Genomic DNA, 71,328 nt, shown 5'->3' with positions numbered 1-71,328 from the left:
CAGGAGGCATCCACTGCAGGGAACCCAGCCAGCTACACTCCCTGAGCTGTGTCATGCCCTGGCACAGTGCCCTTACCTCCCCCACTCTGGCTGTGTTATTGTAGCCCAACAGCCTGCTGTCCTGGTGCCAGTCATAGCACCAGAGATCTTCCGCCTCATGTATGGTCAGGCCTGGAAGAAAGAGAGAGAGAGAGACTTTTCTCATCATTCTGGTTGCAGTTTCTGTGTCCTTCCAATCCAATTGGTGGCTGCACAGTGGAGTGGAGAAGAACAGAGGCAGAGAGAGACTTGTCCTCCAGCTGGGGTCAGTCGGAGAGAAATGGTCTGGGGTCCCATTATCCACCTGTGGTCACTCTCAGTCCCCTATTGGGTTCCATGTCCCAGCTGGGTTCCTTACCCCTCTGTTGGAGCAGCAGTTGGTAGAGCCGGTAAGTCCCCTCCCTGGCCTGCCGGCTGATGTCCTTGTCTGGATTGCTGACAAATACAGCCAGCTGGGCCACATGGTGCCCCATCCTAGGGAACTCTGCTGAGATCTAATGGAAGGGAGAGCAGAGGGGACTCCATCAGCATTTTCCTCTCAGCTCCCTGTCCGCCCTGGGCCAGAGGGCTCCTTCCCCTTAGCCCCTCTGCAGGAGATGCTGGGGGAGAGGAGCTTGAGATCGAGCCTTCATTTGCTCTGCTGCCAAGGGAGCTCGGAGCTGCTTTGGGATGCCAAGCAGGGGCTGGAGCATGATCCCCTTAAAGGCCCAGGGACAACACTGAACCAGGACAAGGAGAACTTGACTCAAGCCTAGCTCAATCCTGCTCTGACTCTGCCTCCCCATGAAGAACCCTCCTAAGCCACAGCCCCGGCAGCAGCAGCAGATCCTGCAGCCCGCTGGAGCCAGCCCACCTCCGCCTGGAGCCAGCAAGCTGGGCTCGGAGTTCACTTAAGTCAAACTCAGGGAGGGTGACTGTGTATCTCATCAGGGCTGTGCTGCTCCTGATGGCCCTGGCTCGCTCCTGGGACACCCTGGACACGACCCAGAGGTTGACATGCTGTGGGGAAAGGAGGCAGGTCAGACTCAGTGGCCAGCTGCTCCTGCTTTGCAAATGAGCACTCCACGCCTCCAGCCCCAGGGGCCTGAGACATTCTGCGCAGGGGGGAATATCTGAGTCCTTGATGGCAGAGCTTTAGAAGGGGATTCTTTCCCCCAGGATGCAGCTTGTACCCTTCACGTCACAACTTCTCCGCGTCTCTCTAGATTGGGACAATGTTCGGGGTCGGGGCTGGTCCCATCCTCCCAGAATTCCTGATTCCTGAACAGTTCACCAGAAAGAAGACTGAACCCTCGGCCCTTCCCTGCTACGCAAATCCTTGGGGGGATGTAGGGAGTGACTGAGAGCACAATCCCCCCAGGAATTTCAGAGCAGATCAGAGGGAAGGGCTGATTCCCTGGGGCCCTCCTGTTTCTCTAGGAAGGAGCATGTGCCTCTTCTCTGAGAACTATCTCCCTAATCTCATGGGCTCTGTGTGTTGGAGGGGAGGGGGAAGGGTGGATTTTCAGACTCTCACTCCCCAAGACAGCCAGGAGCCCTGTGCTTAGTGCTCAGCAGAACCAGGCAGAGCTCTGGCTTGAAGTCCCAGCTCCTTCCTCTGTCCCTCAAGAAGGAAGGACCTGACACTACATTGTACTGACCTCCCCAACCAAGGACGGCCCACTGGGGACCCAGCTAGGAGGACAGAGTAGAAAATGGATATTCCAGTCTCTCCTTACCAGTCCCCCAAAGAGTTACGGTCAAATGGGGCTCACCTCCAAGATGAAGTGGAGCCTGTCTGTGTCTGGGGACTCTGCCAGCAGGTTCCCCAGCATGGCATCCAGGACCTCTGGGATGACTTTGTGCAGAGCCTGCAAAGCATGGGTCAGACTTAGGGAACCTGGGCCTACACCTGCCACAGGATGGGAAGAGGGGTCTCTGGGAAGCACTGGGGAGACTCCCAAACACATCTCCCAGCCTCCCTCCTTCACATCCCACAGCAGGCAATTCGCAAGAATTGATGACCCCTGGACCTTTAATCCACGAGCTTAGCAGGTCTCTGCAGAGGGCCTTGTAGGCAGAAGAGTAGGAAACAGCCAAGTTGCTATGGACGGAAGCTGGGCTTCTGGGCAAAACACGGCTTATGAAAGAAAGAAAGAAAGAAAGAAAGAAAGAAAGAAAGAAAGAAAGAAAGAAAGAAAGAAAGAAAGCAATCCCCCAGGGAGGCGTAATCTCTTCCCTGCTGGAGGGAAGGATCCAAGCCTGCAGCTTGTTCCATCTCCACTACCCCACCCCTAAAGCTGGAGCTCCAGTGAATCAAGAGAGCAGGGACGAAGGACCACTCTGGAAGAGGAGGAGGATGGAGGAGGAGGAGGTACCTGGATGTCGGTGGTGTCCTTCTCCGTGCCCAGGGTGAAGACGGAGTGAAGGGCAGCTCGCAACAGGTGGGTCTCTAGGGCTGGCTCCAGGGCAGGTTTCATGGTGCTGGCAAGAGAGAGGAGCTGCTATTAGACTGTGCAGTACGGGGGTGGGACTGTCGCCAACACAGACACCAAGCCACAGGGATAGAGGCACAGGCTGGCGAGAATGGAAACTGAGGCACTTAGCTAGGGAATGACAAGGCCAAGGCGTCCCAGACAGACAGTGGCAGGACAGGAATAGCTGCTGTTCCCTGGAGCCTGCTGCCCCTCCTGTATCTGATCCCCAGAGTGAGCCCCTCCCCAAGGCCCCTGTCATGTTATGGGAGTGGAAAGAAGAGCCCTGCCAGGAGAGAGTGACCCTTCCCACCCCACCATCTCTGCCCTAGGCACCACTTTTGGGAGGTGACCTGGGAGGGACAGTGACGGTGACTCCCAGCCTTGGGCCCGAGCAGCACTGGGGTGAGGGGAGCCGGCGGGGTCGGGGGGTGGGGCTGTCTCGGTACCAGAGGTTGCCCACTGCAGCCAGGGAGTGGGCGAGGACGGCGCTGGGTGACGAGTCATCGGGAAGCTCCTCGATGAGCTCCTGTGAGACGCGAAGGAGACAAAGGAGCGTGTGAGATTCAGGCCCGACTGACACCTCCCAATGACGAAATGACACAGCCAGTGCCCCACATGGCCAGCAGGATCCCCCACCACCTCCCGCTCCTCCCATTCCTTCCTGCCCATCAGACTTGTCCCCCTTCCCGGATTCCTGCCCAGCTCACTCCCAATCCCCTTCTCTCCTCCTCCCTGTCAAAAGTGCCCCCATTCAGCCCCATCCCGATGACCGAGCTGGGACCATGTGATTCCTTGGCCCCCACTCTCAGCTGCCCTCCAGCCCCACAATTCCCCCCCTGCCCACTACTGACCAGTCTCACAATTTCTCCCTTCTCTTCTCCCAAGTCTTCAGCCCGAGGAATCCTTGTCCTCTGCTGCCCCCTCCAACACCACCCAGTCCCCACCCAAGAGCCCGGCCATACCCCTGCCAAACCCATGTCTCTCTCCTCCCTCCAGCTGCCGTATGGCGTGTCTCACTCACCACAATCCTCTTCACCACAGCCGCCTTGCAGTAGCGCGGCTCCAGCGTGTCCTCCCCTCTCTCCCGTGCAGCCAGACATGCGGGGTAGATGGCCTGAAGGAACAGGAGCTGCTGCCCCTCATCCTGTACCCACCGGGAGTGGGGTATAGCAAGAGAGAACCTGTTAGCTAGGGACCTTCCTACCCCACCCAAACCAGCTCCAGGGCTCAGGCCTCAATGGGGGATTGTGGGGACCCGCCTATTGTCCAAATCCCCCACCACTCCTACACAAGCAGGATCAGGAAGTGGGACAGTGCCTGTGGGGGGAGACGACCTCGGCTGTTGTGGGACAAAGACCCCCATCTTGGGTGTCCCACATCATGGGTGTAAAAGGGCCCCATTAGAGGTGGTGGATCATGAGGGACAAGACCCTCGGCAGGGGGTGGGGATGCTGGGAAGGGACAGGGCAATCTTGGTTCAAGCCCAGGTGGGGAACATTTCTACCTTATCTCTGCACTGGAGCTGCTTTCGGATGAGCTTGAGAGCAGCTTCATCTTTGGCCATGTGCACCCCTTCCTCCTGCTCCGAATCCCGGGGGGTCCCTGCACCAGGGAGGGAAGGACAGGGGCGTGGTGGGCAGAGCAGGATTCAAGACCCCCCTTCCCACCTCAGGCACCCAGGGCAGATCGGGCCCCAAACCTCCCTCTCAGGGATGCCTTCAGCCCCCAACAGCTTCAGAAGCCCAGAGCAGAGCCCCCCTCCCCTGCCCAGGACTCCGGGGAGTTGCCTGTTCCCCCCGCCCGGAGCAGCAAGGACCAAAGTGGCAGCAGCTCTTCACGCCCCCACCCCCAGGTCCCCGTGCGGAAGGGGCAGCTGTGTGATGGCTGCTGCTGTCCGTGGGGTTCCCGTGGCTCAGGCCAGACACCTGGGATGGGGACCCCCCCCCGTATCCCTGGGAGAGCGTCTGGGACCAGAGTGTTCACAACCCCGTCCTCACCCCTCCCTTAGCCCAGCCTGGCTCCTCACCTGGAACAAAGCAGTGGCCTCCATCGGCCTGGCTGCTGCCAGAGGCCCAGGTGCTGCCGCTGTCCCATGCTGAGCTGCCGGTGCTGGGACAGGGACCCTCCCCGTCCTGGTCGGCGGGGGCTGGAAGGGCCTCAGAGACCAGGCAGGGCGATGCCCCCTGATGGGAAGGAGGGCTGGGCTCCTGGGGCCGCTGCTGCCCACACAGCAAGCCCCAGAGCAACCCTGCCCGGCGCCCCTCCTGGGCTGGGTCCTGTCTGCAGCCTGGGCCAGCTCCATTGGGGCCTGGTCGGGGCCTCTCCCAGCTCGGCTCCTGCGCCGGGAGCTGGGTTCCTTTTCCAGAAGGCCGGGCACTTCCGCCGTCTGGCCTGGACGGAAGCTGTTTCCCCGCCAGCGGGGATGCAGGGGATGCTCTGCCCCTTGGGAAGGTGGCAGCTGCTTCCCTCAGGCTCTGGGGCCACCTGCAGAGCCTTCCTCTGCAACATCCGCAGGAGCCTGGCCATCCTGGAACCGAGCGGGGAGCAGGGGTGAGTCTGGGCTCAAGGCAGCCTTTCACTCATGGGGCTTTTCTGTCCCTCCTCCTCCCTGCTCCAACCACAGCAGCCCCTTCTGCCCCCACAGGAGTGCAGGGAGTGCCATCTACACACACGGGCAGGAGTTCATTGCATGATCTGCTCCCAACGTTCCCCCTCGTAATCCCTGCTGCTGCAATAGCCAGGAAGTCTCATCCTTTTCCAGCAATGGGGTCAGTCCCTAAGACCATCGGTTCCTCTGGACAAGCAGTCCCCTCCTGTCGTCCCAGGCCACTCTCCCACCCAGGCTAGAGAAGGAACAGAACCCAGGAGCCCGGACTTCTCCTGGGAAACCATTCCCCACGGCAAAGTCACAAAGAGCCTAGGCACAGGAAGCCCAGGGTCCTCCTCGTTCCCCCTTGATTTCCAGGCTCAGCAGCTCACAGGGTCTGGCCCAGCTCTGAGACTCTCAGCCTGGGGAACGGTGTCCCACAAGGGAAGGGTTGGGAGTCCCATTGCTGGAACCTTTCCAAACACACTGGAGAAGGCTCTGGAGAAGCCCCTGCCTGGCCTAAGAATGAAGGGCTCTTGGGGGCTGTTTGCAAAGGAAATCCCCCTTTGGAAATAGTCTCTCCCCATTTCTGCCTCTCCCTAGACAGACAGGGGAAGCCACCGAGGAACCCGAATGCCACTCACTTGCTCTCAGTGATGGGATGACGGATGGCGGATGTTCAGGGTCAGCAGACTTCCCACGCCCTCCTCCTCACTCTCCAAGCCCAAGGCAGGCTGGGGAGGGTGGTGACCTCAGGAGTCACCCTGCCCAGCCAGCAGGCAGGGTGATGACACGAGGGCGATCGACTGGCTGTGAAAACAAGAGTCTGTCTTATTGCCAAGGGACGGAGAAACTCAGCCAGCAGCAGGGGGGTGCAGAACACGGCCCTAGGGCGGAGGTGACAGCGCCTCCAGGATCCTGACATCCCAGCACTTTACACACCTTCCTGGAGCCTCCCAAACCCACTGAGCTGTAGCCATGGGATCCTAACCCTACTGATGGCAAACAGGCCTCAGCTAGGAGCACAGGGTCACACTGAGTGTCAGAGCCATGGATGGACCCCTTCACTAACCACTGCCGCACACTCCCTCCACAGCTGGCAATTGCAACCAGGCCCTAATGGCTGGTCCCCCTGCCTTTGAGAGGGAGGGTCACTCCTGCTTCCATTGCTGCCTCTTGATCTGTGGGACTTTGGGCAAGTTGCTCCCCCTCTCCATGGCTCTCTGGGACCCACATCCCTGAATGGGCTTTAAAAAAACGATGGTTAAAGTTTGGTCCCAACTAGTTCTTGTTTCTCGAGACTAACCATTTCAGCAAAGTTTAGAATTCTTGACATTCAACACCTGGAAACATCCCTTTCTCCTTCGCAGACGGCCTTAACATCCCTTATCTCACCCAGGCTCCCTGCTGCCTGGAGTTAGAGAATTGACCCTATTCCCACTGGACCTACCCAAGGTGTCACACAGCAAAGCGTGACGGAGCCAGAAAGAGAAGACAACAGTCCTAACTCCTGTTCTAACTAACAGACAACAACCCCCCCGGAGGCAGGGATAAAGCCCAGGAAATAAGGTGTGAACATTTGCATGGAAACCGTTTTCTGTCTGAAAATCCATTCAGATGAAACCACTTTGTTTCTTGAAATCATAAGAAGTAGGATGAAAATTCTTTGCAAAAATATTTGTTTGCAAAACAAGAGCATCTCCTGTTTGTCACAGTGCATTCAACTGTCTCGTCGTACACAAAGGGGAGACACTATGATCTAGCAAAAAGAAAAAGGAGTACTTGTGGCACCTTAGAGATTAACGAATTTATTTGAGCATAAGCTTTCGTGAGCTCCAGCTCACTTCATCGGATGCATCTGTAGCTCACGACAGCTGTAGCTCACGAAAGCATATGCTCAAATAAATTGGTTAGTCTCTAAGGTGCCACAAGTCCTCCTGTTCTTTTTTGCAAATACAGACTAACACGGCTGCTACTCTGAAACCAACTATGATCTAGAAAATTAGATGAGATGCTTCAGTCTGAGCTAAGTAGTTGCTGCTCTTCACAATTTCAAAAGAATAAAATACAAATAAAAGAGAATATTAGGTCATAATCGGATATGGCTCAGTGTGATAGGACACCCCTAGTCTGTACTGCTCCGAGTGACACTCTTCAGTGGATCCCCAGCATCCACCCATGGCGAGGTAGGTGGGAGAGGATTGTTATGCATACTTGACAGAAGGAGAAACGAAGGCTGAGAAAGGAGCAGGGACTTGTCTTAGCTGATGCAACCAGTCAGCAGCAGAGTTGCTCTCAAATGAGCTACAGACCAGCAATTGTTCATAGTAATTATGCAGCAAGTATTTGAGAAGAATTGGAATGTTCGAGAGGATATTGAACTGCTCCGAGACAATGAATGGAGAGCAGCATCCACATTGGTCAGACATATAACTGGTTGTGACTTATTTGCTTGGTCATGTAAGCAGTGTCAGGATGAGCTCCACCCTGACATCTGGTGGTGAGGTGTGGCAAGTTGTGGAAAAGAACTTCAGGGGCCGATCTCATTTGCATAGGCACACCCACCCCGCCTAGAATGAGACCATAGCTGCCCAAATGGTCACTTTGGCTGCTGTGGGATCCCCAGTGTCTCTGTTATTGGGGCAGGAAGAATAAATTGTTATTACCCTGATTATGGGAACTGTGCTTGGAACTGTATGTGGCCTTTTGTTATGATGGAGGGATTCACCATCAACTAAGTAGCACTCGCTAGGCAAGGGTCATGGGTTCCAAAACTGTGTGAATGGAGAGAGGCTGGGGACAAGTATTAATACTTGGTAGCATGGGCCCCTTGGGGAGGGCCTTACATGCTAATTGCATTTTCTCCTGTCTCTACTGTGGAATATCAGAGCTAATTTTGATTTCGTTAGAAGTCTAGTTATAGGCTGCTGAGCTCACTTTGGGCTGACAGTGTACCAGCACTGGGGCTCCCCTACTACAAGCTGAATTCACCTAAGAGCTGAAATCACTGAGTGTTGTGTTAAGTAGTGGGGGAGCCTGAAGATATATTGTGGAGCAGTTTGCGGGATGGCTGGTGAAGCAGTTCGACGTGGAGCAGTGTGTGGATGGCAGGAGCTGCTTGTGGGTCATGGAGCTGAGCGAAGGAGGTCGTGGGGCGGCTGGCGGAGCGGAGCGGAGCGCAGCTGAGCGAAGGAGTTTGTGGGGCGGCTGGCGGAGCGGAGCGCCGCTATGGAGCTATGGGGCGGTCAGCTTCAGATCATGTAAGGTGCCTCTTACCCCCGTCCCATTTCCACCCAGGTTGGGAGGTAAAGCTCCGCAGATAAACTTTCGAACTCTGGGGCTGCCCTGACCAGGGACAGAGACTTTTGGGGCATTGGACTTTTGGGACTTTGGGTGATTTGGGGTTGCTGGACTCAAGAACCAAAGGGAAAAGGGCATGCCCCAATTTGCCTGGGGTGGGTTTTTTTTTTGCTCATGGGTTGTGTTATGAATCCTGTTGGTGGTGTTTCCCCAACATAATGCCACATTGTTTCTCTCTGTTATTAAAAGGCTTCTGCTACACTCAGACTATGTGCTTGCGAGAGGGGAAGTATTGCCTCTTGGAGGCGCCCAGCGGGGATGGTATATATTTGTCCCAGGTCACTGGGTGGGGGCTCGAGCCGGTTTGCATTGTGTTATTGGAATGGAACCCCTAGATATTGAACCCGGCCCTTGTTGCTGCCAACTCTGACGGGCAGAAGGGTTACAGTCATAAAAGAGAACAACAAAGACCAGAGTTTCCTCCCTGTCAATAGCTCCCTCCTCAGCCAATCAAGGTTGAGACTTTGAGGGGTGGGAGGCTAAGGGTTCTCATCAAATAGCCCAAAGAATGGCCCTGGTCACCACCGAGGGGATCATTCTCGGAGCCCTATTCCAGTCTCACCTCTCTGTGAGGGCCTCCCACAACCTCCCCGGCCCCCGCTCCACACACAGAGCTCCTGGTGAGCAGAGGAAAATGACAAAGGAAGCAAGAAGAGAAAGGTAGGAGGGACAGAGGAAAAGGGAAAACAAAAAGGAGAAAAAGCAACGTCCCCAGTGATTCTAAGGGACAAAGTCCTAGGTCGGAAATAAAATACTTCCCCCACAATCTAATGTTTTCCTTTCCTAAAAATCAACCGGCACCTGATGGATCAGACTGAAGAGGTTCCAAACCTCTCCGAGGCTCTTACCTTACCTTCTATACAGGGATGTCTGTTTTCGATCAAAACCACTACAAGAAAAGGAGAAAACTCTGAAGAGGGTCCTCCTTGCTCTCACGAATGTGAAAGTGAATGCTCTCTCAGTCCTCCAGGAGAGACCTCGAGAAGGAGACGTGCTGAAGCAAAGCCACAGGGATCTCCGAGCTTGCCCCTGTCCTGCACCCCTGTCCTGCCTGGCTGATGTCAAGATCTCTCTGTGAGGTCATCGCATCCCCACCACCTTTGTCCAATAGGCTGAGGTCCTGCCAAAGGCCCTTGTGATGTCACTGCCACACCCACCCCTCCCCTGCAGTGCTGATGTCCTGCCCCTGTCCAGCCACACTGGATGTTTCAGCTGCTTCCCCTGGACCACCCCACGCAATGACTCTTCCTTGTGGGGATGACACCGACCACACAGTATAACACAGAGCTTCTTCCCCAGGCCGCAATTAGGTTTTCACAAGTTAGTTGACTTTATGGCCAGAAGCAACCTTTCGAGCATTTAATCTCATCCCCTGCGTATCCTAAGGCCTCCTGTATATCAGAAGAGCTGGGCTTTTCTTTTACTCAAATGTTTTCCAGAAAGGCATCTAGTCTTTATTCGAAGAGATCAAGAGATGGAGAATCCATCATTTCTCTTGGCAGTTTGTGCCAATGACGAATCATCCTCTTACAAATCCGGGTCTTATTGTCATTATACTTTTTCTGATTTCTGCTTCCATCCATGGGGTCTTGTCATGCCTTTCTCTGCTACATAAAAGAGCCCTTTTATACTCAACATTTTCTCTCCATGAAGTCAAGCAACTCACCTCTCATTTGTCTTTTGTGTATACTAAACAGATTGAGCTTTTTCAATGTCTCATTAGAAGGCATCATCCCTATCACTCAATTACAAATCTTTTCTGTACCCTCTCCAATTGTTTTAACATAATATTCAAAATGTGGACACAAGAACTGGATTCAACATTCCAGCATCAGTTTCACCAATGCTCTTTCACTTCCCTTTCCATCCTCACTACTCTATCCAGCCAAGAATGGCTTTAACCTTTTTTAACACAGTTTCACATTGACAGACCGTGCTGAGCAGCTCGTCCTCTATGGCCCCGAAATCCTTTTCAGGGTCGCTGCTTTCCAGCGGATTGTCCCCCATTCTGTAGGGTGCCACCTGACTCCTTTGTTACTGAAGCTATGGGGTTGCATTTGGCTTGATTAAAACCTAATTATTTCGTAAGTATTTTAGAAGAACTAGCCCATTAGAGAGAGAATCGTGAATTACTCCAAGACAATGAATGGAGAAAAGCGGCAAGAGCAATCAAATACATGTTTGGTTATGGCCTATTTCCTTGGTCTTAAAAGAGAGTAAGGAGGACCTGAGTCTCCTCCCTCACAATAGCCCCAAGCTCCCCCAATCAGCATTGAGACTCTGAGAAGCAGAAAGCTGAGAGTCCTCACCAGATGTCCCGGGTCACCACCGGAGGGAGTCACTCTTAGAGCACTATTCCAGCCACATGTCTTTGGGAGCAACCCCCCATCCCCAACTCCACATGCACAGACAGGTCCTGGTGGTGAAAGGAAAGCAGGGGAAAAGGACAAAGATGCAAGAGAAGATGAGAAAGGAGGGAGAGACAGGAAAAGGGAAAACAAAAAGGAGAAACCCCAGTGTCCCCAGTAATTCTAAGGGACAAAGTCCTAGGTCTGAATTAAAATGCTGCCCCCACAATCTAGTGTTTTCCTTTCCTAAAAATCAGCTGGCACCTGATTGATCAGACTGGTCAGGTTCCAAACCTTTCCGAGGCTCTTACCTTCTATACAGGAACGTCTGTTTTTGAGCAAAACCACTACAAGAAAAGGAGAAAACTCCGAAGAGGGTCCTCCTTGCGCTCACGAATGTGAAAGTGAATGCTCTCTCAGTCCTCCAGGAGAGACCTCGAGAAGGAGACGTGCTGAAGCAAAGCCACAGGGATCTCCGAGGTTGCCCCTGTCCTGCATCCCTGTCCTGCCTGGCTGATGTCAAGATCTCTCTGTGAGATCATCGCCTCCCCACCACCTTTGTCCAATAGGCTGAGGTCCTGCCAAAGGCCCTTGTGATGTCACTGCCACACCCACCCCTCCCTTGCAGTGCTGATGTCCTGCCCCTGTCCAGCTACATTGGATGTTTCAGCCGCTTCCCCTGGATCACCCCACGCAATGAGCGTTCATTGTGGGCTCAAGTCGAACAAAGTAAAACATCAGAGGCTTCTCCCTGTGCTACATCAGTTTTTCATAAATTAGCAGACTTTATGGACAGAAGAGACAATTAGAGCATGTCATCTCACCCACTGCATATCACATGCTTTCTGTGGAGCGTAGGAGCTAGTTTTTGACTACACACGTTCCAGAAAGGCATCTAGTCTTCATTAGAAGACATCAAGTGGTGGGGAATTCCCACCACTTCCCTTTCTAGTTTGTTCCTTTGGTGATTCATCCTCACGGTTGAATATGTGTGCCCTCTTTCTAAGATGAATTGGTCTCTTTTGAGTTTCCAGCCACTGGGTCTTGTTATTCTTTTCTCTGCTAGATTAATGAGCCCTTTCATACCCGATATTTTCTCTCCATGAAGTCACTTCAACACTTCAATGACGTGACCTCCCGATCTTTTTTATCATCTAAACAGGCTGAGCTCTTTCAATAGCTTATTCGCAGGCATTTTTCTCCAGCCCTCAAAACGTTTCATTGCTTTTTCTGCCCCATCTGCAATATTTCCAAATTTTTTTCAAAGGTGGATGCCAAAACTGGATGCAGGATTCCAGGATCAGTCTTCCTCATGGTTTCAGAGTAACAGCCGTGTTAGTCTGTATTCGCAAAAAGAAAAGGAGTACTTGTGGCACCTTAGAGACTAACCAATTTATTTGAGCATAAGCTTTCATGAGCTACAGCTCATTTCATCGGATGCATACTGTGGAAAGTGTAGAAGATCTTTTTATATACATACAAAGCATGAAAAAATACCTCCTCCCACTCCACTCTCCTGCTACTAATAGCTTATCTAAAGTGATCACTCTCCTTACAATGTGTATGATAATCAAGTTGGGCCATTTCCAGCCCAAATCCAGATTTTCTTACACACACCCCCACCCCACACACACAAACCCACTCTCCTGCTGGGAATAGCTTATCTAAAGTGACCACTCTCCTTACAATGTGTATGATAATCAAGGTGGGCCATTTCCAGCACAAATCCAAATTTTTTCATGCTTTGTGTGTATATAAAAAAATCTTCTACACTTTCCACAGTATGCATCCGATGAAGTGAGCTGTAGCTCACAAAAGCTTATGCTCAAATAAATTGGTCAGTCTCTAAGGTGCCACAAGTACTCCTTTTCTTCCTTATGGTGTGTCACCTCCCTATGCTCCTCACTGCTCTTTTCATACATCTAATGATGGCTTTAGCCCTTTTCACCACAGCATCACCCTGGGTGCTCATGTTGAATGGCTTGCCTAGCATGGCCCCGAAATCCTTTTCACAGTCAGTGCTTTCCTGGATACACTTCCCCACTCTGTAGGTGTGGCCTGCATGCTTTGTCGCTAGCTATAGGACCCTTCTTTTGGTTCTTTTCCAACTTGTTTTCTTTGAATGGCTCCACTTTATCAAGGGATCCGATTGCTCTGTGTCACTGCCCTCTCCTCATCATTAATTACCACTCTGCTACTATTTTATCACCCACCAACGTTAGCAGCAGTGATATTTTATTTGGGTTGCAGTTCATTGATATTTATTTTCAAAAATTAGTCCTTGAGAGCCTCTTCATATCCCTCGTGCCCATAACCTGCTCCACACAGCACAGTGAGAAAAGGCCGCCTAACCCAGCTGTGCCCTAGGGGCTAAGCACAGAACAAATGTAGGAGCTTGTGTCATCCATAGATTCTGAACAACATGTGGGGGTCATCAACTTACAAAGACACTCTAGACCGGTAGCGTAGACAGGCCCCAAATGTATCGAAGTGTCCCGCCTTGAAAAACAGAAGACAAAAAAACATAACCTTGAGTAGCTTTATTTTATAGTCGTGGAAACTGAGGCACACAGAAGCAAAGAGATTCGCTCATGGTCAAAAAGTCAGGAATAGAAAATGGCCAATCTGCTGATAGTCAGTCCTGGGCCCTAGCCGTGTTTGTCCTGGCCTCTCTGCTTCAGCTCCAGTAACAACCCGAGTGGAGGTTTTCTTCCTCTCCGTGTCCTTTAACTTCACGTCACTGGAGAAGAAAGATTGTTTCTGACCAGCTGGCTCTAATGCTTAAAAACCTTCATTTTTTTCTTTCGCTAGGAGGATAACGCTGGACGTTTTCTCTCATTCACTTTCCTTTGGAATAATTTCAATCCAGTCCAAAGGATTTCCTTTTCCATTGTGTCTTCAGCACCTTTCCTAGCAAACAGTTCCTGTTCGAGCAGAGGTTTCCAGTTTCAGGCTGTCCCAGGGTGAGATGGCCATGAAAGGGGTAGTAGCTCAAGTGAACCTATCCCCAGGTGAAGGGAATAAGTGCAGGGGTCACATGGGAAGGAGCAGCATGTATCTAGGATCCAGGCCTGTTGGGCGATATAAGAACAGCCTGTGCTCAGCCAGGAGAGAGACCCGCAATGGGAGCAGGCCTGGGCGGGGCTTGGATAGTCCTTTCAAGGCAGTTTCGGTACACAGTAGGGGATGGAACAGCCAAGCTGCTAGGGTTGGGAGCTGGGCCTCCTGGCAGTGTCCAGGAACGAAAGCACAGCACCTGCCAGGAAGGGAGTCCCCACTGAGGGACACCATAATCTCCCAGGGAGGGAAAAGGCTCTCACTGCCATTTCTTAACCTTATGGGGTGTTCTCCTGCTCTGCCAACCCCACCCCTATTTCAGCATCTCCAGGTGCCTGAGGAAGCAGGCACCAGAGGCCATCCTGCAGCTGGGACAGAGATGGAGGTTGATGACCTACCTGCCCGTGGTGACCATGGTGCAGGACAGCCCTCAGGACATGCGAATGCAGCTCCAGATCTGCAGAATGCACCTTCCCTTTGCTGGCACGAGACCTTGCAGGTTGCGGAAGGTGAGACAGGCACTAACTTTTGGTAACCCTCAGTGGGATCAGAGGGTAATGGTTTGTAGAAAGTGGTGTTGGAGAGCTTTACAAAAACTAGGCAAGCCATTTACAACACACACTTTGTTTCTCTACAAAAGCAAAAGGACACTAAACTATCTAAACTACTACATGCCACAAAGGGCCACAACAGTGGTTCACTTAACCCACCCAGAAATATTGTTAATGTCTCCAACTATACTCTTAGCCCAGCAGAAGAATCTGTCCTATCTCGGGGCCTCTCCTTCTGCTCCTCCACCCCCACGAATATGATACCGTTCTGTGGTGACCTAGAATCCTATTTTCGATGTCTCCGACTCAAGGAATATTTCTCACACCTCTGAACAACATACTAACCCACAGAGAGCTTCCTACCAAGACGACAAAAAGAAGGATTGTGGGTGGACTCCTCCTGAAGGTCGAAACAACAGACTGGACTTCTACAGAGAGTGCTTCCGCCGACGTGCACGGGCTGAAATTGTGGAAAGCAACATAACTTGCCCCATAACCTCAGCTGGGCAGAACACAACGCCATCCACAGCCTCAGAAACAGCTCAGACATCATAATCAAAAAGACTGACAAAGGAGGTGCTGTTGTCATCATGAATAGGTCAGAATATAAACAAGAGGCTGCTAGGCAGGTCTCCAACACCACTTTCTACAAGCCATTACCCTCTGATCCCACTGCGGGTTACCAAAAGAAACTACACCATCTGCTCAAGAAACTCCCTGAAAAAGCACAAGAACAAATCCGCACAGACACACCCCTAGAACCCCAACCTGGGATATTCTATCTGCTACCCAAGATCCATAAACCTGGAAATCCTGGACGCCCCATCATCTCAGGCATTGGCACCCTGACAGCAGGATTGTCTGGCTATGTAGAGTCTCTCCTCAGGCCCTATGCTACCAGCACTCCCAGCTATCTTCCAGACACCACTGACTTCCTGAGGAAACTACAATCCATCGGTGATCTTCCTGAGAACACCATCCTGGCCACTATGGATGTAGAAGCCCTCTACACCAACATTCCACACAAAGATGGACTACAAGCCGTCAAGAACAGTATCCCCGATAATGTCACGGCAAACCTGGTGGCTGAACTTTGTGACTTTGTCCTCACCCATAACTATTTCACATTTGGTGACAATGTACACCTTCAAGTCGGCCGGATTGCTATGGGTACCTGCATGGCCCACAGTATGCCCGCATTTTTATGGCTGACTTAGAATAACGCTTCCTCAGCTCTCGTCCCCTAATGCCCCTACTCTACTTGGGCTACATTGATGACACCTTCATCATCTGGACCCATGGAAAAGAAACCCTTGAGGAATTCCACCATGATTTCAACAATTTGCGTCCCACCATCATCCTCAGCCTGGACCAGTCCACACAAGAGATCCACTTCCTGGACACTACGGTGCTAATAAGCGATGGTCACATAAACACCACCCTATACTGGAAACCTATTGACCGCTATACTTACCTACATGCCTCCAGCTTCCAACCAGGACACACCACACGATCCATTGTCTACAGCCAAACTCTACCATACAACCGCATTTGCTCCAACCCCTCAGGCAGAGACAAATATCTACAAGATCTCTATCAAGCATTCTTACAACTACAGTACACACCTGCTGAAGTGAAGAAACAGATTGACAGAGCCAGAAGAGTACCCAGAAGTTACCTACTACAGGACAAACCCAAAAAAGAAAATAACAGAACGCCACTAGCCGTCACCTTCAGCCCCCAACTAAAACCTCTCCAATGCATCATCAAGGATCTACAACCTATCCTGAAGGACGCCCCATCACTCTCACAGATCTTTGGAGACAGGCCTTGCGTACAGACAGCCCCCCAATCTGAAGCAAATACTCACCAGCAACTGCACACCACACAACAGAACCACTAATCCAGGATCCTATCCTTGCAACAAAGCCCGTTGCCAACTGTGTCCACATATCTATTCAGGGGACATCATCATAGGGCCTAATCACAACAGCCACACTATCAGAGGCTCGTTCACCTGCACATCTACCAATGTGATATATGCCATCATGTGCCAGCAATGCCCCTCTGCCATGTACATTGGCCAAACTGGACAGTCTCTACATAAAAGAATAAATGGACACAAATCAGACATCAAGTATTATAACATTCAAAAACCAGTCGGAGAACACTTCAATCTCTCTGGTCACTCGAACTCAGACCTAAAAGGGGCAATTCTTCAACAACAAAAAACTTCAAAAACAGACTCCAAGGAGAGACTGCTGAATTGGAATTAATTTGCAAACTGGATACAATTAATTTAGGCTTGAATAAAGACTGGGAGTGGATGTGTCATTACACACAGTAAAACTATTTCCCCTTGTTTATTCCCCCCCATACTGTTCTTGTCAACTGCTGGAAATGGCCCACCTTGATTATCACTACAGAAGGTTTTCTTCACCCTCCCCCCCCTCCCCCGCCCACCTCTGCTCTCCTCCTGGTAATAGCTCACCTTTCCCGATCACTCTTGTTACAGTCTGTATGGTAACACCAATTCTTTCATGTTCTTTATGTATATAAAATCTCCACCCTGTATTTTCCATTGCATGCATCCAATGAAGTGAGCTGTAGCTCATGAAAGCTTACGTTCAAATGTCTTTGTTAGTCTCTAAGGTGTCACAAGTCCTCCTTTTCTTTCTGCGGATACAGACTAACATGGCTGCTACTCTGAAACAGTGTTAGTCTTGCAGATGCAGACTAACACGGCTGCTACGCTTCCATGCCTCCACCCACTTTAACCCAAAACAAACTCAGGTTTTGGGTCAAAGGGGGTAGAGGCATGGAAGAGAGTATATAGTGAACAAAAGATTGATTTTAAAAGTGTCAGAACAATATTGTGAAAACAGGAAATTCCTAGTCTTGACAATCTTTCACGAAAAACCCTTGCATTCCAAAAATAGTTACTTTTCTACAGACAATCCTTCCTTTGGAAAAGATTTTCAACCGTGTCTAGAAATCGCTCCCAGGTCAGTGTCTCTCTGAGCGTGGGCTGCACTCGTTTGCCCTCCCCATCCCCTGGGGATGTGTATGAAGCACTAGTTAGAGGGGTACAGAGGAGGTATAAATAAAGATGATTAGGTCTTGACGAATACACATGTGGAGGGTGTGGGGGGAGAGAGACATGACTGATTGTATTGTCCTGAAGTAGTGCACAGCTTCCAAAGGTTTGGTGAATGCTTCTCTGGGGGTCTGATTCTGCAAACCAACTTCCAGGATGTGCATCTGACAAGGCCCTGCTCCCTCCTCATGTCCAGGCCACTTGGCCAGTGGCTTGGCATGAGTAACTCTGATGCTGGACTACCGTTTTCCTACCCCTGCCTCTATGTGCATTGTGAGCAGCTGCACTACTGCACATCCAAGTGGCTAAAGAACCATCAACAGGCTTCACTCTTCTTCACTCTCTGGTCACACAATTACAGACATGAAAGTTGTGATATTACAACAGAAAAACTTCAGAAACAGACTCCAACCAGAGACTGCTGAATTGGAATTCATTTGCAAATTGGATACAATTAACTTAGGCTTGAATAGAGACTGGGAGTGGTTGAGTCATTATGCAAGGTAACCTATTTCTCCTTGTTTATTCCTTCCCCCTCCCCGCCACTGTTCCTCAGACATTCTTGTTAAACCCTGGATTTGTGCTGGAAATGGCCCACCTTGATTATCATACACATTGTAAGGAGAGTGATCACTTTAGGTAAGCTATTACCAGCAGGAGAGTGGGGTGGGGGAGAGAAAATCTTTTGAAGTGATAAACACCCATTTTTTCATGGTCTGTGCGTATAAAACATCCTCACTGTATTTTCCACTTTATGCATCTGATGAAGTGAGCTGTAGCTCACAAAAGCTTATGCTCAAATACATTGGTTAGTCTCTAAGGTGCCACAAGTCCTCCTTTTCTTTTTGCGAATACAGACGAACACGGCTGCTACTCTGAAACCTGACTACACAGAGTGCTGTCATTTGCACAAAGATAAAATGGAGAAATGTTGTGTGTGTTTAACCTCTTTCAAACAGTGGGCTCTTAAATGTTGCAAATAATTTCTAGCTCAACCAGAAGTTAGGGGCTTGAGGTAGGAGTCTCCCAGGCATTGTCTTCACTGCAAAAGTGTGTTTACACGGAGATAGCTAACTTGACGTAAAATCCGTGTGGAGACATAGAATAGAAACATAGAATATCAGGGTTGGAAGGGACCTCAGGTGGTCATCTAGTCCAACCCCCTGCTCAAAGCAGGACCAATCCCCAATTAAATCATCCCAGCCAGGGCTTTGTCAAGCCTGACTTTAAAAACTTCTAAGGAAGGAGATTCTATCTACCACCTCCCTAGGTAACGCATTCCAGTGTTTCACCACCCTCCTAGTGAAAAAGTTTTTCCTAATATCCAACCTAAACCTCCCCCACTGCAACTTGAGACCATTACTCCTTGTCCTGTCCTCTTCTACCACTGAGAATAGTCGAGAACCATCCTCTCTGGAACCACCTCTCAGGTAGTTGAAAGCAGGTAGTATCAAATCCCCCCTCATTCTTCTCTTCTGCAGACTAAACAATCCCAGTTCCCTCAGCCTCTCCTCATAAGTCATGTGTTCCAGACCCCTAATAATTTTTGTTGCCCTTCACTGGACTCTCTCCAATTTATCCACATCCTTCTTGTAGTGTGGGGCCCAAAACTAGACACAGTACTCCAGATGAGGCCTCACCAATGTCGAATAGAGGGGAACGATCATGTCCCTCGATCTGCTTGCTATGCCCCTACTTATACATCCCAAAATGCCATTGGCCTTCTTGGCAACAAGGGCACACTGCTGACTCATATCCAGCTTCTCGTCCACTGTCACCCCTAGGTCCTTTTCCGCAGAACTGCTGCCTAGCCATTCGGTCCCTAGTCTGTAGCTGTGCATTGGGTTCTTCCGTCCTAAGTGCAGGACCCTGCACTTATCCTTATTGAACCTCATCAGATTTCTTTTGGCCCAATCCTCCAATTTGTCTAGGTCCCTCTGTATCCTATCCCTGCCCTCCAGGGTATCAACCACTCCTCCCAGTTTAGTATCATCCTCAAATTTGCTGAGAGTGCAATCCACACCATCCTCCAGATCATTTATGAAGATATTGAACAAAACCGTCCCAAGGACCGACCCCTGGGACACTCCACTTGACACCGGCTGCCACCTAGACATGGAGCCATTGATCACTACCCGTTGAGCCTGACAATCTAGCCAACTTTCTACCCACCTTAGAGTGCATTCCTCCAGCCCATACTTCTTTAACTTGCTGACAAGAATACTGTGGGAAACCGTGTCAAAAGCTTTCCTAAAGTCAAGAAATAATACATCCACTGCTTTCCCTTCATCCACAGAACCAGTAATCTCATCATAGAAGGCGATTAGATTAGTCAGGCATGACCTTCCCTTGGTGAATCCATGCTGACTGTTCCTGATCACTTTCCTCTCATGTAAGTGCTTCAGGATAAGTGCTTCAGACAAGGCACAGGTGGCTTTAACCTCTGTGTCACTTGTCCAGGTAAATACCAGGCTGAGCGTATAGCATTCCTGGACTAGCTACATCAAGGTAAAAGACACCTCTCCCTCACCTCTACTAGTACTTTACATTGAGTTCGCCAGCTGAGTGTAAACACATACGTTTTGAGCTGGGAGGTTGATTTTTTTTTGTTTGTTTTGCTGCTTTTTGGTGGTGGTGGTGCGGGGGGGAGGGCACTGAAGCCATAATAGTGACATTCTCTAGCCAGTGTTATTTGTATTACTGTAGCACATAGGAGCCCCAGTCATGGATCAGGACCTGATTGTGCTAGGTGCTGTACAAAATAGTATAAAAGACAGTCCCTGCCCCAAAGAGTTGACAATCTAAGTATAAGACAAGAGACAGATGGAGACAGACAGACAGGGGAGTGCAAGGAAATAATGAGAGTGTATCGGTCGGTATGATAGGCAGTGGTCTGAGTGCCCCAGGAAACAGGCTGTTGAATTTTTGGTAGACACCAGGGCAAAGAAGAGCATTGATTTGGGAATTGGAGGTGGATAATGAGGTAGGTTTGCGAATGTTTAAGGGGCTCTCCTCCCGAGCATGAAGGGCATGTGGCAGAAAGCATGAAGGTGGTTGTCGAAAATTTAACAAGTGGGTTTTGCTGGCAGCATGGACCAATTGGAGGTGGGAGTCAACACCTTGGTATGGTGAATGAAAGATGTCCAGTTGGGAGAGGACAGTACGTGAAGGGCCTTGAAAGAGAAGACAAGCAGCTTCTGTTTGATGCAATAGAGAAGGGGGAGCCAGTGGAGGGATGCAAAGAGGGGTGACATGGTGAAAGCAATGGGCTAGGAGAATGATTTTTGCAGCTTGCTGCAATATTCTGAATGGATATGAGCTGGCAAGATGGAGCAGAGAAGCATGTGGCGGTAACTGAGATGTGATGTGATCAGAGCCTCTATGGGAATTTTAGCTGTGTGGATGGAGAGGAAAGGCTGTGTCCTCTCCATCCACACAGGAAAACTCCACAAGAGTTAGGCACAGCCCTGGATGTGAGGACCTAGAGCAGAGGTGGGCAAAGAATGGCCCGCGGGCCACATCCGGCCTGCGGGACTGTCCTGCCCGGCCCCTGAGTTCCCGGCAGGGGACGCTAGCCCGCGGTCCCTCCCCTGCTGTCCCCCCGCCCCTGCAGCCTCACCTCACTGCGCCGTCGGCGCTCTGGCCCGCTGCTGCTACCGGGCAGCGAGGTGGCGGGGCTGCGAGCTCCTGCTGGTCTGAGCAGCATGGTAAGGGGGGGGCGTTAGATAAGGGGCATTCAGGGGACGGGGGCAGTTGGATGGGGTGGAGGTTCTGGGGGGCGGTCAGGAGATGAGGAACAGGGGGGTTGGATAGGTGTGGGATTCCCGGGGGGGCTGTCAGGGAGCAGGGGTGTGGATAGGGGTCAGGGCACTCAGGGGACAGGGGTTGGATAGGGGATGGGGTCCCAGAGGGGGCGGTTATGGATGGGGGTCAGTCAGGGGGCAGGAAGTGGGAGGGGGCGGATAGGGGGTGGGGGCCAGGCTATCTGGGGAGTCACAGACTTCTCTACCCGGCCCTCCTCCGGTGGGCGGGGGAGGGAAATGAACAATTCATGAAATCGAGTCAGACTGATCTTTGAAAACAGTGTGAGAAAACTCAAACCCTGTAACCGCCATTTCTGGGTGGGATCTGGGGTCCCGCCCACCTCAGGGCCAGGGGGCACAGGAGGAGGAGGAGGGGAGGGTGGCGTGGCGTTGATAGCCATGTAAACAGAGTATTAGGGAAGGTTTCTGGCTGTAACAACCGTAGCACAAAATGTCCACTGGAAACCAAAGGACAGCACATTGTTCATCACAGAGAGCAGGGCTCCCCTTGAAAGCCTCCTATCCCCACACCCAGAGAACGGGCTGCATGCAGAGCAGACTCAGGAGAGGGGGTGGGGAGAACACGCGGGGCGGGAGGAGAGAGATTGAAATTGAGGTGAGGAAAGGAAGGAGGGAGGATTGAGAAAAGGGGGAACAGGAGAAACGCAGGAAGGGGACGGGGGAGAGAAAGAACTAGGGTAGAAGCAGGAACTGGAGAAGGAAAGAGAGAGAAGAGAGGAGGGAGAAGAAGAAAAACCTGAAAGAATCAGGGAGGGAAGGTGGGAGCAGCTCCCAGCGACTGCGACAAAGAAAACCCAGAGGTGGGAATGAAACCCGCAGTCACGGCCCCTGGAATCAAAGTGCACCTCTGAAAGGTGAACCACTGAGGGGGGTTGGGGGGTCAGATTGCACCGTTCAGCATGGCCCCCCTCCATGCACCATGTAACCTAAACCAGCTCCCCACGTCTGCCTGGAATCAGGGAGGTGTTTGCTGCTAGCCAGAGACGCCCAGGTGGGATATGTGAGCCGTGGCTCCAGGGCTCCCTGGCTGGCCACCAACCAGTTGTTCCAGCAGCCCCGGGGCTGGATCGGCTAGCAGGAGGCGCTCGGGGGAGGGGCGGAGAGGAGCAAGTGGCAGGCGGGGGAGGGGCCTTGGGGGAGGGGATGGAGAGGAGTGAGTGGCGGCCATGCGGGGCGGGACCTCGGGGGAAGGGGGCAGGAAGAGGCGGAGCGAGGGCTGGGCCTCGGGGTGGAGCACCCACCAGGAGAAACAAAAGTCTGCACATGTGACGGGCCGGGCCTCCTCTTCGACCACACAGCCTCGTGCCTGTGTCACACTCTGTGCTCCCCCCTTCCGGGGGACCTGCAGGCCGCTGGTCACCACTTCCCTTAGTGGCTACTGCAGCGTATTGTCTGGCCATTTTCTCATGGCCCCAGCATCCTCTTTGCCCTCGCCTCAGCCTGCAAGCCCCAGCAGCCTCTCTCGCTCCCCCATTCCCCGCACACTGCCCCCTAGGTCAAGTGGCTGCAACGCGGCTGTTAGCCCATCCTGGGTCTTTGTCCCAGCCCTGCCGCCAGCCACCCATGGGCCCTGCACAATCCAGCAGGTTTTGGTCATTGCCTGACTGCTGCGTATGATCTGCATGCTCTGGTCCTCTTTGGCTCCTGGCAACCAGCAAACAAGAAGTGGCCATGAGCCGCGAGGCTCCTATCATGGCTCTAAATCATGTGCTTGACCCCCTGGGTCCTTTACTGCCGTGGCAGGTTGTTAGACACTGCAATGGCCCATGCTGTCTGTTCCCTGCTGCACACGTAAGAGGGCTGAACCAAAGGGCTCTGTCCCCTTGAAGGGATTTGGTGCACTTTGTGCTAATCTGATCAGTGTCATTACAAATGTCCCGCCACGCCGGTCAAGTTTCCTTCATTTCAACAGCGGATGTAGTTAAGGCTCTTGGTGCCTTGTCCAATCCAGGATCAGGATGCTAATAGAGTATATGGCCACGCCCCTGTGTGTATTGCAGTCCCCTTGCGGCTGGCTTTTTTCGCGGGTTTTTCCTTGCCCTAGCAATGGGGGAAGACATGATGTGTGTGAAGGGGGGAGTTTGGGCTCCCCCCTCAGCGAATGCACAGAGAGGGGGAGATGGAAAAGGGACCTGAGCTACAAGGAGTGCTGCAGCCATGAAGTCCCTGGACGAAGGAAGCTGTGATCTTCCTACGTAGCAGTGGCTTGTGACACTGACTCTCAACCCCCTGCTCTGCAAAGAGGGACATGGGCTTGGGTGGAGATCAGAGGTTCTTTGGGAGACCCTGATATTGCAGCAGCTCTATTGTTGTTTTTACAGCCCCCAAAGGTGAGCTAAAGGGCCTCCCAGGGCACATGAATGATGTACTATTATTTGCAGATTTAATAATTTTATTAAGATGATGTTGAAGAAAAAAGAAAATGGTACAGAGTTTAAGCATAGAAGTTTCTGGTGATCAGGGAATAAGGTACAGATTATCAAGGGGTGCGAAATTTGGTTTAGGAACAGATGGCGTAAGGAATACATAATCTGCAATCTCCCCGATTGGGGGTGTCATAAATATAAAGGGAAGGGTAAACCCCTTTGAAATCCCTCCTGGCCAGGGGAAAGCTCCTCTCACCTGTAAAGGGTTAAGAAGCTAAAGGTAACCTTGCTGGCACCTGACCAAAATGACCAATGAGGAGACAAGATACTTTCAAAAGCTGGGAGGAGGGAGAGAAACAAAGGGTCTGTGTCTGTCTGTATGCTGCTTTTGCCAGGGACAGAACAGGAATGGAGTCTTAGAACTTTTAGTAAGTAATCTAGCTAGGTATGTGTTAGATTATGATTTCTTTAAATGGCTGAGAAAAGAATTGTGCTGAATAGAATAACTATTTCTGTCTGTGTATCTTTTTTGTAACGTAAGGTTTTGCCTAGAGGGGTTCTCTATGTTTTTGAATCTAATTACCCTGTAAGATATCTACCATCCTGATTTTACAGGGGGGATTTCTTTATTTCTATTTACTTCTATTTTCTATTAAAAGTCTTCTTGTAAAAAACTGAATGCTTTTTCATTGTTGGTGAGGCTTTTTACCAAACCTTGCCCAGGAAGTGGGGTGCAGGGTTTTGGGAAGTATTTTGGGGGGAAAGACGCGTCCAAACAGCTCTTCCCCAGTAACCAGTATTAGTTTGGTGGTGGTAGCGGCCATTCCAAGGACCACGGGTGGAATACTTTGTACCTTGGGGAAGTTTTGACCTAAGCTGGTAAAGATAAGCTTAGGAGGTTTTTCATGCAGGTCCCCACATCTGTACCCTAGAGTTCAGAGTGGGGGAGGAACCTTGACATGGTGGCATAGTGGTGGGATTAACCTGAAATCATTTTGAGATCCAGTTGAGATTTTTTGAACTAGAAATACAGATTTTAAAAAGGAATTTTTTTTTCCTGTGGCTTTGAAGCAGCTTTGAAACTGAAAGCAGCTTGGGTTTTCCCTGCTTTGTGGCCAAGCAGAGACAAAAGGGGATTATCTTTCAGAGTAACAGCCGTGTTAGTCTGTATTCGCAAAAAGAAAAGGAGTACTTGTGGCACCTTAGAGACTAACCAATTTATTTGAGCATGAGCTTTCGTGAGCTAATAAATTGGTTAGTCTCTAAGGTGCCACAAGTACTCCTTTTCTTTTTGGGATTATCTTTGTGAATTGCAGGTTTTCTTAGCCTGGAGGCAGGGTACTTAACTCCTGCAGGGAAATTCACAGTCTTCCAACCCAGAGTTTTTTTTTTTCTTTTCTTCCAAAAAGTAAATAGGGGGGGTGTGCTCTACCCATTTGCCTGGAGACAAAAGTGGCAGGGTGTTTTTTTTTTAGGATTTTGATTTTTTTGTTTTACAAGGAGCACAGGTTTGAAAGGGAATTTTTTTTTTCTTTGGGCTGGGTAAGCAGGTTTCCAAGTAGTTGGAGGTTTTTTGCTTTAATTTGGGCCCAGAGCAGAGACAAGGGAATTGTCTTTTTCTGTAGGCTGACAATCACTATCAGAGAATAGGTATTCTATTCCAGCACAGCAAAATTTTACAGCCAAGTTTTGTTTGTTTATTTCTAAACCTCGGGTGTAAAGTTAATTAAAAACAGAGAGGTTAGAATGGCAAAATCCGCGGCTCGACTACAGCTCGAATTAGCCAAATTTCAGGCTGAGGAAAGACAAAGGGAACATGAAAGACAGATAGAACTCATGCAGCTGAAGAAGGAACAAGAAAGGGAGGCAGAACAACACCAAGCGGCTGCTCACAGGAGAGCTATGGAAGCGAGGGACAAAGAACTGGAGGAGAAGGAAAAAGAGAGGAAGTATGTGGAGGAGATGGAGAAGATAAAGGCTCAGCAGAATATCCCAACAAACCCTAGTAATCCTTCTCCAAGTACCACTTCCCATCCCAGAAAGTTCCCCACCTACAAGGCAGGCGATGATACTGAGGCCTTCCTAGAAAACTTCGAAAGGGCCTGCCTTGGGTACAACATCTCTACTGACCAATACATGGTAGAGCTGAGGCCGCAGCTCAGTGGACCCTTAGCTGAGGTGGCAGCTGAAATGCCTAAAGAACACATGAACAAGTATGAACTGTTTAAATCCAAGGCGAGAGTCAGAATGGGGATAACACCCGAGCAGTCTCGTCGGAGGTTCAGAGCCCTAAGGTGGAAACCAGACATGTCATTTACCCGACATGCCTACCACATTGTGAAACATTGGGATGCCTGGATATCAGGAGCAAGTGTCGAATCTCCAGTAAATTTGCCCTTCCTAATGCAAATGGAACAATTCTTAGAGGGTGTTCCTGAGGAAATAGAAAGATATATCCTAGATGGGAAACCCAAAACTGTAATCGAGGCAGGAGAGATTGGAGCCAGATGGGTGGAGGTGGCAGAGAAGAAGAAAACTGGTCGCAGTTGGAGCGGAGACCAGAAGGGACCACCCCAGACCACACCCTATTACCGGGGGCCGCCCAAGGCCCCACCTACCTCCCAAAGAACCCTCCAGACCCCTTATCGTCCTGCCACCCCGTTCTCCAGCAACCCTCCTCGCCCCAGTGACCCGTCAGCTGGACGATGTTTTAAATGTAACGAGCTGGGGCATGTAAAGGCCAACTGCCCCAAGAACCCCAACAGATTACAGTTCATTGCACCGGAATCACACCAGAGGTCCACAGGCCCAGATACTTCCCAGATACCCTTGGAGCGGAGGGAAACTGTGAGTGTGGGCGGGAAGAAGGTCACCGCGTGGAGGGACACCGGAGCACAAGTGTCAGCTATCCATGCTTCCTTAGTGGACCCCAATTTAATCAACCCAGAGATCCAAGTGACGATTCAACCCTTCAAGTCCAACTCTTTCAATTTGCCTACAGCCAAGTTGCCTGTCCAGTACAAGGGCTGGTCAGGAATGTGGACTTTTGCAGTCTATGATGATTATCCCATCCCCATGCTGTTGGGGGAAGACTTGGCCAATCATGTGAAGCGGGCCAAGAGGGTGGGAACGGTCACCCGCAGCCAGGCTAAACAAGCCGTGAGGCCTAGCTCTGTTCCGGAAACTGCTATCAGGACCCAGTCAGAGGTGATGGACCTGGACCTTAGGCCAATGTCTGCAACAGCAGTAGTGGATCCAGTCCCAGAGACCCAGACGGAACCAGTCCCAGAACCGGAACCAGCCGAACAACCAACACCAGACCCTGTGTCAGCACTGAATCCAGTACTTGCAACCTCAACACCAGAGGGCCCCACTGAACCTGAACTGGCAGCAGCCGATAACCCTACACAAGAGGCTCAGCCGGAGCCTGAATCCCAACATAGTGCACCAGCGGAGAGCGGTTCACAGTCAACAGAAACAGCTCCATCCCCTATATCGCTTCCAGAGGGACCAAGCCTAGGTCCACAATCCAATGAGGGACTGATGTCTCCAGCATCAAGGGAACAGTTCCAGACCGAACAGGAAGCAGATGAAAGCCTCCAGAGAGCTTGGATGGCGGCACGGAGCAACCCACCGCCTCTCAGCTCTTCTAATCGATCCAGGTTTGTTGTAGAAAGAGGACTTTTATACAAGGAAACTCTTTCTGGTGGACACCAGGAAGACTGGCATCCTCAGAGACAGTTGGTAGTTCCAACTAAATACCAGGCCAAGCTCTTGAGCTTAGCCCACGATCACCCTAGTGGCCATGCTGGGGTGAACAGGACCAAAGACCGTTTGGGGGGGTCATTCCACTGGGAGGGAATGGGCAAGGATGTTTCTACCTATGTCCAGTCTTGTGAGGTGTGCCAAAGAGTGGGAAAACCCCCAAGACCAGGTCAAAGCCCCTCTACAACCACTCCCCATCATTGAAGTTCCATTTCAGCGAGTAGCTGTGGATATTCTGGGTCCTTTTCCGCAAAAGACACCCAGAGGAAAGCAGTACATACTGACTTTCATGGATTTTGCCACCCGATGGCCGGAAGCAGTAGCTCTAAGCAACACCAGGGCTAAAAGTCTGTGCCAGGCACTAGCAGACATTTTTGCCAGGGTAGGTTGGCCCTCCGACATCCTCACAGATGCAGGGACTAATTTCCTGGCAGGAACTATGAAAAACCTTTGGGAAGCTCATGGGGTAAATCACTTGGTTGCCACTCCTTACCACCATCAAACAAATGGCATGGTGGAGAAGTTTAATGGAACTTTGGGGGCCATGATACGTAAATTCGTAAATGAGCACTCCAATGATTGGGACCTAGTGTTGCAGCAGTTGCTCTTTGCCTACAGAGCTGTACCACATCCCAGTTTAGGGTTTTCCCCATTTGAACTTGTATATGGCCGTGAGGTTAAGGGGCCATTGCAGTTGGTGAAGCAGCAATGGGAGGGATTTACACCTTCTCCAGGAACTAACATTCTGGACTTTGTAACCAACCTACAAAACTCCCTCCGAACCTCTTTAGCCCTTGCTAAAGAAAGCTTACAGGATGCTCAAAAAGAGCAAAAAGCCTGGTATGATAAACATGCCAGAGAGCGTTCCTTCAAAGTAGGAGACCAGGTCATGGTCTTAAGGGCGCTCCAGGCCCATAAAATGGAAGCATCGTGGGAAGGGCCATTCATGGTCCAGGAGCGCCTGGGAGCTGTTAATTATCTCATAGCATTCCCCACCTCCAACCGAAAGCCTAAGGTGTACCATATTAATTCTCTAAAGCCCTTTTATTCCAGAGAATTAAAGGTTTGTCAGTTTACAGCCCAGGGAGAAGATGATGCTGAGTGGCCTGAAGGTGTCTACTACGAAGGGAAATGTGCTGGTGGTGTGGAAGAGGTGAACCTCTCCATGACCCTTGGGCGTATGCAGCGACAGCAGATCCAGGAGCTGTGCACTAGCTACGCGCCAACGTTCTCAGCCACCCCAGGACTGACTGAACGGGCATACCACTCCACTGACACAGGTAATGCTCACCCAATTAGGGTCCAACCTTACCGGGTGTCTCCTCAAGCTAAAACTGCTATAGAACGGGAGATCCAGGATATGTTACAGATGGGTGTAATCCGCCCCTCTGAAAGTGCATGGGCATCTCCAGTGGTTCTAGTTCCCAAACCAGATGGGGAAATACGTTTTTGCGTGGACTACCGTAAGCTAAATGCTGTAACTCGCCCAGACAACTATCCAATGCCACGCACAGATGAACTGTTAGAGAAACTGGGACGGGCCCAGTTCATCTCTACCTTGGACTTAACAAAGGGGTACTGGCAGGTACCGCTAGATGAATCTGCCAAGGAAAGGTCAGCCTTCATCACACATCTCGGGCTGTATGAATTTAATGTACTCCCTTTCGGGCTGCGAAATGCACCCGCCACTTTCCAAAGACTTGTAGATGGTCTCCTAGCGGGATTAGGAGAATATGCAGTCGCCTACCTTGACGATGTGGCCATATTTTCGGATTCCTGGGCAGACCACCTGGAACATCTACAAAAAGTCCTTGAGCGCATAAGGGAGGCAGGACTAACTGTTAAGGCTAAGAAGTGTCAAATAGGCCTAAACAGAGTGACTTACCTTGGACACCAGGTGGTATCAGCCCCCTACAGGCCAAAGTGGATGCTATCCAAAAGTGGCCTGTCCCAAAGTCAAAGAAACAGGTTCAATCCTTCTTAGGCTTGGCTGGTTATTACAGACGATTTGTACCGCTCTACAGCCAAATCGCTGCCCCACTGACAGACCTAACCAAAAAGAAACAGCCAAATGCTGTTCAGTGGACCGGAAAGTGTCAGAAGGCCTTTAACAAGCTTAAAGCGACACTCATGTCTGACCCTGTACTAAGGGCCCCAGACTTTGACAAACCGTTCCTAGTAACCACAGATGCATCCGAGCGTGGTGTGGGAGCAGTTTTAATGCAGAAAGGACCTGATCAAGAATTCCACCCTGTAGTGTTTCTCAGCAAAAAACTGTCTGAGAGGGAAAGCAACTGGTCAGTCACTGAAAAAGAATGTTATGCCATTGTCTACGCTCTGGAAAAGCTACGCCCATATGTTTGGGGACGGCGTTTCCACCTGCAAACCGACCATGCTGCACTAAAGTGGCTTCACACCGTCAAGGAAACTAACAAAAAACTTCTTCGGTGGAGTTTAGCTCTCCAAGATTTTGATTTCGACATCCAACACATCTCAGGAGCTTCTAACAAAGTGGCTGATGCACTCTCCCGTGAAAGTTTCCCAGAATCAACTGGTTAAAATCGTCCTTGAGATGTGGAAAATATTGTTAGTCTTTATGTACTTGGTAGTATATTTAGAGATGCATGTGTCTTATTAACTCTGTTTTTCCTAGAGCTCCAGGAAGAAATCCCAGCCAGTGTTTCACCCTAGCTGAGATTTGGGGGGCGTGTCATAAATATAAAGGGAAGGGTAAACCCCTTTGAAATCCCTCCTGGCCAGGGGAAAGCTCCTCTCACCTGTAAAGGGTTAAGAAGCTAAAGGTAACCTTGCTGGCACCTGACCAAAATGACCAATGAGGAGACAAGATACTTTCAAAAGCTGGGAGGAGGGAGAGAAACAAAGGGTCTGTGTCTGTCTGTATGCTGCTTTTGCCAGGGACAGAACAGGAATGGAGTCTTAGAACTTTTAGTAAGTAATCTAGCTAGGTATGTGTTAGATTATGATTTCTTTAAATGGCTGAGAAAAGAATTGTGCTGAATAGAATAACTATTTCTGTCTGTGTATCTTTTTTGTAACTTACGGTTTTGCCTAGAGGGGTTCTCTATGTTTTTGAATCTAATTACCCTGTAAGATATCTACCATCCTGATTTTACAGGGGGGATTTCTTTATTTCTATTTACTTCTATTTTCTATTAAAAGTCTTCTTGTAAAAAACTGAATGCTTTTTCATTGTTGGTGAGGCTTTTTACCAAACCTTGCCCAGGAAGTGGGGTGCAGGGTTTTGGGAAGTATTTTGGGGGAAAGACGCATCCAAACAGCTCTTCCCCAGTAACCAGTATTAGTTTGGTGGTGGTAGCGGCCATTCCAAGGACCACGGGTGGAATACTTTGTACCTTGGGGAAGTTTTGACCTAAGCTGGTAAAGATAAGCTTAGGAGGTTTTTCATGCAGGTCCCCACATCTGTACCCTAGAGTTCAGAGTGGGGGAGGAACCTTGACAGGGGGTAAAAGTTTAACGGGTCAAAGTACAGACATTGAGATATGGGGTCATGTTGTTCATATAATGGCTATGTTCAGGTGTGGAGTATAATGAGTGGATACCATGATGAGGCTGGATTTACCCTCATTTGGTGGGATTTAATGTTCAGTGATTTATGGTTCCCAGCAGAACAGAGTCCCAGTGTGCTCGGTGCTGTATCTGTGTGTAGTAAGAGACTGTCTCTGCCCTGAAGAGCTGTGCTAGGTGCTGTAGAGACACTTAGTTAGAACTGCATGGTCTCTACCCTGAAGCTGGTATGATCCAGTTTCACATGTGTCACCAGGAAAGGGATGAACAAAATACCTGAAAGGAGGATAGGTGTGTTACTGCCTCAGTTTCCATAGATACAGGCTTTTTAGACCAGTACTGGCCAGTACTCTGTTCTGAGTCTTCAGCTTGCCTAATCCCTATGGTATATCACAGCCCCAGTGCATGAAATGCAGCCACCTCTGGGTTGGGGCAGCTGGCAATAGCCATGCAGCAAGGTTGCCCAGGGATTGTATAGGCATATTCCTAATATTTGTGATTCTGTTCATAATAAATTGTAAACCTGCAATATTGATTTATAGTATTTGTAAATCTACATTTATAACATTTATAATTCTTCCATTTGACATAATTGTAAATCTGCAATATTGATTTACAATTCTGTATTAAAGCTTGCAAACCGTACCTTGCAAGCTGCTCAATTGGCTCTTTCTCTGAAGTGATACTTTCTCTCACTTGTTAGTAAGACTGACGCTTGTAAAACTAAACCGCTCAATTGATTCTGCTTTCTCTGTATTGAGGCTTTCCATTGATTGTAATTGAGATTGACGCTTATAAATGTAAACCAATCAATTAATGTGACTTTCTTAAAAGGTTATGTTCAATTGGCTCTACTTTGCAAAGGGATACTTTGTGATGGAGATGGACATGATTTCTTGTAACACGGCGAAGAGCCGCGATTTGGAGCGGCGCTCATAGAAATGCCACATAGAGACTCCCACCCTCTATAGTTTGGATCAGGAATGTTAAAAAACGGGGAGTCTCAAATAAATAACACCTTTGTATGATAAAAGAAAGTCAATACCGAAGGAATGTTAAGAGACAGGGAGTCTCAAATAAAATAACAATAGACGGTGAAATGAGAAATGTGTTTTTATTAAAGTAAGGAATGTATGTGAATGAATGGTGGGTTTTGAATAATCAGGGAAGTGGCAGCCTAGGAATTTAACATTAATTGGCCGAAGAAGACGCCAGGTGGAGACAACCAGAGAACCCCACCGGAGGGCAAACTAGGATCCACCCAACCAATTCAAAGGATGAAGAAAGCTGATGAGTACCTGACAGCCGTCCTGGAGCAGTCATGACTAACAATATGACAAAGCAAATTCCATGGACTGGCATAGGAAGAAATTCCTACAAAAATGGACACTAAGGACTGAGAACTTTGAGTCTCCAGTTCTGCCACTACCCTTCAGGAGCATCGGATGCGCATCTGACACGGACTCGGCTCCACTCTCGTGTACAGGTTACCTGGCCAGTACTCTGTCACGAGCAACTTCTAGGCTGGTAACTATAACCCCTATGCAGAACTGGTATGAATGAATGAATGAATATATTATAAATAAATATATATATATATATATATATTTAAGTAAGGAATAAGTAACAATACAACAGTGTGAGTTTTATATTTCTTTTTATTATATTTACAATAAATGTGGCATTTTGCCTTGTCCCTTTTATAAGATCCTGCTGGTTTTTATTTTATTGGTACAACAATTGCTTGCCAAGTACTGAAATCTAACTGCCTCTGGGGTTGGGTGCAGCAGCTGGTTGACAGCCATATGGTAACAATGCGCTGCGATCGTTCATCCAGTGCTGAAATGCAGCCATCTCTGGGGTGGGACTCATCAAATGTTTAAATGTATATCAACATTTTTTGCAAAAAAATTTAGTTGCATTTTTTCCACTTAGAACAAACTCAGGTTTTGGGTCAAAGGGGGTGGAGGCATGAAAGAGAGTATATAGTGAACAAAAGATTGATTTTAAAAGTGTCAGAACAATATTGTGAAAACAGGAAAGTCCTATAGTCTTGACAATCTTTCCTGAAAACCTTGCATTCCAAAAATAGTCACTTTTCCACAGACAATCCTTCCTTTGGAAAAGATTTTCAACCATGTCTAGAAATCGCTCCCAGGTCAGTGTCTCTCTGAGCGTGGGGTGCACTCATTTGCCGTCCCCTTCCCCTGGGGATGTGTATGAAGCACTAGTTAGAGGGGTACAGAGGAGGTATAAATAAAGATGATTAGGTCTTGACGAATACACATGTGGAGGGTGTGGGGGGAGAGAGACATGACTGATTGTATTGTCCTGAAGCAGTGCACAGCTTCCAAAGATTTGATGAATGCTTCTCTGGGGGAAGCAGTGAAACTAACTACACAGAGTGCTGTCAGTTGCACAAAGACAAAATGGAGAAATGTTGTGTGTGTTTAACCTCTTTCAATCAGTGGGCTCTTAAATGTTGCAAATAATTTCTAGCTCAACCAGAAGTTCAGGGCTTGAGGTAGGAGTCTCCCAGGCATTGTCTTCACTGCAAAAGTGTATTTACACGGAGATAGCTAACTTGATGTAAAATCGGAGTGGAGACAAGGCACAGGTGGCTTTAACCTCTGTGTCACTTGTCCAGGTAAATACCAGGCTGAGCGTATAGCATTCCTGGACTAGCTACATCAAGGTAAAAGACACCTCTCCCTCACCTCTACTAGTACTTTACATTGAGTTCGCCAGCTGAGTGTAAACACATACGTTTTGAGCTGGAAGGTTGATTTTTTTTGTTTTGTTTTGCTGCTTTTTGGTGGTGGTGGGGGGGAGGGCACTGAAGCCATAATAGTGACATTCTCTAGCCAGTGTTATTTGTATTACTGTAGCACATAGGAGCCCCAGTCATGGATCAGGACCCGATTGTGCTAGGTGCTGTACAAAATAGTACAAAAGACAGTCCCTGCCCCAAAGAGTTGACAATCTAAGTATAAGACAAGAGACAGATGGAGACAGACAGACAGGGGAGTGCAAGGAAATAATGAGAGTGTATGGGTCGGTATGATAGGCAGTGGTCTGAGCGCCCCAGGAGACAGGCTGTTGAATTTTTGGGAGACACCAGGGGAAAGAAGAGCTTTGATTTGGGAATTGGAGATGGATAATGAGGTAGGTTTGCAAATGTTTAAGGGGCTCTCCTTCCGAGCATGAAGGGCATGTGGCAGAAAGCATGAAGGTGGTTGTCTGAAAATTTAACAAGTGGGTTTTGCTGGCAGCATGGACCGATTGGAGGTGGGAGTCAACACCTTGGTACAGTGAATGAGAGATGTCCGGTTGGGAGAGGACAGTATGTGAAGGGCCTTGAAAGAGAAGACAAGCAGCTTCTGTTTGATGCAATAGAGAAGGGGGAGCCAGTGGAGGGATGCAAAGAGGGGTGACATGGTGAAAGCAGTGGGCTCAGAGAATGATCTTTGCAGCTTGCTGCAATATTCTGAATGGGTATGAGCTGGGGAAGAGGGAAAAGAGAAGCATGTGGCGGTAACTGAGATGTGATGTGATCAAAGCTTGGATGGGAATTTTAGCTGTGTGGATGGAGAGGAAAGGCTGTATCTTAGAGATGTTATGCAGGAAAACTCCACAAGACTTAAGCACAGCCCTGGATGTGAGGACCTAGAGCAGAGGTGGGCAAAGTACGGCCCGCGGGCCACATCCAGCCTGCGGGACTGTCCTGCCCGGCCCCTGAGCTCCCGGCAGGGGACGCTAGCCCCCGGTCCCTCCCCTGTTGTCCCCCCGCCCCTGCGGCCTCACCTCACTGTGCCGCTGGTGCTCTGGCCTGCTGCTGCTACCGGGCAGTGGGGCTGCGAGCTCTTGCTGCTCTGAGCAGCGTGGTAAGCGGGTGGGGGGTGGGTTGGATAAGGGGCAGTCGGGGGACAGGGGGCAGTTGGATGGGGTGGAGGTTCGGGGGGGGCAGTCAGGGGATGGGGAACAGGGGGGGTTTGATAGGTGTGGGAATCCCGGGGGGGAGGGGGCTGTCAGGGAACAGGGGTGTGGACAGGGGTTGGGGCACTCAGGGGACAGGGGTTGGTTAGGGGATGGGGTCCCAGAGGGGGCGGTTAGGGATGGGGGTCAGTCAGGGGGCGGGAAGTGGGAGGAGGTGGATAGGGGGTGGGGGCCAGGCTACTTGGGGAGTCACAGCCTTCCCTACCCGGCCCTCCATGCCGTTTTGCAACCCCGATGTGGCCCTTGGGCCAAAAAGTTTGCCCACCCCTGACCTAGAGAGAGGTGTGAGTGGAAGATGACAGGTTATGGGCCTGAGTGACAGGCAGGATGCTGGCGTTGTCCACAGTGATGGAGAAAGGGGGTAATAGAGAGGGCTTGGACAGGAGGGGAGAGACAGAGAGCTCTGCTTTAGCCATGTTGGGCTTGAGCTGACAGCTAGGTAGGCACAAGGAGATGTCCCAGAGACAGGCTGAGGTGTTCATTTGGCCAGCAGGAGATGGGGCTGGTGCAGAGAGGCAAATGGGTGAGTTGTCAGCATGGAGAGGGGAGTTGAATTTGTGTTTACAGAGGAGACAACTCAGAGAGGAGGGGCAGAGGGAGAAGAGAACAGAAGAGGGAGGCTGGCCATAAACCATGTCACATTTACTGGTTTGTTTGTTTTTTTTTCTCAAGACCTCCCCCCTCCTTGTCACACACTGTTACACCGAAACAAACCAGTAAGGACCCTCCCCGCCCCATGTGTTTATAAACTATTTGGTCAGCCCCAGGGGACCAAGGACAGAGCCTATGGAAGGGCCCCGGGGAGCTGGCAGGAGGGGGAAGCAGCGATCAGAGGAGTCGGGGCTGGGGGGATCAGGGGAGGGCAGAGGGAGGACAAGGTTTCAGGAGGAGGGCGGGCAGGGCGGGCAGGCCAGGGCGGGCAAGGACTGAGCCCTGATCGGAGCTTTGCCCTGGGCCGGGCGGGACGCCGCTCGGGCACCCGGCCAGCCCGGGAGAGAGGGGGAAGGTTTGTGGGGAGCGGAGCGGCCGGGAGTCCAGGGGTTAAATGGAGGCGGGGCTGAGGGTGGGGATCGGCCGCTGTTGTGGTGACCCCCGAGCAGGGACGTTTCCGCTGTTCAGACCCACGTGGGAAAGAAGCTGGCGCGGGGTCACAGGGAAGCCGGTCGCTCTTCGGTCGCTCTGCGGCTACGAACTCACCCGGCGGGATCTGCTGCGAGCCCGCCTGGCTGCTGGGACCTCAGCTCCTCCTCGGGCTGCGGCACCGGGCGCTCTTCCCGCGGGTGAGACTCTGGGTCCCAGGGGTCCCTGCCCGGGCCGCGGGTGGGTGGGTGGGTGCTGCTGGCTGCTCGGCGGTGGCTGGCTCGCTCGCTGCGCGGCGGGGATTGCGGGCCGGTTCCAGCCACCGCCGGACTGGGGCGAGGGGGGACCGCGGGCCCGAATGGGGAGGGGGAGGGGCCGGGGCTCGGGCCCGAATTGGGGGGCGGGGCTCGGGCTCAGGGACCAAATGGGGAGGGGGAGGGACCGGAGCCCGCATGGGTGGCGGGGCTCGGGCTCGGGGCTGGGGACCACATGGGGGGCGGGGCTCCGAAGGGGGGGCGGGGCTTGGGCGGTGCCTGGGGACCGTGTGGGGAGGGCAGCGCAGTGGCAGGGGCCGGTCCTTGGCCGAAGGGCTGGGACTCTGGGCCAAAGGGGGGTGATTCGGGGGGCAGGCCCCGAGCCGAAGAGCGGGGTGGGGTTCGGAAGAGCCCCCCCCGGAAGGGAAAGGAGGGGCTGGGCAGAGGAGCGCTGGACACTGGTTCAAGTCCCGCCCTCCAAGGAGGGGGCTGGGCCAGGGACAAGGCTGTTTCGAGCCCCAGCCCCTCCCCTTCTGACATCTGACTCACACTTACTTCTAGGAGGATTGTGTGTGTGAGGAGGGTCTTCTCCCCCACCCCCCAGCTGGGTGACTGTCACGGGTGGGAGGGGCCCGTAGGACATCAGGTCTCTGAGGCCCTGGGGGCGGAAGGGCCGATGGGAGTTAAGGGGTTTTAAAAATCATGGCACCGCCTTTGGCGGGGGGTTGGGCTGCTGGGCAGGGAACAAGAAACCACAAATGGCCTCCCCCACCGCTGACCTGTCCTGCTTGGTCCGTCTCGGTTTCAGATCGGCTGGAGAGCCTGGAGCAGGGACGGGGAGCCAGGGCCAGGATCTGTGCCTCGGCTTTGCTGCTGCCAAATCGGACTCACTCAGACTGAGAGGAGCCGACCCCAGCCCAGCACCTGCAGCAGCATCTGTGGCCTGAGTGTCGCTGAGAGGGACAATGGGGCCAGCAGCTGGGTTGCTGAGAGTGAAGAGCCGCTGCAGGAGTTGTGTGTTAATGGCAATGGACACCTGGAGACTGGAGGGAACGCAGGTAATGGGGCATCTCTGCCTGGGGGCAGGCTGGAGAGAGATACTGAGACTGCCCGGGGTGCTGGAAGGGGGCGTGGCCCTCCCACTTTTTGTCACTGGCCCCGCCCCTCCTCCTCCTCTTCCCCCTGAGGTCCCCCCCACTCCACCTCTGGCTGGGTGCTGGAGTCCAGGCAGTTGCAGGGAGCTGTGGATGACCCTCCACTTGCCAGGGGTGGGGGGCTGAGAGCAGCCCCAGGTCCGTATCCCTCCCCCCAGGCTCCCTGCCCAGAGCAGGGGGAGGGTCTGTAGTTCCCCACAGCTGCGTCTTACCATGGCCCGGCTGCTGCTCTGAGGCCCTGCTACCCAGCCAGAGCCGGATCTTGGTAACAGCCCCAGGGCAGCTCTGGGGAGCCATGGACCCTCCATCTGCCCTTGGTGGGGGGGTCTGCCTGACCCTCTGGGCTCCCCTCCCAGAGCGTCTGAGGGAAGGAGCAATCGACAGAACGGTGCATGTTCCAGGGCAGCTCCAGCCCCGCTGCTGTCAGTGAGACGTGTCCTCCCAGCCCTGCCTGACGGGTCTGTCTGTTTCAGACCCTCCTTGGAACTGCCAGAAAAGCCCAACCTGTAGAGTTGTGGTTGCACTGATAGTTGTATCGTCTCCTTTGATCGCTGCCATCATTGCTCTGGCAGGTGAGTTCCCAGCTTCCGCCCCGCTCCCTTCCCCTCCATCTACGATCTCCGTGCATCCCATTCCCCGTGACCTGCCACGGTCCCTCTCTCCTCCCGGCCTGTCTGGCTTCTGCCCCTGGGACAGAGGATTCCTGGGGGATCTTCCTCACCGACCTTCCTCCTGCTCCCTCCCAGACCCCGGCACCTGGGCACTCTCTGTGTCGGGACGATCTGACTGACATTAGCCCCCCAGCCCATCTCTGAGCACTTTGGACCCAAGTCACGTTTGCCACACGCCGTGAAGCAGTCCCTGTCCAGGGTGTCCAATGGGACAGGATGCAGTGCAACCCTGAGCCCTTTGCCTTCCCTGTGTTGCTCTGAGGTTACCAGCCTGGCCTTCCTGGATCTTCAGGTCACGCCTGGGGCCGGGCGGCAGGTGCTGCCGTGTTATTGAAAGGAGCCGTAGAGCTCAGCCTAGACCCCTCCACCAGCGCAGTGTGGAAACCCCCCAATCGCTGAGCGTGGCCATGAAGGCTCCCGTAGCACCATTCACTCCCCCCGGCTGCACAGACAGCGTGTGCTCGTGCAGAGGGCGTCTGTTTGCCGTGAACATGAACCCTGCTGTATCCCCCCGTCGTCTGGGGCAGGGCGTGCTGGAGGCTGTCGGGGGTGGGATTTCTCTATTGCCCTGGGATCTGGTCACTAGGCCCCAGGAGGGTTTAGCAGCTGGCAGAGGGGATTGAATCCAGCTCTGTCTGCATTAGGAATCCTCTGTGCCGATGTCATGACATCCGTGCAGTTGAATTGGGGCAAACCGCTAAAGCAGACGCACTGCACTGGTGCACAAAGGAGCTTGCCTTGGTGCAGTTCGCTGCAGGAAGTTACCAGAGCGAGCCGCACTGCTCCAGCGCATCTCCAGGAGGTGTTTGCCCTGATGTCACTGCGTCACTGTTGTTGCCGGCACCCAGTGCCGAGAGGCTGAACAACAGCTCGAGTTGGTTCGTTACCCGGTGTGCTACACCCAATAATCACAACGGGGTGGAGAAGCAGAAAAGTTTATTTGCAGCTGCAAAAAGGTACAGGGAGAATAAAATCTCAAATCCTGCACAACAGAGCAGGAAGTTACACAGGCTTTTATACATCCTTTTTCCCAGCATACTTATCCAATAGCAAGCTGCCCCAAGTATCCATATAGCCAGCCAATCCAGTTCCCAGCTAGTTCCCTGATTCTCTGTATCATTTGTTAAACTATACATAAAGCTGCTTTATTCAGCATTGTTCTTCCATATCTCCCCTGTTTGGCTTTGCTTAGTTTCAGGCAGTCTGACTCTGCAACATACTGTTGCAGATTCTCAGCATAACTGCTGTGTGTGCCTCCAGGCAGGGGGGCCAAGGACACTTGGGCCTAGTACGCAGAGCTGCTGCGAGTGCCTCCAGGCAAGAGGGGGGGCCAAGGACACCGGGGCCTAGTGCAAGGGGCTTCATCGACACTCGTGGCCTTCCATCCCCTCGAGTTACCTAGTGGCCATGCCCCAGTGTCCCCAACACTGTGATTATACTGGTGCAGCCTGCTCTGATACAGATGGGCCCTGAATCCCAGCTCCCTGCTGTAATGGGAGGCTGTTGCAATGGGCAGCATTGGCTCTCACTGTGTAAGGTGGGAATCTGTGAGCTTAGGGTTGGTTACACACCTGCAGGTGCAGGGAGCTCTGCAGAACATGTGGCATCTGACCTGGAGATGGATGTTGGAGACAGCCTGTGCCATCAACTGTTAGTCACTGACTTCTCTGCTCAGTTCAGTAGGGCAGGGGTGTGGGCTACCGTGCACTGGACAGTTAAATCTACAGGGTCAGACATGCCTTGTGCGTGAGGCGAACACATGCTCGTTTTCTGATCACCGCTGCCACGTTTCCTAACTCTTCCCAACTCAGAGTGTCTGTTCCTCGCTGAGCGCCAGCCACATGAGAAGGCTTGAAAACCAGCTACCGAGTTACTGTGGTGCAAACAAAAGTGACGTGCTCAAAAACATCTGGAGGGGTTTGAGTCCGACTCCTCTCAACTAGACAGGTCTTTCAAATCCTCTTTGGTGTCACTTATGGGTGACCCCACTGCTGCTCTTTCATGGCTCTGAAAGGGTTACACTGCCGTGAGGGCTTCCAGAAAGTGCCTTTCTTGCTGCTGTGTTTGGGGAGAGAAAAGTCCGCAGGTAGGAGGTGAATTAAGTTCCATCATTCCTGGCCCACAGTGCAACAGGTCGCTTCCGGTTGTTGTGGTTTCTGGTGCCCCCTTGTGGCTTTCATGTCCCTGCGTGAAAGTTCCAAAGTTCTTCTCAGTTGTTCACCTGCTGTTTGTTGCGAGGTTGAACGTCCAGCTGTTGATCTTGTGCCTGGGGTGAAATGCTCTGAGCTGTGTCAGTCCCTCGCAGGCTGGGAGTGTCCCTGGAATCCTTCTTGCCAGGCAAATTTACAGTGACAAACGTCTCCATCCCCCTGCGTCTGATTGCCATCGTCCAGCCCCAGCTGGGGGTCCCAATGGGCTTGGCAAGCCAGTCAACTGACTGCCTGTTTGGTCACAGTCAAATACTCCAGCAAGAGCCCTGGGGGTAGGAGGCAGCCTGCCTTTCGGATTGCGTCTTGGAGCCTCACTTGTGTTTTCTGGAACCTGGTTTCATTGTTTTGCCTTTTTTTTCTTAGCTAAAATAACTCAGTGAAGTACATTTTTTTAAAAAAAAAATTAGGTAGATCCGTATCTATTGAAAGCTAAACCTACTGGAGAGAATGACGTCTTGCTCTTTTTTGTTCCTAGCAGGAGGTAACCAATTCTGATAAATTTGGTATTTTAAAATATCTGACCACTCTTTGACAGATTTGACTGGTCAGTTGACCAATTTTTGTACCAGTCAAATGCCCAATTCCAGGTGTAACTCTTACCCTCCATGTGACTGTCTCATTCTCAGTACTGACATCTCAGCTTTCATCAGCTGATCTGTGCCCCCTGCTGGCCCCTAGTGCCCGGACGACTGAATGGGATACCGAGGGAAATGCTACTATTTCTCAGAGACGGAAGGGAGCTGGACCGACAGCCGGAGCCGCTGCTGTGCACAGGGTGCCTCCCTGGCTGGCATCGACAGTGAGCAGGAAATGGTGAGAGACTCTCGAATTGCCATACACTGATCTTGGCACAGTGGTGGCTGCTGCAGTAGGACCTGGGATCTGCCCCGTGGGGTGAGGAGCAGCTCTGAGCCCTCCCGTGCTGGGAGGCCAGAGTGAATGAACTTCCAGCTGCTGAACGCCAGCCCTGGCTGGGCCCAGGGCCCTACTGTCTGTGTGTGATCACAGGGATTGTCCATTCTCAGCTGCCCCCCTCCCCAAATAGGGAGACAGCTTCTGTCTAGGGCAGGGCTGGCTCAGGCATCTCCTGGCCTGCTGGCTGCTGGAGTGGGACTGAGAACCCAGCCAGTGCTCCTGTTGTGGGGATGGGAAAGGAGCAGCCAGCCGAGGAGGCGGGGGAGGAGGGGATCCTCTCAGATTGACTTCAGCTTGACTCGCTCCCTCCTCCTGCCTTGCTGTGGTGAGCGGGGGCTGATCTGTGAGAAGAGAGGTCTCTGCAGAGAGCTCAGACCCAGCAGCTGCCCCCAGCCCAGGGGGACTTGGGGTGTGGGTGACTGGGAGCACAGGGGTGGGGCTGCTCTGTGCAGGGGGAGGGTTAATACTGCCTGGGTGATCTTGTACTTTGCAAAAGGCAGAGGAACACCCCCCCCCCCAAAAAAAAAATAAACTGAGCACTCTTCAATATGGGGGAAGGGATAGCTCAGTGGTTTGAGCATTGGACTGCTAAACCCAGGGTTGTGAGTTCAATTCTTGAGGGGGCCATTTAGGGATATGGGGCAAAAATCTGTTGGATGATTTAATTGGGGATGGGGGTGGGACTAGAAGATCTCCTGAGGTCCCTTCCAACCCTGATACTCTATGAATATGCAGCTTGGATTCTCTGCGGCACAGAGCCCTGGAGGGGTGGGGGTGGGGAAGCACCGGAGCTGGGGCTGATACCTGCTGTCCCTCGGCGTTCTTGAAGGTGTTCCTGCTGCGCCATTAGGGTGTCCAGGACCACTGGATCGGCCTCCGGAGGGAGCAGGGTCAGCCCTGGATATGGACCAACAGCACCAAATTCAACCACCTGTGAGTCTCTCTCACCCCTCTGTACTAATTCCCTGGGCTTGGGATTCTGGTGTCTGAGCTGTTTGAGTTCAGGTAGATCCACCATTCAGTGCTAGTGAAACAACCAGACACGACCCTGGTCCGTTCGCGTCCTGCGTGTATCGGAGACCGATGGGAGCCGGCATGTCCCTGAACTCTCGGCTCCTCCCCGCAGCATGGTGCTGGGCCGGAGACAGAGCCCGCCACAGCCAGAGATGCCCTCGCAGCGCGCTGGGATTTCAGCTGGGACACTCGCTGTTCTCCCCCAGCCCTCTTCAGCAAGGTCCCTGGGGTGTTTGACCCCCCCGGGGAAAGGAGGCAGCAGGGAACTCAGGTTAACAGTGGCTGCTAGAGAGGGCAGCATGCCGAGTACTGCATGGCAGGTGCAGGTCCCGCTGGGGATTGCAGCCGGCAGGTTTGAGTGACTTGGCTGGTGAGGCCTCTGAATCCGCAACAAGGCACCGATGTTAAAGGAGCCTGCGGTTCACAGGTGCTGGACACCTGGGGCTCCCACTGGAACGGGGTACAGTAGTGATGGCTGCCCAGCCAACACCCCGCAATGGGTTTCAGTGGGCTCCAAGTGTGATCACAAAACCAGCGCTGCTTGAACCCTGGGACTTCAGGACTAGAAGCATGAGCCTCTGCCATAGGAGTGAAAGAATCCACTTCTTTAACTGAAACCCACCCCCATTGATAAAGCTCTTTTGCAGGCCAGCCATTAGAGGGGGATGGAGACCCCCCCCCCCACTTCTCTGGTCTGGGTTACTTCAGTACTTTGAAAAATCAGGCTCTTTTGGCGCTGGGTCAGGGCTCCCCAATGGACAGTCCCCATTCTGCTGTATTGGACCCAACCTTTGGATCCCACCTGCTTCCAGCCTCACTGGGTCTGAAGAGCTACCAGACACTGTCCTGAGTTCGGGCCTCTGTGGCACTCTCCTGGGGTACAGACTCCCTGTCTGGTATGCTCCTTAGGATGTGGGACCCTGCAGATCAGCTGCTGTAGGATCCAAAACCAGTGCTGAACCCTCCCAAATCTCCCGAGAGTCATGTTGTCCCTAGAGCTCCACCCTCCACACCAGATGAACTCTGGGAGAGTCACGTGAGGGTTACAAACAAGGAACACATGCTTTCACAAAGGAACTTCTTCAACACTCTCTTTTTCCCCCATCCCCAATGGAAAGCTCAAGAGTTATAGATCAACAGAAAGGAAACCCCTGAATGCAATTTCTTCTTTCAGTGTCATCTTGGTTCTGCTCCATGTGTTTCAAGGAGGCGAGATCCCTCCTGTCCCCCGCTTTTCCTCCTTAGTCGTCTGGTTCTGGTGATGGTCTGCCCCTCTTGTTAGAGGGCCGGTCCCTTTTGACAATCAGTCTAACAAATTCTCTCTGTCCTGCTGGGGACTGTCCATTCTCCAGCACCCCTGTGGGCTGCTCAGCATAGAGGGTAAGGAACAGTCAGCGGTTCTGCAAAGCCCCCGCTGTCCTGAGCTCTGCTCCTGAGGGGCTGGGAGAGTAGCTGCTCCGCACACAGGCCTGCACTGTGGAGAACGGCTCCCCTGGCTGGGACTGGTGTGAAATGCCCGGCCTCTGCCTGACTGCAGCTCCCTGGCTTCTGTGTTTTGCAGGTTTCACTTAAGAGGAGGAGGTGACTGCACATATCTGAACGACCAGAAAGGGGTCAGCAGCTCACGCTGCTACATGGGAAGACGGTGGATCTGTAGCAAACCTGAGGTGTATGTGATGGTGTCATAAATATAAAGGGAAGGGTACACACCTTTAAAATCCCTCCTGGCCAGAGGAAAAATCCTTTCACCTGTAAAGGGTTAAGAGGCTAGGATAACCTCGCTGGCACCTGACCAAAATGACCAATGAGGACACAAGATACTTTCAAAAGCTGGAAAGAGGGAGAACATCAAAGGGGTCTGTGTCTGTCTGGGTGAGGCTTTTCCCAGGGACAGAACAGGAATGGAGTCTTAGAACTTAGTAAGTAATCTAGCTAGATATGCGTTAGCTTATGATTTCTTTAAATGGCTGTTAAAATAAGTTGTGCTGAATAGAATGAATATTCCTGTCTGTGTGTCTTTTTGTAACCTAAGGTTTTGCCTAGAGGGGTTCTCTATGTTTTGAATCTAATTATCCTGTAAGGTATTTACCGTCCTGATCTTACAGAGGTGATCCTTTTCTTTTTACTGTTTCTTCTATTAAAATATTTCTTTTCAAGAACTGAATGCTTTTTTCATTGTCCTAAGATCCAAGGGCTTGGGTCTGTGGTCACCTATGCAAATTGGTGAGGATTTTTACCAAACCTTCCCCAGGAAGTGGGGTGCAAGGTTTTGGGGAGGATTTTGGGGGGAAAGACGTTTCCAAACAACACTTTCCCAGAAACCCGGTTAAACGTTTGGTGGTGGCAGTGGAAGTCCAAGGGTCAAATAGTTTGTACCTTGGGGAAGTTTTAACCTAAGATGGTAAAGTAAGCTTAAGAGGTTTTCATGCAGGTCCCCACATTTGTACCCTAGAGTTCAAAGTGGGGAAGGAACCTTGACAGATGGGAAAAGAGACTGCACTCGAAAGGGGCTCGAAATGAGACTCCTAGAAGTGACACTTACACAACTCACACCTACTTGAACGAGCCAAGATCTGAAAATCAGGCAGTGGGGCCCTCAAGCAATAAGTGTGTCTCATTTAAACTCCGTATGTGCCTTCTGCTTTTGAACCTTTTAAACTCAGGGTCATGTTGTCAAGCTTTTCTCTACAGCTGAGAGAGAGTGATCTCATGAGAAGGAGTCTTACTTCATTTCCCCAGCATGTGGCTAAGGGAAGGCCTTGTTCCTTTAGACTCCAGAACAGCATTTCTCAAATGCAGTCACCAGCTGATTGTTTGCAGCCACAAGAGCCTCCAAAGTGCCCCAACAATCGCTCAGATGTTAAGTATTAAAGGTGTCTTCTAAATGCCATAAATCCTAATGCGCGCTCCCTTTTAAATAGTACCATGCCGGCAGAGCTGAGCTACATAGGTGTGGTTTTCTTTCAAGTCACAAAGTGTATTCTTTGGCTAAGAACATAAGAACAGCCATACTGGGTCAGAGCAAAGGTCCATCCAGCCCAGTATCCTGTCTGCCAACAGCGGCCAACACCAGGTGCCCCAGAGGGAGTGAACCTAACAGGCAATGATCAAGTGATCTGTCTCCCGCCATCCATCTCCACCCTCTGACAAACAGAGGCTAGGGACACCATTCCTTACCCATCCTAGCTAATAGCCATTCATGGACTTAACTTCCATGAATTTATCCAGTTCTCCTTTAAACCCTGTTATAGTCCTAGCCTTCACAACCTCCTCAGGCAAGGAGTTCCACAGGTTGACTATGCACTGTGTGAGGAAGAACTTCCTTTTATTTGTTTTAAACCTGGTGCCCATTAATTTCATTTGGCGGCCCCTAATTCTTGTGTTATGGGAACAAGTAAATAGCTTTTCCTTAGTCACTTTCTCTGTACCACTCATGATTTTATAGACCTCTAACCACTGTGTTTACATCTCATGTTATTGTAGCTCTGTAAGTGGCTATGGGCCATCTCACTGCGTGATGTTTGGGCAGGTTGCGATTGTTCATGGGGGTGGGGAGGGAGGTGAAAAAGTTAAAATGTGACTGGGTATCAGAAAGTATTTCAGATAATCTAGTGCCAGAAAATGACCTTGAATGTGACAGCAGGTGGCTCCTCTGAGACCTTCTGCTAAGAAAAGCAAAACATAGAAAGAAAAAGAAACACTTCAGCACCAGGGGGAAAGGCAGTTTCCTGTGTTTGCGAAGCCATCTGATTCCATTTCTGAGTAAGTTGCAGTGTGAGAGAGAAATTCATCAAATTGAAATGTATGTAGTGCAACGTCCCTACAGCACTTGTGCAAGGGAAGTTGAACCAAATTACTACGGTGAGCTTCAGAGGCGCAAGCTGTTAAATGATGCAAAAACCAAGCTGAAAAGACAACAGCAACGGCTCAGATTTTGTTGTTACTGTTATCATTATTATTACTGGGCTACGTTGATTGGGTTTTTTTGTCTGTGAAAGAAACTTTGGACATATTGGCAGATACATTCTTTCCTTATTAGTCATTATCCTTTCTATTATGTAAAGCATTTTTAAATTTAGTTCAGAATTCTTGTACAGCCGTCCACCTTTGACCAAAAAAGCAAAAGAACAACAAAAAAGACAAGACTGTGGAAAGCACTGGTTTGTTCTGTGTTTAGGTCCACTAAAGATAAGACACAATTGTACCTTATATTTATTATTGAGTCTGCAAAAAATCCCTATGTAAATATGCACATGTAATTTATTTATTTGTTTTTCCTACAGTTAGTTCAGTATTGTCAGAGCCTCATTTTGAGGCTGCCAAAAATTTGTGAGAACCCCGGCTCTAGAAAGTGTTAGGATTTTGTTTTCTATGTGACCATTACTTTCCAGTATTTGCAAAAAGAAAAGGAGGACTTGTGGCACCTTAGAGACTAACCAATTTATTTGAGCATAAGCTTTTGTGAGCTACAGCTCACTTCATCGGATGTATTCACTGGAAAATACAATGGGGAGATTTATATACACACAGAACATGAAACAATGGGTGTTACCAGTATTTATTCACTCTCGCTTGCATCTCTGTTCTTTGATAATAAACTCATTCCTGTTTTCTGTATATCTAATTGCTGGGTTCTCAATAGAGTGGTTGGCCTGAATTGAATCTTACAAGCTGCTGTGGACCGTGCCTGAGGGATTAGAGTCACAGTTCTGCATGTGCTCTGGGGAACGGGCTGAGCACTCCCGAGGGATGCTCAGAGGCTTTGGGAGTGTTTATCGCTAACCTGTACACAGAGAGCGAGGCCTGTAGGGGGCTGGAAGGTCAGGCTTGTGCTGCCAGGGGTGGTGGTTTGAGAGAGCTGACCCATGGCAGGCCTGGACAAGGCTCCCCCAAAAGTGCCTCGTATGCCTGCTATGAATCACTCAAACGGGCAGACGTCCCTGGCTCATTCCACCCCTGCACCCCCCAGGTACAACCCGCAGAAGGCATTCGACCAGGGTGAGGAGAACACCTGCAATGCCCTGTCACCTGACGTGCTGAATTTGCCTCTGAGCCCATTTTCCCTTCCAGCTTGGGACTCCAGAACCCTGCCTTGTTGAGCCAGACATGCTTGCCAGCTGCAAACACAGACCCAGGTCTGGGCCACACTCCTAACGCTGCAGACTTTAACCCTAAACTGCTCAGCAGGTCACCTGTCTCCAGCACCCAGCTCCCAATGGGATCCAAACCCCAAATAAATCCGTTTTACTCTGTATGAAGTTTATACAGGGTAAACTCAAATTGTCCACCCTCTATAACACTGATAGGGAGAGATGCCCAGCTGTTTGCTCCCCCAGGTATTAATCACTTACTCTGGGTTAATTAATAAACAAAAGTGATTTCATTAAATATAAAAAGTAGGATTTAAATGGTTTCAAGTAATAACAGACAGAACAAATAAGATATCAAGAAAAATAAAACAAAACACGCAAGTCTAAGCCTAATACATTAAGAAACGGAATACAGATAAATCTCACCCTGAGAGATGTTCCAATAAGCTTCTTTCCCAGACTGGACTCCCTCCAGTCTGGGCCCAATCCTTTCCCCTGGTACAGCCTTGTTCCAGCTCAGGTGGTAACTCGGGGATTTCTTATGACTGGCAGCCCCCTTTGTTCTGTTCCACCCCCTTTGATATCTTTGGCACAAGGCGGGAATCCTCTCACGGTCTCTCTGGGTTTCCACCCCTCCTTCTAAATGGAAAAGCACCAGGTTAAAGATGAATTCAAGTATCATGTGACATATTCACATGTCCTGTGAGCCCCCCTCCATTCTTTCAGGACTGGCCCGCACGTATGCAGTGAAAGCTTGCAGGTGAACAGAGCCATCTACAATCAGTTGTCCTAGCTAATGGGAGCCATCAAGATTCTAAGCCACCATTAATGGCCCACACTTTGCATAACTACAGTAGGACCTCAGAGTGATATCTCATATTCCTAATTTCAGATACAAGAATGACACATTCATCCAAATAGGATGAACACACTCAGTAGATTTGTAAGGTCTCATTACAAAACTTATAGAGACCTTTTGCATAAAGCATATTCCAGTTACATCCTCAGAGGATACCTGCAGATAGAGGCTTCCCTGGCTGGTGGAAAGGCCTCAACTGCCCTGCTTCCCATGGCCAGAAGGCATTGTAGTACAGCTATTCTCAGCTTACCCGGGCCTATGTGGAGCGGAATGTACATTAGAGCAGCCCCAAGGCTGCTCTAACTTAGACCTGGTCAGCACAAAGCCTGACGATCATTTGTCTACTCTCCGATCAGCACGGGCTGCCAGTGAGTTGGCCACCCAGGAAGCCTAGCCCCTGGCCCTTTCCCTTGTGCCTGAGGTCCTGCCACTCCCCTTCTGCCTACCTACCTCTCCCCCGCAGGAGCCCAAAGCACCCTTATCACAGCCCACAGCCCCAACACTGGACAGCAGAGGTCGGGGGGCGAGACCCCAGCCCCGGGGCACTGCAACCTCAGTGCCCACAGCCCCATGATACCTGCTGCCCATGCTGATCACGCTGTCTGGATTGAAGAGATTTGATGCATGTTACCCTACTGTTCCCGTATCGTGTCCGAATCCCAGAGCTGTTGGCATGAAGACACCACTGGAAACGGAACATTCATTCATCCCTAAATCTGCTCAAAGTTTGTAAGTACAAAGAAGAAAGGAATAATAAAATATATATAAGAGAACCCCTGAGATGCCTAACTCTGTAAACAGTGAGAGGTGAGGAAGCCTCCCTCGTGTGGGTGCATCGTATGGTGCCATATGCACACCCAGCACTTCTCAAATCCCAGATGTTCTAATCCACATCCATCTCCTCGCCCTCCCATTCTCCCATCTCCTCCACCTCCATCTCCTCCATGTCGCTGCTGTCAGGGTCATCCTGGGGCTCCATCGGAGCCCTGGCTTTTGGGCTATCTGCTGCTCCATAGAAATCCCTGGCAGCATCTCCCATTGGCAGCTGCAATGTGATATTCACAGCAAAGTACGAAGCATGGTTGAAATCTACAAGCACAGAGCCCCGCGGCTGGGTTAGAGGCCAAGTGCACAGAGGTTTGTGCTGCTCATGCAGGTGGAGGGATGAAGGCAAAAACATCAAACTAGGAACCGAATTGGACAACTGTTTCACTGTAGACAAAGATCTCATGCCCCTCAATCCTGACCAGCAGCTCCCTGCTAGCCCAGTTTTGTCAATACTCCTCAGTCCCACCCCAGAGCCCCCTGCGGTTCTGGCCTTAGGTCATCCCAGACAGCTCTCTTGATTCTCTTCACTCCTTCTGTGGCAGATACAGGATACACAGCGGGGCGGTGTGCGGGTTTCCTTGGCACTCACTTCGAGTGAGCTCCATAACTCAAGGCTTCACCATTCATTAGTAACACGCCAGTTGCAACCCCACACCAGCCAAACCCATTCGCAGCACCAGCAGGGCTTCCTTTCTGTTCCTTACCCGCCTTACAATTCTTGTACTGATCCCCGTCTTCTCTAATTTAGCTAAGAATTTCCCACGTGATACCGTATCAAATGCTTTACTGAAGTCCAAGTATATTAGATCTGCTGCATTTCCCTTCTCTGAACAACCAGTTCTCAGCTCAAAGAAAGAGCTCAGGTTAGTCTGGCCCCATCTACCTTTGGTTACATCCCCTTTTCCATTTACCTCTGTTGGAGACCCCAGGGCATGGCCACTAGTTAAGTTGAGGGGATGGAAGGCCATAAGGGTCGAGGAGGTCTCCCTGCAAAAGGTCTAAGGGCTTCTTCTCAACCCCCCTTAATAGAATTTAGGCCTGGCTGGTTTGAGTAAGCTCTTTTGCTCTTAAAACAATGTTGCAGCCGCAGACAATGCCCCATAGTGTAAGGTTTGCTGACGCCAAGTTAAAGATAATAGGAGAGAGAGCTACAAGGCCAGACAGGATGTGCTGGTTCTTTAAGTTGCTAGGAATGCTTGTTAGAGGTTGCAGGAAATAAACATTGTTCTAACCCATATAAGAAAGGCAGAGTATTTGTGCAAAGTTTTGATTGGCTGATGTGTAGTGCAGTAGCATTAAGGAATATAAAAGTGTGTGTAATGACCTGCTCTGATGTGCAGGATTTGAGATTCTATTCTCCCTGTACCTTGTTTGCAGCTGCAAATAAACTTTTCTGCTTCTCCACCCCGTTGTGATTATTGAGTGATGCACACCGGGTAACGAACCCCCCCTGCTGTTGTTCGCCTCTGGCACTGGGTGCTGGCAACAGCTTTTGGAGTCCCAACGTGGGGTGACGAGGATGCAATTTAGCCTTGCCCAGATCCCTTCTGGAGGTCGAGGATTGCAGCGACAACCGACGCCCAGCACACACCGGTGAGTTCATTGGGGGCCTCAGAGGAGACGCAGTTTGATCGACCCCGGAGGGCACGATGGTGCAACGCACTCACATAGTGGAGAAGCAGCTGTGGGAGACGGTGAGGAACCGGTTCCTTGGATGTAGGGGAGGAGCAGCTGGGGGCGATGTTGGGGAACCGGTCCTTTGGATAAGGTAGGAACCTTTTGAAATCCGGATTATATGCTCTGTTGGAACCTGGGGACGCCCAGAGTTACCCTGTAGGTATGGGACAGGAACAGAGCACCGGAGGTACGGTACGATGCACGCCCCTAGAGTGTATTTTAGTAAATTGGAAGATATTTGGATCAGATCCAATGGCTAAGGGTAAATTGAAGAGATTTTGTACGGTTGACTGGCCTCAGTACCAATTAGAGGACCAAGAACAGTGGCCTCCCGGAGGATCACTAAATCATAATACAATCCTCCAGTTACTCCTGTTCTGTCAGCGAACGGCGAAGTAGAATAAGCATTCGTATGCTTACTTGTTTATAACCTTATAGTCTCGTACTGATATTTTACAATGCTGTAATTTAACCCCGATTGGTCCTGTAGCAATTAATGTCAGTCCCCGGATCCCCACCCCAAATGCAATGGCAGATCCGGTGTCTCCTTCGGCCGCTACACCCACACAGAGCGAGACTCCAAGTAAGATTCCTAGTGAAGCTCATAGTGAGGTTCAGGCTCCATCTGCTGGATTATACCCGTTACTTAGCAAGACTAAAATCGCCCCTAATACAATAGAAAGGACAAGCTCTTACCATGCAGGTCTATACTCATGCACCTTTTAATCCTATGGACCTGGCCGCTTTCAAAGCACAGGCTGGAGAATTTTCTATCAATCCAAGCAAGTTGGTATTGGTTTTTGAGGGATGTCTTAGCAGCTACAAGCCAGACTGGGATGATTGTAATGTCCTTCTGCAAACATTATTGACTGAGGTTAAACAAGAACAGGTCATAGCTAAAGCAAGGAAAAAAGCGAAAAGGCGATATGACCAAGACCGTAACAACGTCCCGATCCCAGAAAATCAAGTTCCTATAAAAAATCCTAGGTGGGACCCAAATGACAATCAGGCTGTGACCCACCTCACCTCCTCTAAGGAGCTGCTACTGTATAGACTCCGTCACGCAGCTGTCAGACGGAATCATTAAACTAAACCGTAGAAGGTAGTGCAGGATCCAAAGGAAAGCCCTGGAGCTTTTTTGCAGCGCATTCGAAACACGATCCAACAGTATACCAATGCAGATCCTAATATTCCACAAACTGAGGCAGTTATTAAAGGAGTATTTACAAGCAGGGCAGCCCCCAACATTAAGAGAAAGCTACAGAAAAAGGAGGATTTCATAAGTATGACAATGGCACAGATTTTGGAAGCAGCAAATCAAGTGCATAGTTTAAAAAAAGTAAAAAAAACACAGCGCGCTTCTCTCCAAGGGGAGCTTGAACAGGGCCTCCAGCCCCAGCAGGAGGAAGCGTCTGCAACAGCCCCGGGGACCCAGCACAGAGACACCCCCGACCCCAGTGAGCTCCCCTGGGGCAGCAGCAGCCTGGCCTGAGGGGAGAGAGGGAGAGAGACACAGCAGGGGAGAGTAATGGGATAGTTCTGGTTTTGCACCATGCAGCGAGGGAGAGCTCAGCTGAGCACCCAGGGCAGGCAGGGTGTTAGGGCAAGGGGCTGACAAAGGAGGAACTAGAGAGTGCCTGAATCCTGTACAATCCTCTAGTAAAGCTCAAATCTTGACCGCCTCAGGAAGCAAAGCATGGCTCGGAAAACTCTCCTCCCATTGCAAAGCGATTCCAGAGTTGTTAAATGAATCTCTAACCGGCTCTGTTGATCGTCTGGTGGAACTGCCCATGCACCGTTTACACCACCAGCTTACTGTGCTTTCGTAGAGTCAGGTGATGGTGGGCTGGCCTTAGCTTCTGGTGAAGTTGCCGCCGATCTCGCCCGTTCCTTTTGCACCTCTGACATGCCGTGGGTCGGGGTGTCTCTGGGGCTCTTCCTTCCAGCCCGCCCCTCTGGGTTTTTGGATGGCACTTCAGGTAAGAGATTCCATCTCCCTTCTGGACTGTTCAGTGGGGCTGGAGTCCTAAGCAGAAAAGGGGAGGGGGAGGTGTGTTGTCTGGGGGTTAGAGAAGGTAGAGCTGGGGCGGGGGGGGTGCATGGCGGGGGGGCAGCTGCAGGGCCCATGTGTTCCCAACACCTCCGCATGCCCCTTTCTTCAGGCCCTGTCCCGCCCAAGGGCGCTGGAACAATTTGTACAGTGAGGGGGCAGAGAGCCACTGAGCCAAACTGTAAACCCTGGATAGGATGGAAACCGCTTCAAGCCGGGGGGGGGCGGCAGCCCCGCTAGATCCAGCACTGGTGGTCCTGCCCATGTCGATTTTACAGAAAATGTTTGGGGGCTTTTTTGTCCAGTTTTTTAATTTTTATTTATTTATTTGCAAATCCCCAGCTGCTGGCTGAGCAGGTGAAACTTAGAGACGCAGAGAATAGGGATGGAGGGAAGAGCGCATGGAAAGAACATACAGAGGAGGGGGGAGAGGGATTATTTTGTAAACTTTCTTTGAATGCAGTTTAGCAGCTGGAGACAGAGAGGATTGGCCAGCGCCTTGCATCCAGCCAGCCCCACTTGATCACAAGCAGAGAATCCCCTGGCAAGCCCCAGGTTAGGGAACTGGGGGTACGGGGTGGGGCAGGTTTGAAGCGTGTGTCTTCTCGAGCAGGGGGAGTCGACCTTGGGTTTTAAGGTCTTGGGGCTGGGGGGAGCATGTCCTCACTGCAGAGTTAACTGGAGTTATGGACACTGGGGGTTATAATCTGCTTGCAGAGATGTGCTGTGTAAATGCATGAGATAAAATCAGATCTGGTGCCGGGGTGATAGGTGTGCATGGCGTGATGGGGGGTGTGTGTGTGAGTATGAGAAGCAGCCCTTGTTAATTGCACGTTGCCCACTCATGGCAGGGAAACCCCAGCACTCACCTCTAGATCTTTCTGTGATCTACCTACAGGAAGGAGCAGGTGGATGTGACACCCCTTCATTCCCTGTCTCAGGATCTTCCCAGGCCTTCCTCACCTCTGACTCCGCTCTCCCGGTTGATTGTTAGGGCTGAGCTCTGGCTCTTTGTCCGGCCAAGCCCCAGCAGAAAATGCACAAGCCCCATGCCTGTAGAACGAATTGTAAGAAGCTTGGGGTCACATTCTTTTAGATCAAAACCCCCTTTGTTCTGCCACAGCAAATATCTCAAACTTTTTGGTAGCAAGTTGTTCGTTTAAAATCATTTTGTTTAAGAAGAGTCCTACCTCTCTTCGAGCCAGCATTGTTGATGTTCCTGGAGATGTTTTGCTCAGTCATGGAATGTCGGGGGTTTAAAAAACGCCATGGTTTGCTACGAAAAAGCTCTAAAAGTCTTAAGCAGGTTTTGCAAAATAATGCCCAGAGTTCGGCTCCTAAATCCAGGTATAAATGGGCAGCGCCCTGCAAATCTGCAGAGATCCGCTTCGTAGCCGTGGATCGTGTGCAGAAACAAATGTTGTACCCGCACAGGGCTCTATAAACGTGGCCTGATGCACAAGAGTGTGAGACCCTCTCGCTCTAACTGCAGCTGCTGAAGGCCTGGCACTTCAGTGTCCTTACAGGACCAAGAATGGACGGAAAGACATGAGAATGATTGCATTGCACTCTTCCCGTTGTGCTGCCCTGCAGCAGAATTGCATGAAGTGCAATGGGTGGGGAGTGGAGGGTTGTCAAGGGGAGAGGTACCTTCAGGCACAAGACCACTGATGTTCCCGGGGTACCCATGGCCTCTACCTCCACAGGGGGAAGAGCTAAAGAGCCTAACGATGCATTAATTAGAGGATTCCCTACAATTAGTTCCCTGTGACTTAGGCAAATATTCCTCATTCCCACCGTTGGCAACTCCCCTGATCTTTGTCATGCATCTCACGGTATTTGGTGTTTGATTTTCTAAAAGCCCCAGAGACTGGAGTCCTGTGATAAGCACATCCATTTGTTTAAACCAAAATATGGGGTTTATGTAGGACGACTTGAAAAAAGTGACTTCCCCTGCTCCCTTCTCTTCCCCGACCCCCACCTCCCCCGCTCAAAACTCAAAAGATGAAAAAGCAGACCCCACCACAAATTTATTATTTTTAAATATTTCATGATTTTTAAGGCAACCTGCTGAGATTTGAAGGCTGTGGGTTGGCAAAACTCTGCAAGATACAATAAAGTGGCATTCCAAGAGGATAGAGTTAAGGTTATATGGGGGAACCGGCACCTATAACTGAGCTCCTCCTGGTTAGCAGAGCTCTGTGGTTCGTTTTCCGCTCTAGTGCTAAGATTCTTTCCTAGTGTTACATGGGGAAGATCTCAGCTGAGCATTTCCTGGTTTTCTAACAGCTGAGTTTGGGGCAGTGACACCCCGGAAGGGCCTGGGGAGCAGAACTGCCTGTTGGTCAGCAAAAACAGGGTGGATTTGATTTTAAATCAAATTGATTTAAACCACTAGTCAGGACGACTCGATTTAATCATGGATTTCTACATAAAAGTGTATTCTTGTTGGTTGTTATAACCTTAATACATGTTCTTCACAACTCACAGATAGATGTAGGTTTCATTTTTAGAAGGTACACTCTATACATTTTTAAAGGATGATTTATTCTGAAAACTTTTCAGATGAGTTTTACAGCTATCTCAGAAAATGAATGATTGTTTGGTTATTTCATTTACCCAAGGTTATTGAAGCAGATAGTTCCCCTCCCAATGACTTCATAAATATCTCCAATTCAACAGGTTAATCGTTAATATTTGGAGGATTTTCTTGCCAGGCTGTATATCACCTCTCTATATTTATTTATTATGCTTAGTTTTGCAGTTCTCAAACTGTGGATTTGTGTCTCCAGAGGTAACATGCTTGTTAACAGCAAAAATGTTTTCAAGCATGTTACCTCTGGAGACACAAATCCACAGTTTGAGAACTGCAAAACTAAGCATCTCTGATGGTATCTTCTAGACTGAGCACTGAATCCCATTGGGTAGATAGATTAACCTACATAATCTATACAGAAGCCTGTGGAACCCCATAAGATTGGGTCCTTAATCCATGAAGTATTGGAACTCATTTACAAAACTTTTCTTAAACATTACATGAATATATTGTCTCATACTATAGAATTAGAATTTATCCTCCCTATTCCATGATGAGAGATCTTTGAACTAGAATGTATCTTAATTAAAACTATCTTTAGATAGCTTTTTGAGGGGCAAAAACCATTTTATCAAAAAAATCCAATTTTTTTGATTTTTTTTTTAAATCATTGATTTTTATCCACCCTGTTTGCAAGTGAATAGCAAAGCTGGTCCCAGCAGGGAGCCAGAGTGTCCAAATTCTTAGCTGGTGGGAGAGCCTGTCTGTGAGCATCTGTAAAGCATCTCACTTCAACAGTGACTGGTTGAACGATTTATTGTAAGGGACGCCCTTTCTCAGACCCTTTCCCTTTATTGTCTCCCAACCCCTCATGTCAGTCCCTGACCCAGGATTGCCAAGCCAAACTCAAATACTACTTGTTTGAAATCTCACAGCTCGCCAAGATTACCTAATAGTCCAGGTGGCTGAGCCCGTTTTCCACAGGGTCAGTCTGAGTTCAAGTCAATGCCGCAGGGCATTTCAGGCTGCTGTCCTGTCTGGTCCAGCCCAGGGGACAATATCTGATGCTTCCAGGAAAAGCAAGAACCCGCTATAACATACATGGCTAGTTTTACCATGCCGCAAATGCAGGTGGGGAATTAATTACTGACCTCGGTGGCGTTCAGACTATGTCCTGAAGCATGGGATTGGGCCAGAGGGACAGCTAGCGCTGGACACAGTGTGTAGGGTCTCGGAGTGGGAAGTTCCTTGGAGAATTTCACTGGGTGGGAGACTCAGCTGTGAAGGGAGGGGGCGGGCAGGAGCATCTCATAAACCCAAGATTGGAATAACTGAAGTAATGTTCCTTTTACATGGAACCTCAGGTCTCTGGAACCTCTGCAAACGCTTTAACCACATGTTTAACTCCATCTGTAGGAGAAGCCTTGGATCACAGTGGGAGGGCTCAGGTGCGTACGTGTTTGCAGGGTGGGCGCTCAGGGCAGTCCCTGACACCAGGGCAAAGCGGATGTGACATGCCACTGTCTGGATTTGGGAGCCTGCCTGCACACCAAATTCACTAGGTGCTGGGTGCATGACTGCAAGGCGCTGGGCTGGGGAAAATCAGCCCCGGGTGGTTATTTTGAGAAGAAAACCAGAGCCACTTCTGGGGTCTTTCAGCTTCTAATGCCCTTTCTCTTCTGCAGCTGGATTTCAGCCTATGATAAAATCCTTCTCAATGCCAAGTCAGTGCCATAAATCACTGGGCTGGGTGCAGGAATCAGTAGGCGACGTTCTCTGGCCTGGGTTATGCCAGGGCTCAGACTAAATTATTCTTCCCAAAACTTTTAAAAGCTGAGCCCCCTCCTCAAGGCAAAGAAACCAATCGTGCCCCTCACCCATCAGCAATGTGTTAGTGACCCCACCCCCCATTTTCCTGTATACATCTTCAAACCCCACCATCTTCCCACCATGGCTAGCCCTTCCCCACGCTTCAGGAGACGCTGGAGGAGATGATCCTAACCATCCCCTCTAACCTTAAGAACCTGAGGGACCCCATCTTGGAGCATCTTAAAAATCACGGTTCCCAGACTCTGGAACAGGGGCTGCTTTGCCGGGCTCACCTTTCTCCCTCAGGTTGGCCGATGGGGATAATGAGCCTGGAGATCTCATTCCCGCTGCTCTGAGTGCTGCCCATGTGCACTTGACCCAACTCAGCTCTTACTGTACCCCAGGAACGTCTTCATCTTCTGGGATCCTCATGGCAGCAGTGGGATGATTTAACGGACTCCCTTAGTCATGGGGCCTTTCTCTCTCTTTTGTTTCAGAGCCAGCGTCCTGGAATCGTCTCATGGTGCGTGGAGTGGTGGCAGTGGTGGAGGTGCTAGTCTTACTATACCTATGTGGGTTTTGGAAAGGTAGAGGGAAAGTGTTTGCCTGCTCGCAACTCGTCTTCAGGAAGCTGCTGACTCATCCCTCCCAGTAGCCTGGAAGTCCGCAGGATTCCCAGGAATCTGAGCTCCCCGCAGTGTGTGACAGGGACGGGGACCAGGCCCAGGGAACCAGAAACAGGAATCGAGACCCAGCCCTGGAGAATGGGGAAGGAGACCTGTTTGCGATTTCGTATCCAGTCTGCTGAATTGTTCACGTCCAGACCCTCCCCCCAGTTCTTAAAAAGTCGAAGCATTTTGTTTAGACACTTTCCAAACAAACCATTTTGATTTTTCAGTTTGAAACTATTTTTTATTTAAAAATGTCCTTCACTTTTATTTTAAAAATTCAAAAAGTTATAACCCTTGAAATGTTCCTGGGTCCTTTTTTTTTTTTTAAAGCTTTTTGGTTCATCAAAAATTTGGAAAAATGTTAGTTTTGTTCAACCTGAAACCGGTTTTTTTTCCATCTCTTTTTTGGAATTGCCAGTGACCAAAAAATTCTGTTTGCCCAGCTCTAGGGGCGGGTGAGGATTTTGGCGGTTATATTGTGGGTCTCTAAGTCCCCTTGTTGCTCAAAGTTTTCTTACTGCAACAAATTAATTTGGGATGAGGGCAGGATGGGCAAAAGCTTCCTAAAAGTGTGTGTGTGGGGGGGCTGCTGGCACAAAAACTGTGGCCCACCCCCTGTGCCACCCCTTCTCCTCGAGGTCCTGCCCCCTCAAACTGCCCTTTTCCCTGAGGCCCCCCCTCACACCGCCTTTCTCCCTGAGCTCCCACTTCATGCCGCCCCTTGCCCCCAAAACACTGCCCTCCCCACTCCCTTCTCTCCCCCATCATCCAGTCGCTCACACTTATGGCCAGTAAAAAGTGGTGGGCCCTGGTCTCCCCTGTTCCGGCACCCCTGGATGAGAGTGGGAGAGGATGAAGAACTCCTTTCAAATATAACTCCCCCCCACCCTCAGAAAAGCACAATTTGCCAGCAACAGCAAAACATGCACCTAACCAACCCGGGCCAGTCACGCTGTGTTGTGTGTGACATTCCCGTCCTGGGGCGGTTTATGTCTTGGAGAATGTGAACCCTGCCGGCCTGGGTGTTTCTCTGCGTAATGTGACCTCAGTGCTCCTGATGAAAGCCATTGTTTGTAAATGTTTCAGTAGCAGACATATTTATCATTCATGTATAGACAGACATTTATTCACAATTAGAACTGGTCAAAAATAGGGAGGGTGGCGAGGGTCATGAAAATGGAAGAAGAAACCACTCCCCCCCATATTCTTCCAACTTATTTGGAAATGTTTTTAATGATCAAATTTTTGTTTCGTTTTGGTGGGAAAAACTCCATGTTCTCTCTCAAGTGGGCAGAGAAATCCCAAATGTTTTTTTTAAAGAGGTAACTTTTTTCAAATGATCAATGTAATCCAAAGTGGCATTTTTAGTTCAAAGGTTGCATTGTCAGTGTAAAACCCTTTTGAACCAGCTCTGTTACTGTATAACAAGATGAGTTTATTTTTCATGATGCATTGTTTGGGCCAGGTTCCAAGTGGCATTTCAGTTTTTGCACAGCTCTTCTCTTCTTGCATCTGCACCTCTCATAAACTGTGGCCTTAATCTTGGGCCTGGAAACACTTACGTGCATATTTAACTTTAATTACTGCTGTGAATAATTTCATTTCAATGGGACAACTCTGAGATCGGCTTTACACTACGGCCCTATATCGGTGTACCTATGTCATTTATTTAATTTTCTTTCTTTTATATGTGAAAGTTCTTGAGAGGTTAAAGCAGGTAAAATACATGAACAGGTTCGGACAGTCCGAGTTTGTCCGTGCAAAGTGACAGCAGAGATGTGGGATCTGCTAGTTTTCCATAAGTCTCTCAGGGTTACCCAGGATAACTTTGGGGATCTCTGTCTTGCATCAGGAATGTTCCCTGAAAGTGTCCAAACAGCTCAGAGCTACAGAAGCATTCCCTGGATCCATTCTTCTAGCTGTCTTCCCCAGAAAGCAGTCTGGCAAGTGTTTCTGTCAGCTCATTGCTAAGTTATCTGTCAAAACACTAGAGTTTTCAGGTGCCTAAGTAGCCCCTGGAATCAGGGTGAAATCACATTCTCCCCGTCACCACCAAAATTGGAAATGGTGCCCCGGAGTGCACGGTACCCTACCGTGCTTTCCCCATAGGAACTGCATGAACAGGCAACTCTGCAAGTTCTCTGCATGCCTCTGCAAGTGACCCCCATGCCTCTCCATTTCCTTGGCCACATGTACCCAGTCCCCATGCCGGCGGCGAATCCAGAAAAAGAGGGAAAAGCTCACCACTGCGAACACCTGAGGGCGGTGTTGGGTTGAGATCAGCTGGTCAAAGCAGGCAATAGGGACAGAATCTGAGACTTGAAGTTCCTCGAGCGACCTCTGACCTTTCTAGACCTGCCCTTCAATCAGACACAGCGATTGTAAAGTTGAATGTGATAGTAACTAGACCCATTTTAAACCCTTCACCACACAAGACAAAGCCCGTAGGATTCATCATGAACTATTTATTTCTCCTCCCCTGGCTCCATGCAGCCACCAGCCACCTTGAAGCTTTCTCTCGTCTCTCCCAGGCTGTGCTCACTTGATTGCAGGAGCTCAGTGGAGGGTCCAGCTTTGCTCTTTCGCTTCCATTCTTTACCTCTTTGGGTGGCTGCATTTGCAACTGAGCAGCCTGATGGAAGCACTGAGTCCTCTGTCTCGGCAGGCAGGCCCAGCCGCGAAAGCCAAAGGCTCCCTGAGAACAGGGGGAGGTTCGCCTGAACTCTCAGGAGAGGAGGCTTGGCCCATAGGTTAGGGTTACCATATTTGAACTTTCAAAAAAGAGGACACTCCGAGGGTGGGGGAGGAGTGGTAGCCCTGCCCCCTATCTACTCTCTCCCCCTTCCTGCCCCCTGACTGCCCCCCACAGAACCGCCATCCCATCCAACCCCCCCTGCTCCTTGTCCCCTGATCACCGCCTCCCAGGACCCTGCCCTCTATCTAAGTCTTCCTTCTTCCTGTCTCCAACTGCCCCCTCCTTAGACCCCTCCACCCTAACTGCCCCCCTTGAACTCCACCCCCTACCTGTCCCCTGACTGCCCCGCCCCCTATCCGCACCCCCGCCCCCTGACAGACCCCTGGCTCTCCCACACCCATCCAACCACTCCCTGTCCCCTGACTGCCCCCGCAGAACCCCCAACCCATCTAATCCCCCCTGCTCCCTGCCCCTGACTCCACCCCGAACCTCCGCCCCGTCCAACCCCTCCCGCTCCCTGTCCCTTGACTCCCCCGACCCCTGGGATCTTCCATCTAAGCCTCAATGGGACCCCTGTTGCTTGATCTGACAGGAGGAGATCATCTGTCCCCACTGCTCCCTGCGCTGGGCTGGCTGCAGCACACATCTGTGTAAGAGGCTGGGCCAGAGAGATGTTTCAGTCAGGGTCCAGGCAGCCCAGAAGGAGAACAGAGGGTCTGAAACCAGAAGACGAAGCAATCAAATCAGCGGATTCGACAGAGAAGTTTTCTACCCTACAGGGACATCAAAGAAGGTCTGCTAGGAAAGCTGAGATTTTAGTCTGGAAACTGCTAAGGCAAAGATTGTGACTTGTTAAGATTCAGTTTTAGTGACTACAAAGTGTGTTGTGTTTTGTTTCTCTCTTTGAAATGTGTCTCTTTCTCTTGCTTAGTATCACTTAAATCTCTTCTTTGTTACTATGCTTCCCAAACCACCTCAGTGTTGTGTGTTCGAGTGAAGTGAGATTCTCCAGCCTACCCAACAGGCTGAGCTGTGCCCTATCTCTCTGAAGGTAGCGAATAATTTCTGAGCGGTGCTGGGCCCAGGGTCCAAGGGCAGTTCACCAGACATATCCTGTGAAGCCCAAAGAGACCAAAGGAGCAGGAGAGATTCTGGCCCCACTGACCCATGGGAACTTCCCACAGAAGAGCCTACACAGGGCTCTAGACACGGCCACTTTGGGTGTGTACCAGAGTTCACTCACCGCTAGATGCTGGCCAGGCCTCGTCTCACCGCTTTCTCTCTGGGCTAGCAACCGCGCTGATACTCACTCTTGCAGTTTCTTGGCTGGGAACTCAGCCCTCCAACCAGGTGACTGTCATTTACTCCACTCCTTCCTGGGTTGTGCTCCTTGCAAACAAAGTCCCAAAATGTCTTGAACAGAAACAAGGCCTTGCACCCTCATGGGGAGTTCTGCCTCAGCCTGATTTCGGTTCGGGTTGCCCTTCTTGGGTTTCTCTGGTCTTCTATGTCCCCTTCCTGAGGGACGGTGAGAGAAGCCAGTCCTACCCTGGACTCCAGGGTTTGGCCCAAGGCCTTCTACTGAACAGCTCACTCTGCTTCTGGACTTTTGATGCTGTTTTCCCTTGTTTCCTCTCAGGTGGGGCTCACTTGATCATCAATTTGGCCTAGCCCCAGGCTAGGCAGCCATAGGCCAGGCCATCCTGTTAGATACCTCCTCCTTCAAATCCGGTCCAGCCCGGCTGACAGGTTTGCTGAGGGGAGGGGGAAACCCCATTGCTGATCAGAAGGAGGTCAGAGTCTGTTCTCTAGGAGCTGAAGGTCCGTTTGTCCTGCTGCGGGAAGTGGAGCTGGAGGGCGGAGATGTTAGGTGAAAGAGACTGCATGATGGAGTTGGAGACTGAGGGACGGGAGCCTCCTCCCAGAAACCCTGCCAGGAGAAGAGGTTTGGGGAGGAGTTCTCTGGGGAGCCTCTTGCTTGGAAAAAAACAAGGGTGGCACATTGATGGAGATGTCTCTGTCCCAGGGATGGGGGAAGCTCCCAGCCAGGCTATGCAGCAGGGATCCCATTTCTCCCCCAAGAAACCCAGATGCCCAAAGAAGTAAATGGCTCTTACCTCCAAGAGGGAGTAGGGTCTTCCCTCTCAGCCTCTTTGAAAACTACCACTGCTTGGCTTCCTCGGACAAAGGACCTGTCCCCACTGCTCCCTAAGGTGGTTCAGCTTCTGACTGCACCCATCTGGGAGGCTGTCACACACCCCAGGGCCTAGAAGACGTGGCGGGGGGACGAGGCTCCTCTTCATCTCAGACTCGGAGAGCCCAGAGAAGGGCCAAAGGATGAATAAAGGGCAGGAGATGAAGCTAGCCCTAAGCCTCTGTCCCATCCTCACCTCTTCAAATGTGGAGCTTCCTGGGCTTCAGTTGGGCAGACAGTCTGTAGCCCTGACCCAAAGGTCCTTCTTCGCCATATGGGGCAGGAAGATCTCTGCCTGGGAGCACGGGGAATGGGATGGGGGTGAGATCAAGAAAAGAGGGGAGGGATATGGATGTGAGGGAAAGAGCTTCTGCCCCAGATGAAGGAATTTGGGGAGGCCGAGGGAAGGACACAGCTCCACAGAGAGGGGAGAGAATTTCTGTGAATGCCAGGGGCCTCCGTTTCTGCTTCCACTAGCCTGGCATTTACAGTGAGACAGAGCAGTACCTGCAGCAGGGAGCGGGACTTGCTGAACAGGGAGGGGAACCTTGAAGAGCATCAGACGAGCCACAGCCCTTGCAGCGCCTCGGGCATCTGGTGCAAGTGCCGGATGATGTGAAGCTGGCCCATGACCTTGGCTGTGACATCCTCGTGCTGCAGGGGAATGAGAACATGTCAGAGACTGAGACGCTCCCCAGGAATCAGGGAGAATTAAGGGCACCTGGAACCAGCGCCATCGTTTCCACCCAGCAGCTGCTCATGTCTGAGTGGTGGATTCACCCTCCTGACCCCCAGGATGGAGGCTTGCTGTCCTCTCTAGTGACCTCCAGTGCCAACCCCCCTCCTTGTCGGGTGAGCTCCTGCCACCTCCCCATCAGTGCCCCTGACAGCTGTTCCACCTCCAACCCACCTGGGGACATCGCTCACGTTCAGAGAACCCTCCCCTCCACCCCTACCTCCATCCCCACCCAGGTAGGGCAGGGGGGGGCTCTAGAAGGGTGGCGGGGGGCGGGAGGGATTCTGGCAGCAGTGAAGTAGGATGGGGAGAGCTTGAGACCTTTCCCCAACACACCCCAGTGACAAAAGCTGAAACCACAGGATGGCAGCCCTGTTGAACGGGGCAGGTCAGCAGCCCCTGCCAACTGAATCCTCCCAATCTCTCGAGAGCGGGTCCAGCCCTACCGGCAGCAAGACCAGCTTCCCACGCCCATGTGCCTCAGTCAGTCACCATCACCAGTCAGTCCTTGGCCTCCCAGGCTGCCAGGGAAGGGAGCAACTCTCGATGGTGGCTCAGGTGACATGGACACTAGGCCATGGGGAAATGGGTGCAGCTCTGTGGGGCAGGAAAGGTTCACAGAGGGCACTTAGGGGACTCTCCTGTCCTTCCCAGAAGTGATAGCAGAGCACCACATCCTAAGAACAGAAGTCCATGAAGTCCAGAAGTCCCCACTAGGCTCCTTGCTACCAGGCCAGCTCATGGCAAGAGGATGGGAAGGAGGCCCTGGGCCCCACCCCAAGCTTCTGAGTCGATTGCAGCTGCTTACTGTGTCCCCCATCAGTTGCTGGGCTTCCCCCAGGAGGGAGTAGACGAGCACCAGCCCAGCCTGGCTGACACGGAGCAGGGGGTCGTGGACGGCCAGCAAAGCTGTCTGCACGAAGGATCTTCTCTCCCCGATGGAGAAGAATTTTCCAAAGACCTAAAACCAAGAGGACATGAGGCTCGAGGAGATTGCCCAGAGCCAGCCTCCAAGTCCTGGCGGTACAATGGCGTCTCATGCCCCAAAGGGCGGGGAAGAGAGCTGCTGTGGCCAAGGCAGTTCATTCCCCAGGAGGCTTTCAGGGTCCCAGGGCTCAGGGAAGCCCCTTTATTAAAAGGTCACAGATGCTGAGGGACCAAAGCCTCCAGTGGCTCTTTCGGGAAGGCAATTTCTGGCAGGGGCCAGGATGGGCTGGAAATGGATCTCTAATGTGTGTGAGCAGGCCCACTCTGCTGTGCAGGGCACAGAGATGACAGGGGACCCTGTCTTGCTTCCAGCAGAGAGATCTCCTGCACCTCAGCGGCTAGAGGAGTGTGCGTGTGTTGTTACGTGGGGAGGGGGTTGGAGATGACAGACCAAAGGTCTCTTCCCCGAGCTAAGTGATTTCTCTAGTTGCTGGCTATGGCCTCTGCAACTCCTTGGTTTCTTCAAGGGAATCCAACCTGCAGCCTGACAAGAACAAGGAGACTCATGGCCCAGTCCCAGTGTGGGACCTTTAGCACCAGCGTGTCCCACTGGTTGCTGGATGAGGAACTCTGAACTGGAAATAAGGAGCGGGCTCTTTTCCTGTCTCCAGGAGGCATCCACTGCAGGGAACCCAGCCAGCTACACTCCCTGAGCTGTGTCATGCCCTGGCACAGTGCCCTTACCTCCTCCACTCTGGCTGTATTCTTGTAGCCCAACAGCCTGCTGTCCTGGTGCCAGTCATAGCACCAGAGATCTTCCGCCTCATGTATGGTCAGGCCTGGAAGAAAGAGAGAGAGAGAGACTTTTCTCCTCATTCTGGTTGCAGTTTCTGTGTCCTTCCAATCCGATTGGTGGCTGCACAGTGGAGTGGAGAAGAACAAAGGCAGAGAGAGACTTGTCCACCAGCTGGGGTCAGTCGGAGAGAAATGGTCTGGGGTCCCATTATCAACCTGTGGTCACTCTCAGTCCCCTATTGGGTTCCATGTCCCAGCTGGGTTCCTTACCCCTCTGTTGGAGCAGCAGTTGGTAGAGCCGGTAAGTCCCCTCCCTGGCCTGCCGGCTGATGTCCTTGTCTGGATCGCTGACAAATAGAGCCAGCTGGGCCACATGGTGCCCCATCCGAGGGAACTCGGCTGAGATTTAATGGAAGGGAGAGCAGAGGGGACTCCATCAGCATTTTCCTCTCAGCTCCCTGTCCGCCCTGGGCCAGAGGGCTCCTTCCCCTTAGCCCCTCTGCAGGAGATGCTGGGGGAGAGGAGCTTGAGATCGAGCCTTCACTTGCTCTGCTGCCAAGGGAGCCCGGGATGCCAAGCAGGGGCTGGAGCATGGTCCCCTTAAAGGCCCAGGGACAACACTGAACCAGGACAAGAAGAATTTGACTCAAGCTAGCTCAGTCCTGCTCTGACTCTGCCGCCCCATGAAGAACCCTCCTAAGCCACAGCCCCGGCAGCAGCAGCAGATCCTGCAGCCCGCTGGAGCCAGCCCGCCTCCGCCTGGAGCCAGCAAGCTGGGCTCGGAGCTCACTTACGTCAAACTCAGGGAGAGTGACTGTGTATCTCAGCAGGGCTGTGCTGCTCCTGATGGCCCTGGCTCGCTCCTGCGACACCCTGGACACGACCCAGAGGTTGACATGCTGTGGGGAAAGGAGGCAGGTCAGACTCAGTGGCCAGCTGCTCCTGCTTTGCAAATGAGCCCCCCAAGCCCCCAGCCCCAGGGGCCTGAGACATTCTGCGCAGGGGGGAATATCTGAGTCCTTGATGGCAGAGCTTTAGAAGGGGATTCTTTCCCCCAGGATGCAGCTTGTACCCTTCACGTCACAACTTCTCCGCGTCTCTCTAGATTGGGACAATGTTCGGGGTCGGGGCTGGTCCCATCCTCCCAGAATTCCTGATTCCTTAACAGTTCACCAGAAAGAAGACTGAACCCTCGGCCCTTCCCTGCTACGCAAATCCTTGGGGGGATGTAGGGAGTGACTGAGAGCACAATCCCCCCAGGAATTTCAGAGCAGATCAGAGGGAAGGGCTGATTCCCTGGGGCCCTCCTGTTTCTCTAGGAAGGAGCATGTGCCTCTTCTCTGAGAACCATCTCTCTAATCTCATGGGCTCTGTGTGTTGGAGGGGAGGGGGAAGGGTGGATTTTCAGACTCTCACTCCCCAAGACAGCCAGGAGCCCTGTGCTTAGTGCTCAGCAGAACCAGGCAGAGCTCTGCCTTGGAGTCCCAGCTCCTTACTCTGTTCCTCAAGAAGGAAGGACCTGACACTACATTGCACTGACCCACCAACCAAGAACGGCCCACTGGGGACCCAGCTAGGAGGACAGAGTAGAAAATGGATCTTCAAGTCTCTCCTTTCCAGTCCCCCAAAGAGTTCAGGTGAAATGGGGCTCACCTCCAAGATGAAGTGGAGCCTGTCTGTGTCTGGGGACTCTGCCAGCAGGTTCCCCAGCATGGCATCCAAGACCTCTGGGATGACTTTGTGCAGAGTCTGCAAAGCATGGGTCAGACTTAGGGAACCTGGGCCTACACCTGCCACAGGATGGGAAGAGGGGTCTCTGGGAAGCACTGGGGAGACTCCCAAACACATCTCCCGGCTTCTCTCCTTCACATCGCACTGCAGGCAATTCGCAAGAATTGATGACCCCTGGACCTTTAATCCATGAGCTTAGCAGGTCTCTGCAGAGGGCCTTGTAGGCAGAAGAGTAGGAAACAGACAAGTTGCTATGGATGGAAGCTGGGCTTCTGGGCAAAACACGGCTTATGAAAGAAAGAAAGAAAGAAAGAAAGAAAGAAAGAAAGAAAGAAAGAAAGAAAGAAAGAAAGAAAGAAAGAAAGCAATCCCCCAGGGAGGCGTAATCTCTTCCCTGCTGGAGGGAAGGATCCAACACTGCAGCTTGTTCCATCTCCACCACCCCACCCCTAAAGCTGGAGCTCCAGTGAATCAAGAGAGCAGGGACCAAGGACTACTCTGGAAGAGGAGGAGGATGGAGGAGGAGGAGGTACCTGGATGCCGGTGGTGTCCTTCTCCGTGCCCAGGGTGAAGACAGAGTGAAGGGCAGCTCGCAAGAGGTGGGTCTCTAGGGCTGGCTCCAGGGCAGGTTTCATGGTGCTGGCAAGAGAGAGGAGCTGCTATTAGACTGTGCAGTACGGGGGTGGGACTGTCGCCAACACAGACACCAAGCCACAGGGATAGAGGCACAGGCTGGCGAGAATGGAAACTGAGGCACTTAGCTAGGGAATGACAAGGCCAAGGCGTCCCAGACAGACAGTGGCAGGACAGGAATAGCTGCTGTTCCCTGGAGCCTGCTGCCCCTCCTGTATCTGAGCCCGGGAGTGAGCCCCTCCCCAAGGCCCCTGTCATGTTATGGAAGTGAAAAGAAGAGCCCTGCCAGGAGAGAGTGACCCTTCCCACCCCACCATCTCTGCCAGAGGCGCCACTCTTGGGAGGTGACCTGGGAGGGACAGTGACGGTGACTCCCAGCCTTGGGCCCGAGCAGCACTGGGGTGAGGGGAGCCGGCGGGGTCGGGGGGTGGGGCTGTCTCGGTACCAGAGGTTGCCCACTGCAGCCAGGGAGTGGGCGAGGACGGCGCTGGGTGACGAGTCATCGGGAAGCTCCTCGATGAGCTCCTGTGAGACGCGAAGGAGACAAAGGAGCGTGTGAGATTCAGGCCCGACTGACACCTCCCAATGACGAGATGACACAGCCAGTGCACCACATGGCCAGCAGGATTCCCCACCACCTCCCGCTCCTCCCATACCTTCCTGCCCATCAAACTTGTCCCCCTTCCCGGATTCCTGCAAAGCTCACTCCCAATCTCCTTCTCTCCTCCTCCCTGTCAAAATTGCCCCCATTCAGCCCCATCCCTATGACTGAGCTGGGACCATGTGAATCCTTGGACCCCACTCTCAGCTGTCCTCCAGCCCCACAATTCCCACCCTGCCCACTACTGACACAATTTCTCACTTCTCTTCTCCCAAGTCTTCAGCCCGAGGAATCCTTGTCCTCTGCTGCCCCCTCCAACACCACCCAGTCCCTACCCATGAGCCCGGTCATACCCCTGCCAAACCCATGTCTCTCTCCTCCCTCCAGCTGCCGTATGGCGTGTCTCACTCAGCACAATCCTCTTCACCACAGCCGCCTTGCAGCAGCGCGGCTCCAGCGTGTCCTCCCCTCTCTCCCGTGCAGCCAGACATGCGGGGTAGATGGCCTGAAGGAACAGGAGCTGCTGCCCCTCATCCTGTACCCACCGGGAGTGGGGTATAGCAAGAGAGAACCTGTTAGCGAGGGACCTTCCTGCCCCACCCACACCAGCTCCAGGGCTCAGGCCTCAATGGGGGATTGTGGGGACCTGCTATTGTCCAAATCCCCCACCACTCCTACACAAGCAGGATCAGGAAGTGGGACAGTGCCTGTGGGGAAAACGACCTCGGCTGTTGTGGGACAAACACCCCCATCTTGGGGGCCCCACATCATGGATGTAAAAGGGCCCCATTAGGGGTGGTGGATCATGAGGGACAAGACCCTCGGCAGGGGGTGGGGATGCTGGGAAGGGACAGGGCAATCTTGGTTCAAGCCCAGGTGGGGAACATTTGTACCTTATCTCTGCACTGGAGCTGCTCTCGGATGATCTTGAGAGCAGCTTCATCTTTGGCCATGTGCACCCGTTCCTCCTGCTCCGAATCCCGGGGGCTCCCTGCACCAGGGAGGGAAGGACAGGGGCGTGGTGGGCAGAGCAGGATTCAAGACCCCCCTTCCCACCTCAGGCACCCAGGGCAGATCGGGCCCCAAACCTCCCTCTCAGGGATGCCTTCAGGCCCCAACAGCTTTAGAAGCCCAGAGCAGAGCCCCCTTCCCCTGCCCAGGACTGCAGGGGAGGTGCCTGTTCCCCCCGCCCGGAGCAGCAAGGACCAACTGGCAGCAGCTCTTCACGCCCCCACCCCCAGGTCCCCGTGCGGAAGGGGCGTGTGTGACGGCTGCTGCTGTCTGTGGGGTTCCCGTGGCTCAGGCCAGACACCTGGGATGGGGACCTCCCCCCCCCCGTATCCCTGGGAGAGCGTCTGGGCCCAGGGTGTTCACATCCCCGTCCTCACCCGTCCCTCAGCCCAGCCTGGCTCCTCACCTGGAACAAAGCAGTGGCCTCCATCTGCCTGGCTGCTGCCAGAGCCCCAGGTGCTGCCGCTGTCCCAGGCTGAGCTGCCTGTGCTGGGACAGGGACCTTCCCCCTCCTGGCCGGCGGGGGCTGGAAGGGCCTCAGAGACCGGGCAGGGCGAGGCCTCCTGATGGGAAGGAGGGCTGGGCTCCTGGGGCCGCTGCTGCCCACACAACAAGCCCCAGAGCCACTCTGCCCGGCGCCCCTCCTGGGCTGGGTCCTGTCTGCCAAACCGCAGCCTGGGCCAGCTCCACTGGGGCCTGGTCAGGGCCTCTCCCAGCTCGGCGCCTGTGCCGGGAGCCGGGGTCCTTTTCCAGAAGGCCGGGCACTTCCGCTGTCTGGCCTGGACGGGAGCTGCTTCCCAGCGAGCGGGGACGCAGGGCTTGCTCTGCCCCTTGGGAAGGTGGCAGCTGCTTCCCTCAGGCTCTGGGGCCACCTGCAGAGCCTTCCTCCGCAACATCCGCAGGAGCCTGGCCATTCTGGAACTGAGCAGGGAGCAGGTGTGAGTCTGGGCTCAAGGCAGCCTTTCACTCCTGGCCCTTGTCTGTCCCTCCTCCTCCCTCCTCCAACCACAGCAGCCCCTTCTGCCCCCACAGGAGTGCAGGGAGTGCCATCTACACACACGGGCAGGAGTTCATTGCATGATCTGCTCCCAACGTTCCCCCTCGTAATCCCTGCTGCTGCAATAGCCAGGAAGTCTCATCCTTTTCCAGCAATGGGGTCAGTCCCAAAGACCATCGGTTCCTCTGGACAAGCAGCTCCCTCCTGTCGTCCCAGGCCACTCTCCCACCCAGGCTAGAGAAGGAACAGAAGCCAGGAGCCCGGACTTCTCCTGGGAAACCATTCCCCACGGCAAAGTCACAAAGAGCCTAGGCACAGGAAGACCAGGGCCCCCCTTGTTCCCCCTTGATTTCCAGACTCAGCAGCTCACAGGGTCTGGCCCAGCTCCGAGACTCTCAGCCCGGGGAACGGTGTCCCACAAGGGAAGGGCTGGGAGCCCCATTTCTGGAACCTTTCCAAACACACTGGAGACGGCTCTGGAGAAGCCCCTGCCTGGCCTAAGAGTGAGGGGCTCTTGGGGGCTGTTTGCAAAGGAAATCCCCCTTTGGAGATAGTCTCTCCCCATTTCTGCCTCTCCCTAGACAGACAGGGGAAGCTACCGAGGAACCCGAATGCCACTCACTTGCTCTCAGTGATGGGATGATGGATGGTGGATGTTCAGGGTCAGCAGACTTCCCATGCCCTCCTCCTCACTCTCCAAGCCCAAGGCAGGCTGGAGAGGGTGGTGACCTCAGGAGTTACCCTGCCCAGCCAGCAGGCAGGGTGATGACACGAGGGCGATCGACTAGCTGTGAAAACAAGAGTCTGTCTTATTGCCAAGGGACGGAGAAACTCAGCCAGCAGCAGGGGGGTGCAGAACACTGCCCTAGGGCGGAGGTGACAGCGCCTCCAGGATCCTGACATCCCAGCACTTTACACACCTTCCTGGAGCCTCCCAAACCCACTGAGCTGTAGCCATGGGACCCTAACCCGACTGACGGCAAACGGGCCTCAGCTGGGAGCACAGGGTCACACTGAGTGTCAGAGCCATGGATGGACCCCTTCACTAACCACTGCTGCACACTCCCTCCACAGCTGGCAATTGCAACCAGGCCCTAATGGCTGGTCCCCCTGCCTTTGAGAGGGAGGGTCACTCCTGCTTCCATTGCTGCCTCTTGATCTGTGGGACTTTGAGCAAGTTGCTCCCCCTCTCCATGGC

At 51.7% G+C, this 71,328-nt stretch overlaps 1 pseudogene; it reads left to right on the top strand.

Annotated features, from left to right (window-relative positions):
• Positions 1-35,319: 35,319 nt before the first annotated feature.
• LOC144278333 (C-type lectin domain family 2 member E-like) lies at positions 35,320-44,810 on the top strand (annotated as a pseudogene).
• The last annotated feature ends 26,518 nt before the right edge of the window (positions 44,811-71,328 follow it).

The sequence above is a fragment of the Eretmochelys imbricata genome, chromosome 21 (assembly GCF_965152235.1).
Source record: "Eretmochelys imbricata isolate rEreImb1 chromosome 21, rEreImb1.hap1, whole genome shotgun sequence".
Classification (NCBI taxonomy): Eukaryota; Metazoa; Chordata; order Testudines; family Cheloniidae; genus Eretmochelys; species Eretmochelys imbricata.
The sequence above is the reverse complement of the archived record's forward strand: the minus strand, read 5'-3'. Positions and strand labels throughout refer to the sequence as shown.